Consider the following 72,089-nt stretch of genomic DNA (forward strand, 5'->3'; position numbering starts at 1 on the left):
CATTCAAAATTTCTCAAATATTTTCTGAAAAAATAATGAAAACATGAAAAATGGTTCCATTTTAAGGCCTGAAAAACTGAAACAACTTTGAGATTTCACAAATTTTCATGAAATTGTGCGAGTGTTTTTTTGACCAGTTCTACTTAATGGGATATAACATTTATTGCTCTGTTTGGCTGGCCAGCTCTACCATGAATATGCCTCTTCCCTGCAAACCATAGATGTGTCAGAGTTCTTGGAAAACGAAATTGGGGGGAAATTCTTGGACAAACTGAATATAGGCGTTGTATAGAGAAAAGATCCCAAGGCCCTGTTACATAATAGCATCTATTTGCTCATTAATACTTCAGAATATTAATCAGGGTTCACACAGGTTTCTTAGGCTCCATGGCCAGATCTTTGATGTTATTCCCAGTTCTCTAGATTTATCATTATCAACATGGTGGCTTGCCTTAAAGGCTTGAGCATGATTAGATGTTTTCCCTACAAGGAGTAACATGAAGCTCCATGAAGAGGGAGGAAGCTCAGGAAACTGTAGGGAGTGAGAAAGGATCCCGCAGGGAAGACCCTGACATGAGGGGAGTTTAGAGGCCAGAGCCGAGTGAGTCAGAGGCTCCTGTGGGAAACCCTGACTGTATTTGGACTTGGAGGCCAGAGACAGAAGTCTGAGTTTCACGCAGGAAGAGCTGGGAGGATTGGCTGTAAGAATAAACTGGAACAGAATAAGAGCTCTGGTTGTGATGATGCCAGAGCTGAGTATGAATTCTTGTGTTGTGGTGGGTAACAGGGCACACCTTCACTCCTGTCCTCCTGCCCCACAGAAACTGCCCAGACTCCACTAGTTTTGCATTCACAGTGCCATTTATTTTGAGTTTCCTCCACCAATACCACTACACTCCCCATGCAACAGTTTGTTTACAATATCTTTACTGCTTTGGGCCCTCTCATGAGGACCTGAGGGTTACAGAGGTCTCCCTTTCCTAAGCTCTCTATGTGACTGGGCTCAGCTAGCCTCATTCCTTACTCCCTGTTCCTGTGCCTCTTTATCATATTTGGGCTGATGAGTTAATTGGCTCTTTATCCCACCCAGCCTGCCAGCATGATTATCTGTTTACTTCAATTAGCTTTCTCTAGTGAACTAATTGGTGTCTAAGATATCAGGGTGCAGGCTCACCTGTTCGCTACTTGTCAATACCAAAATTTGTCACAGGAACATACTTGTTTTGACAAAACTTTCGTTGGGAAAGGTTAAGAGGTCCAGGATGGAATATTCGGTCAAAACCACAGAGAGAAACAGACCCACCCCAGAATAGTCAGGGCACTCAGCTGGCATCTTGGAGAGCCAGGCTGAAGTCCCTAATCTGCCTGGGAGACATTGGGGTTAGTGCAAACATTACTAAGGGATAATACTAGAAAGAGCAAAACTTGCCACAAAATAAAATCATACAAGCAAATAATCAGTATGACAGTAGGGTGTTTGGGGGGGACAGAAACATAGGGTGGTGGGTGAGAGCATGGTGAAATGCTGTTTCAGGCTAACATTTAAGAAGGCTGTAGATTGTATTTGCTGCAGCTCCAAACCAGTGTGTTCATAAACCGGTGAGCACTTGGACAATACCAATTTTGACATTTCTTATAATATGAAATGGCTCAAGCAATCATTACAATCAACAATCATCGCAATCAACTGCCTGAAATCGAGGGAAGATCCTTGAATGACTTTTCTCCCAGCTTATCATTCACTGAAGCAGATCTCAGACCATTTTTTACCACTGATTAGCCTATCTCTTTCTGTAACCAGGACTCTGATTTGATACACAAGAATAACGAAATAATTCTTTGTTGTTGAAGGTTTTGTTATTCTCACTGTTCCAGACATCCAGGATTTTACCAGCTTGTCAAGATCAAAGATGCCCAAGGGGCATAGCCATGTTGGGGGGTGTTTGTCTTGTAAATTACTTTTTCTTTTTCCCACTGTAATTGCGCATTGAAAAGGGACAGCCACACCCTGAAAAAGAAAGAGGCAATGGTTTTACACACATGTGCACACACAAAATATCTCATTGTCTCATTGTGACCTGTTGCCCCCTATCTCTATTTCCAAACAATTCTGTTGTATCTGAAAATACACATTGGAGTCAGATTGAGCTGCTACTGGCTTGTATGCTGTACCAGTAACCGCTTCTGCAGACTTTAGAGTTTCATTTATATACAAGGGTTTTAGCCTTTATAATTGTGAAGATAATATTCCAAATAATGAATCAATGTTGTGTTGTCTTCATAACTCTATAAAAAGATAGTGAGAAACAATGGATCTAATTTTCCTGTCAGAAACAACAGTTTTACACTAATGTAATTCTCTTGACTTCAGTGGAGTTACTCCTGGCTTCTAAAAGGGTAAGTGAGAGGAGAATTGGGACCTTTGGCTTTAAAATAAATGTAATCGGCTCAACCTCCATATTCATCACCACAATGTGTTATCTCTGACGCCTATTGGCTGCAGTTTAAATGTCAGTGCTGTCACTTGTACCACTTCTGGTCATTTGCGAAGAAACATCCAGCTATTCTAGTAGTGTTGATGGAATTTGGTATCAGAGACAGAATTTGAACAGAACATCCCAATATTTTTCCCAGCCTGACTCCTGATATATAAATACTTTCCATCACAGGCACACATACCAATCAAACATGATACAGCACAGTATTTGAGTAGTAAAAATGCTGATTCCTATATATCTCTTACCCAGCGCGAAACTCCGAGAAGACCTTGATACAAATAATTGAAATTCAAATACATGCTTCCTTGTATCTTTCTAGAGGTGTTTTGTTTTAATGCACCACATTACATCAGTGTCCTTTTGGATGGGGATTATTGCATATGTAGAAGAAGAGACAGTAAACAAGAGGATCTTTCTGATAGGTTTCTTACCTAGATGTAGTTTCCTGTGGGCTTAATTGGCATCCGTTTGCCTTAAAACCTGACTGCAGGAACATGCAGGGAAGTGCTAAGGAGAAAGATATCCCCCTTGGCAGTGCTTATCTCCAAAAGGTCACTTCTTTTTCTGCAGAGAGAAATCAATCTCATCAGATACATTTCATAAGTAATGACTATCAACTCCATTGTTTGAGCCCGTCCTCCAAACTGGACAGTGGAGCTCGCACAATACTCAGCAGTGGGGTGAGCGCATGTGGTCAAAAGGGGCTGCTCTGGCTTCTATTCCTCCAGAGGAACTGTTCTTTCATCTGGCATCATCCCTACTGCAGGGCTGTGCCTTAACAACTCAGTCTAGCCGTAACCATGCTAGATGACAGCACACAGTGGTGATCTTGTAATTTTGGGGGCCTGGTTCTACCCTCAGATTGTCATACATACATCTTCATCAAAATTAATGAAATAATATATGTTTGAAGGAACAACTGCCTGGTAAAGTGTCACTTCACCAGAAGAGTGCCATCTTCTAAAAAAATGCATTCGGAGATCTGTGCATGACTTGGACGTGAAATGCCCTTGAGAATACTCTAAAGAGGACACGGTCTGACCATTAAACAAATACATCAGGAATAAATTTCTTGAGTACAATGTATACAGTAGAGCTTGGTATTATTATTTATTTATTTATTTATTTATTTATTGGAATAAACAATGTGCATGAATCTCCTGAGATACGTTTTCAGTAGGGAACTATGTGTCGCCATACAGTGTATTTGTGATCATGTTCTAACTAATGTACAAAAATAAATGTCAACTCTATTTCCCATAAGAACTAGACCCAGTCATCAACTGTGGCCAAGGAATACATAGTGCAGCCCAGGAAGACATTGGCTTCCTTTGTACTCCCCTAATCCTGGGCTTGCTGTGCCTAATTGCTGCTATAAATTATGCTGACTGCTAATGGCCCCAATGTGCCATTGCAGCAGCCAGAGATTGTCAGGGTGCAGGGAAGCTCTGGCCATGTCTGGCTACCCAGCCATGCCCTTTACATTGGAATTGACAAAGAGGGTAGCGTAGGAGCCATTACACCAGCTGTGTACCATTAAAATGTCTGTCTATGTTAGAGTGATCCTCCTACAACTGGTTATGCTGCCTTTAGAACCACGTGTTATCAGCGGAACTCCGTACACAGACAGGGTTGCCAGGCATCCAGTTTTCGACTAGAACACCCAATCAAAAAGGGACCCTGGTGGTTATGGTCGGCACCGCTGACCAGGCCATTAAAAGTCTGGTCAACAGCGCAGCGAGGGCCCTCTAAGGCAGGCTCCCTGTCTACCCTGGTTCCGCGCTGTTCTCGGAAGCAGCCACTAGGTCACTGCAGCTTCTAGAAGCTGGGGCAACCAGGGACTGGGAGGCTCCATGCACTGCCCCTGCCCTGAGTACCAGCACTGTTGGTCAAGAACACTTCTGTTTGTCTATGTCTGACATGGCGTTTTCTAGCTCTTCGGGATTAGACCTCATCATGGTATGTATGCCTTTGTGACTTTTAGACTGAATCATTGTAATGCACTTCTATATGGATAGTCTCAAAGACCATTTGAGTACAATGCTGAATGTAGCTACCCCTCTTTGAGAAGCAGTAGCAACAGGGAGCCTATGATAGTAATTCTCCATTGTCTTTCCATGCTTCCTATTTGTTTCCAGTTGCAATTCAAGGTGTTGACTTTGATCTTTTTATATTCATCCAAGAACCCTAACCCAACATGCAAGCATTCTGGAGGGGATGTAACCGCTACTCCACTACACAGGCTGAATTAACAACCATTGGGTTAGAGCAAGTTTCAGGCTTATCTATATTATTAATAACATTTATTATTATTTATGTATTTATTATATGTCTTACTGTAGTAGCTAGAATCCCAAAACAAAATTACCTGATTTTATGTGCATTAAATTAATGTCACCCTTAATGAAGAAGACGGGAAAAAGAAAGCAGAAAAAATACTTGTATTGAACTGGGTCAGAACCAGCTTGTTCTACCTAAAGACAGTAGACAGGAAGATATGGCCAGCTTTGCTCCCTTTCCAGTCAGAGTGAGAACAGACCAAGTTTAAAACAATGCAAGAATGTTAATGTGTTATATTCGCATTTCTCTTCTGAAGTAAGTGCAGTTGTCTTGCAGCAACTGATTTAACTTCAGAATTGTTTTATCATAACAACTGACAATGCTTTTTAGATTCCAAAATGCACACTTCACCAAGCAAAAATGGGGATTTGAATGAGCTTCATTTAAGTAAAAGTCCACTTAGCATAAAGTGGATGACTTTGTTTTATTAAATCAAGTGACTGAGTCATTGCTAAAACTTTCAAGTTGTCGTGGCTTGGTTTGATTGCATTTGCAAGTACCCGATGAAAAAGTGCAAATCAGCCAACTAAGACTTTAAGGCTTCCTATTGAAATTATACAGCAAACTTGTAAGCATTTTTGTACTTGTCTTTATACCCCACTCACTATACAACAAATATATAAGATGACATACTATGCCACTCCAAACTCTCAGCCCATGGGAATCAAGGGCTTTGGTGGCTTTAAGCCATTCCTGTGCTCTTCCAATTCTAGGCTACTCCGGGTCTTAAAGAAGCCTTCACTGTAAATTATACAGCCCTAAGAGGATGTCTAAATTACAGCAGCCTCCCCACAGGCTGCCCAATGGGCTGCAACACAAATTGCTGTAGCCCTACCTCTGACACATCCCTCCCCCAGGACTTATGAGGGGGTCCTTGGAAAACAGCCTTATAGCTGTCTACTTCAATTCCTGCACGAGGGCATCCTCCCCAATGAGGAACTAGGGCTTTTAGAACCCTTTACTCCATTCTGGCTCTTTTGCATAGCATAAAGTGGGTGGAGCAGGGGTGAGGATCCCACTTAAAGACTTGCTATCTAAGCAATAGTTTGTTTTCTTTGTATTTGTCGGTTATTGGATTATCAATGGATTGTGACATCAGGGCCTGATTCAAAGGGGCAGTTTGCTCCCACAACTTTCATTGACTTTAAGGGAAGCTGCAAGAGCTCAGGTCTTAGGACCAGGGCCATTGAAATAAAGATTGTGAAAAGAAGGGGTTGTGGACAATTGCCTAAGCATGGTGAAGCATTTAATCACACAATATTCATCAGCCCTTAAGAGTCTGTCAAATATTTTTTTTAATATAACACCCAATTTATTTCTCTTTTGAAACTTTATGGTCCAAGCTCACAGTTACAAATCAGTCAGCTTTTACTTAGTCTACACTGATTTCAGCTGAAGTTTTCCTATGCAAGAATTGAGTAAAGTCTAGATAAGGAGGCAGGATATGGTGCTATTTCTAAATATTAGTATGTTATAGTTGATGGATAATGCCCAGTATAATAGGAGCTATCAATATATTGAGAAAGCAAACCAAAGTACAAAATAAGAAGTGAGGAGGCAAGAGAATGTATAAAAGCCTGACCTCCCTCCACACAGCAACCCCACAGTGTCCCTTAACGGGTTTTCTATATCCCTCCACCCAAATACTCATTCCCTCACTCTGCAGAAATGAGCTGATGTCTGAAAGGGCAAGGAGGGTTATGAGGATGTGCCAGCAGAGAGTGTTTCACCTCCCAGGCATCAGACCCTTGCAAGATGGAAGAAGTTCTGCCCCACCTGTCTGGCTCAAAGGGATTGGGTGGCTGCTGAAGTCTCATCCTGGATACTTGGGGGTGAACATGTGGTGAATTCCTCCTATTTGCTGCTGCTACTGCAGCAGCCACCTGAAAGTCTGTGTTTCCTCCCAGAGATCACACTCTATACCTCGGTGGTGATAGGAGCTTCTGCCCCACTGCTGGGCTTTACAAGAGAATCGAAAGAAGTTAATCACCCTATTCCCACTTCAATGGGAGCTCGGTGCCAAGCTCTTAGGCTCCTTTGAATATCCTAGCGCACATGGCTGTCTCTGAAAGAGGTTGGGCCAATGGGATTGGTTGAGCACTGATGACACTAAAGACCAAGGCGGTCAGCTGCATCAGAGAGTAAAAGAAGGGCAAAAAAGGAATTGGAGAACAACAGAGAAGGAAAGGGAGATCAGAGTGCTCAATATGAGAGTTGGGAGAATTGAATTAATAAATTCACCTGGTTAAATAATATTTGTCAAAAAATTGATGAATTTATATCTTTTTTTGGCTCGCAAATTATTTTGGCCACTCCGAATTTCTGCTAATGTATTCTTTTTTTTTTTTAAGTATGCACTGAATAGTTAGACAAATAATTTTCATGATGCAGATGATTCACAAACTGTTAACCACACTTATTCAATGTTCAAGGTCTATGACTGATCATCTATTATTATTTCTGTTCCCAGGTTGCAGGGCTAAATTTTAATAAGAGAATTGTGAATGGTGAATGATGAATAACAGTGATAATAGTGCAATCAACAAGCAAGAACACATTTCCAGTACAAATTCATGACATTTGCCAGTGCAAACACTATTTTTTGAATAATCACAAAGAACAAATAGTGTGTGACCTCCCAAAGAGCAGCAAACTGAATCTGAGTTGTTTATTTACAATTTACATTAATCTGTTTTTCATTATTTGACCAGCCCAAGAAGCAAAACTACTGTGCTGCTGAGAGATTGAATAAACAAGTTTCACCAAAAGTTGACTCAAATGATGAAAGTTTTGAAAAAGCCAGAAGAACCTGAAATAATTTTATTGATCTTACGAAAAGAAAAAACTTCATTTTTTTCAATGGAGATCTGCAAGGGTGAATTTCATTCCTGTTTAGAGGTCCAGCATAAGGACTATCTACCACTTAAGTTTCACATAAACCCTATGTATACACAAGAAGTCCCAATCAAGCCCTCCTTTACAGAAGGAGCAGACACAAATCCCAACTAAATCTGAATAGATGGTACCTGCTCTGAAGAAGCCTCAAATTCACAGTGATGCATGTTTTCTTCTCTTTTTTTACTACCACTGTAGCATTTTGCTCATCCCATAAAGATTAATGAGACTTAAATAATGTAATAAAGTGGTCATGACATAGTAATCTGGGTTACTCAGAGTATTATGGGAAGGAGCCATGCTCCAGCCCCTCCCTTACTTCCTGTTTAGTTAGTGGAAGTTTCCCCCTCATTCTGTTGTGATGCAGTTAAATAAAGTAGCAAGTTCCCAGCCTGAAGTCCTGTGGGTAGACTTATTTTTTGTTGCCCTGAGCAGGCCCTTTACGAAATGTAGTGCAGGAGGCCTAGTACTTGACCACTGCATAGGACCAGATTTCACCACAAGTGAGCATCCCTTAATGTAAGCTCATCAACTTTCCTATTTAAAGATTTGAAAATGAATTCAGTGTCAATAAAAGGTGTCAAAAATGTGACCTAGGCCTCAGTTTGTCCACAAATCTGATACAGCACAGGAAATAGTAAAGAAAATGTTACCCACTCTGCCCCACCTGAACAGGGACTGTGACTGGGAGAAAAGTATGGCTGTGGCATTCATACATCTCAGGGATCCCAGCTTCCAGAATGGTTCAAAAATTGACAATCTAGCATGTTTCAAGGGCAATTTTCAACCAGGCCTCCATGTGTGCAGATGCAAAATTGTTCACGCACATAACTGAACCCACACTTTGCAGGTGCAAATATCTGCTAAACAGTCCAATGGTATGTGTTTAATTTAACACCTGTGGGGGTGTTAGAATTTGCCTGCATAAAAACCCATTGGACTCAAGGATTCAGATGGCTCCAAACCCAATGGGGATTGCGTGCCCAGAAATGGAGTTCACTCTTTGAAAATGCACCCCTCACTGTATTTGCCCCTACACAAAAAATGTTTTAGAAAAATAGATTCTAAAGCCCTGTTTCTGAGACATTACATCTTATTTTGTCAGCTCTGGTTACTTCTTGTGTGTGGCTCACACATCCTGAATGTGGCTTGGGAGAAGGAATATGCCAATCCAAGGCAGAAATCAGCAAAAGGAAAAAAGAAAAGTATGCCATATTACAAAGCAAATTAAATTGATTTAAAGAATAAAAATTCAAATTCATGCAAGCTTATGAATGCAGTATCATTCCTATCTGTCTGTCTGTCATAGCTACCATGCAAGTGTGAGCTGTGCACATTTTTCATAACAAAACCTGAAATCAAACAAAACTCACTGCTCACATTTTGTTACAAACCTGAACCAGGTTTTTGCAAACTGGACACCATTAAATTAGGCTTGAATAAAGACTGGGAGTGGATGAGTCATTACACAAACTAAAAACTATTTCCCCATGCTAATTTCCGCCTCCTACAGTTACTCACACCTTCTTGCCAACTGTTTGAAATGGGCCATCCTGATTATCACTACAAAATCTGCTGATAATAGCCCACCTTAATTGATTACTCTTGTTAGAGTCGGAATGACAACCCCCAATTTTTTTATGGTCTCTGTGTATATATATCTTCCAACTGTATTTTCCATTGCATGCATCTGATGAAGTGGGTTTAGCCCACGAAAGCTTATGCCCAAATAAATTTGTTAGTCTCTAAGGTGCCACAAGTACTCCTCATTCTTTTTGCTGATACAGACTAACACAGCTACCAGTCTGAAACAAGTTTTTTTAGGAATCTCTGTCAGCTGATGATTGTAGACAGACACTGTGGATTATTATTTGTATTGTGGTAGTGTATAGAACCCCAGTCATGGACCAGTACCTCATGGTGCTAAGTGCTGCATAGACATAGAATAAAATGATGGTCATTGCCACAAAGAGCTTGCAATCTAAATATAATGGTAAAATCTGCAAGACAACAGATGGATACAGACAGACTGGAGGAAGAGTGCAAGGAAACAATGAGACAATATTAGTCAGCATGATAGGTTGGGGACTCTCAGCACACCAGCTGCCTAACCATTGTCAAGTGTTTTTGTAGGCATCCCAGCAAAGGAGAATTGTAAGGAGGGATTTGAAAGAAGACAGTGAGGTATCTTTGTGAATATTCAGAGGGAACTCCTCCCAAGCAGGGAGGACAGTGTGGAAGAAAGCACGGAAGTGCTTGGTTGAAAATGTAACAAATGGGTAATGAAGGCTTCCATGGTTGGCCACTTGGAATCAACATCTTGATGGTGAATGAGAGGTGACAGGTAGGACAGGGATAGGACATGAAAGTGAAGACAAGTAGCTTATGCTTGATGCAATGGAGAAAGGGGATCCAGCAAAAGGATACAAAGAAGGGATGAGATGGTCAAAGCAATGAGTTAGGAATATTACCTTTGCAGTAGCATTCTGAATGGATGTGAGTGGGACAAGATAGCATTTGTCAAAGTCAGTGCAGAGAATGTTGCAGCGAGATGATATGAGAATGGGCAAGAGTTCTAACTGTGTGGATGGACAGGATAGGCTGCATTTTAGAGATGTTGTGCAGAAAGAATGAGCAAGATTTAGACATAACCTGAAAGTGTGAGGATGTGGAGAGAAGCCTGAGTCCAAAATGATGCCTGAGTTATGGGCCTAGTGACAGGGAGGACAATGATGGTGTCCATGGTGATTGAGAAAGGTGAGATAAGGGAGAGTTTGGAGGGGAAAATTAAGATTTAAGCTTAAACTGAGGGCTGGACATTCACAAAAAGATATCAGAGAGACTTATTTTTGTGTAGTTCCACCTTTTTAAATTAAATGTTATTGTGGTTGGTTTCTTTGCCATTTTACCCCCTACAAGGATGTTAAATTTAATTTCATTATGGTCACTATTACCAAGAGGTTCAGCTATCTTCACCTCTTGCACCAGATCCTGTGTTCTACTAAATCAGGAATTAACTCTCCCCTTGTGGGTTCCAGGACAAGCTGCTCCAAGAAGCTGTCATTTAATGTGTCTAGAAATTTTATCTCTGCATTCCTCAGTCAATATGAGGATAGTTGAAATCTCCCATTATTATTGCATTTCTCTGCCTTTGTAGTCTCTCTAATCATTCTGAGCATTCCTCAGTCAAAGTCACCACCCTGGTCAGGTGGTCAATAGTATATTCCTACTGCTATACTCTCATTGTTCAAATGTGAAATTTCTATCCAGACAGAGTCTATGGCACAGTTTGATTCATTTAAAATTTTGACTTTATTTGAGTGTATGCTTTCTTTCACATTTAGTGCCACTCTTCCATCAATGTGACCTACTCTGTCATGCCTATATATTTTGTACCCTGGTATTACTACACCCTTGTCCTCATTCCTCCAAGTTTCCATGATGCCTATTATTTCAATACCCTCATTTAATGCCAGATACTCTGGTTCACCCATCTTAGTATTTAATCTTCTAACCAGATGGGAGCCAGATTGGAGAAGATGGGGGTTGGAATTGGAGTAGAAGAACTCCAGACAACAACTGTAAGGAGCATGTTCAAGAGTCTGAAGGGAGAACGGAGTTGTGTCAGTAGCTGGAGAGACAAGTGCGATCAGGGTGGGATTTTGTTAAAATGGGAGAGAATAAAGCAAGTTTGTATTGAGAGGGGAAAGAGCAGGAAAAGTGTGAGAGGTTAAGGAGGATGGTAAAGGAGGGGACGAGCATGGGCATAATAAAAGGGATGGAGGTCACTGGGACTGAAGGAGAAACTTCTGTATCTGTTAAGGAAGGCAGAGCATTGGGGAAGAGTAGGCAAACGGAGGGGGAAAGGAAGGTTATATCGTCTTTGGACAATTTTCTCTTTGAATAAATTGGCAAGATCCTGTGCAGAGAGAAGTGGAGGTAAGAGGATTTGAGGAATAAGTCAGAGCTGGCAAAATGGTAAGTGGGATTAGGTCATAAACTCAGTTAAGTTGGAGAAATAGAGTTGTTTAGCTAGGAAGCTGGCAGAACTGAAGGAGGAGAGAATGAATTTGTAGCAGAGGAAGTCAGCCTGAGAGATTTCTGCCAGAGAGATTGTGCAGCTTGAGAGCAGGAAGAAAGAAGCGGATGTGAGGGTTGTCCTCAGGGTTGGCATGGGCAATGTTGCAATGGGTCAGAAGGGTCAAAGAATCTAAGATGAAGGAGAGTGAAACATGGAGTCAAAAATCAACAACTGTATCAATAGAAGGAAAGGAAGAAAGGAGGGGGCTGAGATCAGAAAAGAAGTCATCAGCATTGATGGACTGGAAGTTACAGAAGAGCTGGGTCACAGGGCAAGAGGGAGAGTGAAGATGGGTGATGCTGAGAGAGACCAAGGGATGGTCAGAGCAGGGGAACTCATCAAAGGAGAGGTCAGAAAGATTGGTGAAGACCACATCAAGTGAACATCCTTTTGGGTGAGTAGGCGAATTTCACCAGAGCTGCAGGTCGAATGACATATTGAGACAGAGGAGGCTTGTGGCTAAGAAATTGAAAGGTCATCAGCATGGAAGCTGAAGTCATCAAAGATAAGTGTGGGAGATTGTGATGAAGGGAAGAGAGAGAGCCAGGAGTCAAGATTAGAGAGGAAGGCTGTGGGAGAATCTGAGTGGGTGGTAGATGACAGCAGTATGGAGGGGGAGAAGAGAGAAGGATCGGATGCTGCAGTGCTGTTCAAAAGAGGAGAAAGGAGAAGTTAGTATCTATAAGAAGCCAGGAATCGGGGAAGAGAACCTCAACACCCTAATCACAGAATGAGCCAGGGCAAGAGAGTGTGAGAGAAGAAGAGGCCTCCATAAGAGGGGGGTGCTGTGAGGCAACGTCAGATGCAGGAAACCAGGTCTCTGGAAGCCAGGACCTGGAGGGAAAAAAATATGAAGAGGTTGTGGGTGGTTGTGGTCTTTGGAACGCCCACTTTATTTCTCAAGAGATAGCAGGAGAAAAGGAAGATGGGGAAGAAGGGGGATGGGTGTGAGGTTAGGAATGGGGACAACAAAGAGGTGGAGATGGGAATGGAAAATGGTGTGGGAAGTAGAGAGTGTGCAGTCAGAGAGAATGCCAGGATTGCCACAGATGTCACCAGAGGAGTGGGTGTGAATCCTGGATTTGTGCTTTTGGGAAAAGAGAGGCGACAGGGGTGGAGATAGGAAGAGGAGCAGGTAGAGTTGGTGGGAACTGTAGGGGATGTGGGTAACAAGAAGGGGAGATGGAACCAGTGAGGGCAGAAGGAGGAATGGAGGACGAGGAGGGTTGATGCTCTGATGCAGAAGAGGGGTGTGCTGAGAGCCCTGGCTGTGTGGGAGATAGATGTGATATACAGTTCAGCAATGGAGCAATAAATGGGAATCAATAGCAATGAGCTGACAAGCAAGCAATCAAATGAGCTATGAGGTGAGTCAGTTATCTCAGCAGACAGACCTGTGATGAACGCAGATACAGGGAGTAACCGAGCTAGTGGCAAGGGAGCCGTAGGTACTCAGATGCTCGGGGGCAGCTTAGTGAAAGCAGGAGCTGGATCATGTCAGTCGCAGTCGCACAGGGTATTGCATGGAGCTGGGAACTCAGCAGAAGAGGCAGATATCAGTGAGGGATAGTTAGAAGGTTCTGACCTTGGGGGATAGTAAATAAAACAGCAGAATTTGAAAAGGGTGATGAGGATGCAATGGTACGACTCCCTGGCTAAGCAGCTGGAGAGAGTTGCTGCGTCGCAGAGGGAGTGGGAGATGGCGGGTGGACTTGTGTAACTCATGTTTAAAAGAGGTGGTCTGGAGATGAATTTTACTTTGAGATCTGGGGTTTGTCATAGCAAAACTCCAGGGACCAAGTTCTGTTCTAATTTACAGCCCCTGCAATTCCACTGAAGTTATTGCAAGTGTAACTGAGAACAGAATATGGCCCCAGGGTTTGTGTAACAGTAACCAGAGTGAATAGATAGTGGTCCCTATCATGTGACGGGGTATTAATCATTGTAACCCTGACTCAGGTCAAGTGACTGGGGACAGTAAATGAATTTCATTCACTTTTAGGAGCACTCCTATGCACCACACCTTCTTGCTAATAAAACTGGAAAAAAGATTTCCACTGAAGTAAAACTGGCAATCTTCAGACATATGCAACAGTAAACATTTGGAGATGTGCCAGCAACTATGTACTTGTCAAAAATCCAGCATTAATGCAATGTAGGTTAGCTTTTACTTTATAGCTGTTCTCATGTCTGTCTGGTAGAATCAACCCATGGCTTCGGTTCACTCTACCATTCTCAGGTCATCCTTAACATATGAAAACAAAAAAGTGTATTATTCATCCAGCATCTCAGTATTTCTCTGTCTCTCTCTCCACATGAATTTCAGAGTTTTATATTGCCATCCGTCACTGAGGTATATGAGTGTAGAAGTCTGGGCATACAAATACACTCCATCGTAGGCATCATGAGGTGGACAGCTAAACGATACAAAAAGAGACTGGTACTTCACAACATGTTTGTTGCTAAGAAATTTCACACTTTTAAATGGGTTCTAAGAGTTAAGCAATTGTAACAAAATATATTAAAAAAAGAGGACCACTATTAATTAGGTTTTTAATTTCTGCGGTAGTTGACTTAATTGGAAAAAAAACTTAAAAGATAACATGGCAAAATCAATTTTTTTTAGAAGTGTATTTCCCATTAAAACAGTGGCACTGAACCGTAGAGCATTTGTGGATCTCTGTAATGCAAACAACATTTCATGACATACTTAAATCCAGTTCTGCAAACATTCCCTGATTTGTCGCCAGACCGTCATTGAATTCAGTTATCTAGACAGATTACCAATGGGGCCTCTATTTTTAGGGATCCGTCTGGTATTGTGGCAATTGCAGCTGATCAGATTACGGCTATATCCTCGCCATGTAAAATGCATTGAGGCTACAACAGAAACCTGCACTGCACTAGTGTGGTTACAATGTCAGGCTGCTAGCTGGAAACTTATATCCTAATTTATTTTGGAACACCATTGCATTGGACTTCATAATTAATTCATGAGAACTCATGTCAGGCTTAAGTTTTTCACTTTACTTTTTGACAGCCTGTTTTGTTTTTTACTGGGAGGGGAGACTGGCAAATGCAGGTTGAGTGGTTTACTTAGGAACATTATGGAGCCCCTCACACAATCCCTGAAACCTTGCTGGGGGAAAAAATGTTTTCTGGTAAGAAAAAGACTCTCTCTCAAGTATCAACAGCTACATCTAGTGGGGATAGATTATACAATCAGTTTCTCTTCTAGAACCAACTGGCTCTTAACAAATCCTTGTCTAGGAACACACTTTTTATTCCATGCTAAGAGGAAAGGTAGAACTATTTTCATTGGCTGAAAAAACTACCTTGGTGCTCCGATGAAACTACCAATCTGCTGAAAAGCTTAAGCACATGCTTGCGTGCTCTATTGGCCTGGGGCTTGCGTACGTTTGTGAACCATGCACTTGTACATGTGTATTTTTCTTATTTGAAACTTTCAATAAATATAATATATGAAAGAAAATTTGGTCCGATATATTCCAAATTTTAAAATTTAAATTCTAGCCATTGGAGATTAGATGATGCAATGCTGATTTATATCTCTTAGGCTTCTTTCTTTTTGTGTGAAACTTGTTTAGTTATGTTTGTTTCTCTGCTATAACCTGCAGATTAAGGATTAAAACAATGTAATTTAGGCACTCAGAACCCTAAGGACAGGTCTACACTTGTGGGGAGGGATAGCTCAGTGGTTTGAGCATTGGCCTGCCTAAGCCAAGGGTTGTGAGTTCAATCCTTGAGGGGGCCATTTGGGATCTGGGGCAAAAATTGGGGATTGGTCCTTGTCATAAATATAAAGGGAAGGGTAAACCCCTTTGAAATCCCTCCTGGCCAGGGGAAAGCTCCTCTCACCTGTAAAGGGTTAAGAAGCTAAAGGTAACCTCGCTGGCACCTGACCAAAATGACCAATGAGGCGACAAGATACTTTCAAAAGCTGGGAGGAGGGAGAGAAATCTAGCTAGGTATGTGTTAGATTATGATTTCTTTAAATGGCTGAGAAAAGAATTGTGCTGAATAGAATAACTATTTCTGACTGTGTATCTTTTTTGTAACTTAAGGTTTTGCCTAGAGGGGTTCTCTATGTTTTTGAATCTAATTACCCTATAAGATATCTACCATCCTGATTTTACAGGGGGGATTTTTTTATTTCTATTTACTTCTATTTTTTTTTTATTAAAAGTCTTCTTGTAAAAAACTGAATGCTTTTTCATTGTTCTCAGATCCAAGGGTTTGGGTCTGTGGTCACCTATGCAAATTGGTGAGGCTTTTTATCCAACATTTCCCAGGAAAGGGGGGATGCAAGCGTTGGGAGGATTGTTCATTGTTCTTAAGATCCAAGGGTCTGGGTCTGTAGTCACCTAGGCAAATTGGTGAGGCTTTTTACCAAACCTTGTCCAGGAAGTGGGGTGCAGGGTTTTGGGAAGTATTTTGGGGGGAAAGACGCGTCCAAACAGCTCTTCCCCAGTAACCAGTATTAGTTTGGTGGTGGTAGCGGCCAGTCCAAGGACAACGGGGGGGAATATTTTGTACCTTGGGGAAGTTTGACCTAAGCTGGTAAAGATAAGCTTAGGAGGTTTTTCATGCAGGTCCCCACATCTGTACCCTAGAGTTCAGAGTGGGGGAGGAACCTTGACAGTCCTGCTTTGAGCAGGGGGTTGGACTAGATGACCCCCTAGGTCCCTTCCAACTCTGGTATTCTATGATTCTACAGTTGGGATCGACGCTCTAAGATCGATCCACTGGCAGTCGATTTAGCAGGTGTAGTGAAGACCCACCAAATTGACAGCAGATTGCTCTCCAGTCAACCCCTGTACTCTACCCCCAACAAGAAGAGTAAGGTAAATCAACGGGAGAGTTTCTCCCATCAACCCCCCATGGTGTAGACCCCACAGTAATGAGACTTAAGGTACATCAACTCTAGCTACGTTATTCACGTAGCTGGAGTTGCATAGTGTAGGTCAATTTACCATGGTAGTGTAGACATAGCCTAAGTCTCATTGAAAGGCAGTAGGACTTTATTTCAGAGTAACAGCCATGTTAGTCTGTATTCGCAAAAAGAAAAGGAGTATTTGTGGCACCTTAGAGACTAACCAATTTATTTGAGCATGAGCTTCCGTGAGCTACAGCTCACTTCATCGGATACATACCGTGGAAACTGCAGCAGACTTTATATACACACAGAGAATATGAAACAATACCTCCTCCCACCCCACTGTCCTGCTGGTAATAGCTTATCTAAAGTGATCATCAAGTTGGGCCATTTCCAACACAAATCCAGGTTTTCTCACCCTCCACCCCCCCACACAAATTCACTCTCCTGCTGGTGATTCACTCTCCTGCTGGGGTGGAGAGTAAGAAAACCTGGATTTGTGCTGGAAATGGCCCAACTTGATGAACACTTTAGATAAGCTATTACCAGCAGGACAGTGGGGTGGGAGGAGGTATTGTTTCATATTCTCTGTGTGTATATAAAGTCTGCTGCAGTTTCCACGGTATGCATCTGATGAAGTGAGCTGTAGCTCACGAAAGCTCATGCTCAAATAAATTGGTTAGTCTCTAAGGTGCCACAAGTACTCCTTTTCTTTTTAGTAGGACTTTAGACTCCTATGGATCCTAACATATGATTTAGGCTTCTAAATCACTTTAGTGCTTTTGAAAAATTTACCTGTAGTCAGGCAGTATTAACTGAGGCCACAGTCCAGCAATCAGATATTAAAGATTGACCCTTGCTCCTATGCAAAGCACCACTAAACTCAATGGAACAGCACACAAGAGTAATCATATATGCATCTCTTTGCAGGTCAGGGGCCTAAATTTGTAAGTGTGCATCAGTGTAAATACATAAACTCTGGATTAAGCTAACATAAAGAAACCTTTTTGTAGAGTGTAATACTACATACAGTAAACTGATGTTTACTTGTAAAAGTAGAATTGATCCTAAAAACGTCCTTATTGATTTGTATATAAATTTGTTTTGTATTCATTGATTACTCTCACATAATTATTATAATTCATACTAACATTAAATAGTACCTACACCCCCATTCAGAGATCAGGGCCCCAAGATACTAAGTGATGTACAGAAAGATAATAAAGAAAACAGTCCTTATCCCAGAGTATTTGCAGTCTAAGGATGGAATCCTTGCCTCATTGAAGTCTATGAGAGTCTTGTTATTAATTTTGATGGAGCTAGGATTGCATACCACAGGTCAGACAGGACATGACAGGTGGACAAAACAGGATTTGGAAAGGCAGGAGGATGAGGTAACAAAATAAACAGAAAATAGTAGCAGAAAATTGTAAGTCTCAGCTCCCTGCTTGTCTAAGTAATGTCAGATAGTAATGATTTATAGTATCACATCAAAGGTAGGTTTTAAGGGGAGGGATTTAAAGCAAGATAAAGTGGTGGGTTTTTCCTTTTCATGGGATGTGGCATGAGATCAAGCAGGGATGTTCTTAATTAATAATAAATTTACAAATTTCAAAGTTTATTACTCTAGATATTTCAAATCACATCCAGACTGCGCTTAGTCAGGCTGCATCCATTTTATAAATTTATATATATATAAATATATATATTATTTTAAGGCAAATAATGGTTGAGTAATAATAATTTTAATCTCTGCAGGCCTTAATAAAAGTAAACTAAAAACATAGCTGAAAATAACTGGGCATCCTGCCTGAAGAAGGCCCAGTGTGGGAACCAAACCTACAGGGAAGAAGGAACATTAAACAAAACACAAACATTAGGTTCTGATCCTGCTTAGGAAGTAATGGAAGCAGCATCTGGCTCCAAAACTAGAAAGGAAACAAATTTCTTCAGTGTCAAGATGCAGAATGTCACCAATACACTTTAGCATAGGGATTTCCAGAGCCACAGGCCATCATCAGAACAGCTTCTGCCTCCCATCTTCTGAAAACTGGAAAGTAGGATGACAAGTAGTTCCAATACCACTGATCTCACAATGGGATACATTGTAGTGCAATGAGCAGTGCCCCTGGTGTTCAGTTCCTGTATTATTTCTTATTTTAAATATTACTAATAAGACCTAAATCACGTTCTCTGGACCATAGGCAGCTGGTGCAAAGGATAGTCTTGGTGAACAGTCCTGCTGCCACATTCGCTGATAGTTGTTGCTACTTAGAACATGCTTTTGGTCTGAAAATATTTTCAGCAAGAATTAGGAAAACGTTTCTGACAAACTGGTTTCCACATTTTGTGATTAGCTCTAAGAGTGTTTTGGTTTTTTTCCCCCAGGATAGACACAAATAAATTATTTATACACTCAACCAGCACTGAAAGCATAGAGGGCGAGGGCAAATAGTACAACCCAAACAGAAGAATGAAACTTCCAGATAGCCCAGAGAATAACATAATTCAATTAAACCATCCAGAAGCTAATTCTATAATTCCAGGTAGCAACCAAACTCTGATAAAAGTATTATGCTGAAAACTATGAACCAAAATATGATATTGATGTAATGATTTGCACTAGTATGGATAGTTCTCTAGGAAAGAGGAAGTTAAGAAACAGTCAAGATATCCCAAGTTTGAAAAATTACTACAGCATATGTAAATTAGGTGAGATGATCATTAAAAATAGACTTATAAAACACCAAATCAACAACACATGATAGGAGCAAACCAACATGACCTGCAAAGGAACTATCTCTCTCTCTCTCTCTCTCTCTCTCTCTCTCTCTCTCTGATTTATTAGAATCATTTGTTTATGTCAATAAAATAGCAGATGAAGGAGAAACAACTGACATAAAGTATTTGAATTTTTTAAAAACTCTATGACATGGTCCATCTCCAAAGGCTGTTAAAGAAACTATATTGTAATGAAGTGAGGGTAAAGTTCTATCAAGTTTTAGAAAATGTCTAAAAGACAGAAAAAACGTAAGAATAAATGCTCGTTTTCAATATGGATAAAGATGAACAGTGAGGGATCCCAAGTTTCTTCATCAGGACTACAGTTGTTTAGCATATTCAGCAATGATCTGGAAAAGTGAAGTGGCATCATTTGTAATTGACCCAAATATTTAAGGTAATTAAGGAGACAAGATTGTGAGGCAGACAGACCTAGCAAATTTATGTGAATGGGCAGTACAATTGCAGATGCAATTAACTGTTGACAAATATAAGGAAATGCACACTGGAGTCAATAATTTGAACTACTCACACACATTTGGTTGGCAATAAACAACTGTAACTGCGCTGAAAAAATATCTTGTTATCATTGTGAACAGCTCAGTGAAAACTTCTACTCAGTGTGCAGTGGTAGTAGAAAAACAAAAATAGCCAAATAAAATAAAAAATCCACCAACCACAAGACCTCATTCCTGCAACAAGTTATTCACAGGCAAATGCATATGCAGACTCTATCCACTCATAATTCATTGCAGGATTGGGGCCCATATGGCAAGATGTAGAAAGAATGAGACAGAAAATAATGCTGAAAATAGAATGCCATACATCCTCACCTGGAATACTGTATCAAGTTCTGGTCTACCTAAGATATATGGCGCCCATTCCTGTAATATCTGAGCATTTCCCAGTCTTTAATATGTTTACCCTTGTTATAGATAGGGGAACTGAGGCACAGAGAGATTAAGTGACTTGGTCACACAGGAAATTTGTGGCAGAGGATTGAGTATCCCAAGCACCAGGCTAGCAGCATAACCACTGGCCCATCGTTCTTCTCCATCAAAAACTACTAGGGCAGAAATAGAGGGATTCAGAGATGAGTAATGAAAATTACTCCAGGCTGGGAAGGTTTAGTTTAGAGAGGGAATGAATAAAAGGGGGGATGAAAGAGGTATACAAAATATTCAGAGAATATAAATTAGACATTCTGTTTACCTTTTCCCATTATACGAGAAGAAGAAGTGAAAGGCAACAATTTTTAAACTCATAATAGGAAATACTTTTTTTTACACAATACATAATTAAATTGTGAAACTCATCGCCACGAGATATTGCTGAGAACAAGAGTTCAATAGGATTCAGAAAAAAAAAGATTAGATATTTGCATGAGAAACAAGACCATTCACAGCTATAGTAAACAGGAGAAAAGGATGTGAATGTATGTAAACCTTCGTGCTGGTGCAGGGCATAGGCTAACCACTAGTTGCTAAGGTTTAGAAATAAACTTTAGCAATACACAAATTATTCTATAAACGTCTCACTGCACGTTTTCTTCTCTCCTCCTCTAAAAGTTCTGGTACTAGCTGCTGTCAGAGACAGAATACTGGTCTAGAGGGACCACTCGTTGACCTAGACTGGCAGTCCCTATGTTCCTAGATACCTATGCTGTTCCCCAATCATTAGACACGTCTGCATCACAATTTCATAATAATGTGACTGTTACTCATCTTTTAAACCCGTAAAGCTATTTAGTTTTTCACCATATAAACCAAACACCATGTCACCTGAGTGCACAGCCCCAACTGGCACATGATCCCTAGGCAGCTCTTTGCTAAGGACTAGAGCTCTGGGGGAGCCAAGCAGAGAATCAGGGAGCTGTAATCAGCTTCCTGAAAACTGCAACCTCTGCTGTGGAGGATGGTGGCATAGAAGCTCCACCTATCGGAGACTCCTCCCCATTGGGGAACCCCCAGCTGGAGAGATGCAGACAGTTTATGCTCCTTTTGCATTACCTAAGAAGCACAAAGTGAACAAAGCAGAACTATGTCTTTTCCCTTGTGGACAGATTCTGGCTTCTCATAGTGAAAATTCTCCTGAGCCACGATACTTTACACTGGGTTTTGTCATTACATAACTACTTTTCCCAAGCCATTTTCCTTTTTCCTATTTGCACAGTAAGCGCAACACTGGGCGGTACAGCAAGATGTGGTTTACTTAGCTGAACACATTTTCCATTTTATATACAAGACCAGGACACTGGCAGGTGCGAAGTGTTCTGAATAATATCATTTAACCAGCCCACACCTCAATGAATGATTTCCAGTGGTTGCATATGAAATAATGCTCATGTAGGATAGGGAATTTGCAGAGGGGAAGAATAGGCCCTTTTAGGATGGCATGGACCGAGTTATATCTCCCCTAGAAAAAGATTTTGGAAGTGTATGGCACCTGGTGCATGCAAAAAAGCAACAACAGCAGAAAAAAAATTCTTCACAATTCTATTTCTGAGGCAGGGAGAAAAAAATGGTTTTGTTTCCAGAAGAGAGTTGATCTCCATTCATGCACTCAGCACAGATACACACACACATGACTATTTAGGTGTACTTTGTCATCATTTTGGCATTCAATTTTCTATTATGTTAATTATTCTAAATTAACTCTCTTCCGCTTGTTCCTATTACCCCAAAACTCTAGTGAGAGCTGTCTGCACATCCCTCCCTAAAATCCACCAAGAAATAAGCCCCATCCCATAATAACTTAAGTCCCAAACACACACACACCACATCTCCATCTCTCATATGTTCAGTGTCCCATGTGACTGAAGATACCCTCCATTTAGTTACAGCCAAATTCAGCCCTGGTGCAAGCACAGCTCTACTAAGCTAGTACCGATACGTCAGGGTATATTTTGTTCCACAATAATTTATCTCTAATTTCCACAGCAGTTATTTTTCTTTGCACCCATAATTGGATGCTGGCTATGTTTTATTTATCTAGTGCTAGTTCACATTTTTTTTTCTTCTCTCCTATTAAAGTACGTGACTATAAGCAAAAGTATTGAAAATAATAGAAATCATCAGTCACAATTTCTACAATAAGCTAAATATTTTAGTTGTCTGTCATTCAGATTGTATAGAAAACAATCAGTGTCTGAATCTGACGCTCAAAGCTCCATCAGCCTTTTTGGCTTTTAGAACACTTCTATTTAAATCTCTGCTCTAATGTGGCTCTAAGGTGTCACAAGTACTCCTTTTCTTTTTGCGAATACAGACTAACACGGCTGTTACTCTGAAACCTGCTCTAATACAGAATTTTCTTTTATTGTTATGAAGACACCCCACTAGGTGGCAGTACAGTGCAGAAAATGGGGAACACCTATTTGGAAAACCGTGGGCCTGGTTGTCTGTTGGCATTGCTCTGCCCCTTGCCTAGTGTAAAGTGAATGCTACCATTCCGGTCTGGTAGTGTTTTCTGCTTACTTTGTGCTGGTGAAAATGACTGCTTAGGGTGTAAATTCAATAAAATTAGTATAAGTTTGATTTCCTTTTTTTCATTTTGTTATGAAAGACTTGCCACTACATCATGCCATTGGGAGGTGGGAGAGGGAGCTGAAAATGTCTTTCCATAAGGCCAGCCAAAAATAAGGAAGCCTTGATCCAGATGGCTTAGCTAGCTCGTGAATCTTTGTAAACATGACACCAACACATAGTTTGACATATTTTTTCACTGCCTTAGCCTCAGGGAGATAAGAAAATATGTGCAGTTTATTCTAGTGAGATTTTATATCAGCTTTCCTCTTCTTGCTGATCTTAGTGCTAAGATCTTTCTATAGCAGAGTAGACTAATATCATAATATCACAATATTCATTGATGGGAAAACTATTTGCAGAAAACGTGCTCGCATATTGATTTATGGGAAGTCCACATGCTTAAAGTTAGGCATACACTTGTACATCTTGCTGGATCAGGGCTATGTGACAGTCTGACAATTTCCGGCAAAATCTTTAATGAACTTTATTGAATTAAGTTAAACTTTATTGAACTAGGTGAATACAGGGCAGGACCAGCTCCAGGCACCAGCGAAGGAAGCAGGTGCCTGGGGCGGGCAATAGAAAGGAGCGGCACTCTGTCCATCATCAGGGCTGCATGTCCGGGTCTTCGGCGGCACTTCGGTGGCAGCTCAACCAGATTTGGTTTTTGTTTTGCTTTCGTTCGCCGGAAAGAGCTGGAGCCAGCCCTGCCTTTGGGGTCAAAAATGCAATTGTGGAACTGTATGTATTTCCATGGAAAGGGTAAACAGGACAATGGCTGGGAGTGATTAGGTGTATTCACTCAGGTTGGAATATCCCCCCTTGGAAAGGTTTGCATATACTCGTTCAGACTGGATTCTTCAGGGACTGACAGACAAGGAAACAGTTTTTGGATAGGTTTCAGAGTAACAGCCGTGTTAGTCTGTATTCTCAAAAAGAAAAGGAGGACTTGTGGCACCTTAGAGACTAACCAATTTTTTTGAGCATAAGCTTTCGTGAGCTACAGCTCACTTCATCGGATGCATACTGTGGAAAATACAGAAGATGTTTATATACATACAAACCATGAAAAAATGGGTGTTTACCACTACAAAAGATTACAAAACAGTATTTAACAGATTTTCCACAGTATGCATCCGATGAAGTGGGCTGTAGCTCACGAAAGCTTATGCTCAAATAAATTGGTTAGTCTCTAAGGTGCCACAAGTATTCCTTTAGTTTTTGGATAAATAGCCTGGTTTTAAACTCACTCATGCCTTCTTCCTGATCCAACAAATGGACAGGAACCATGGTCCACAGAGGGGCCCGATCCTTTGGGTAGGATTGGCAGGACTGGGCCTACCAGAATCCATGTTTGGGTTGGGGTTAATTCTAGCATGCAGGTCCTGTTACTGTTTTTAATATATTTTTCTCTGTAATTATTTTTACCTTAAGAATAAAGTAGGCTTGCATAGGAAGTGCTGCATGGTAACTTATAACTGTTGACAATCATTCTGTTATTCATCTTTGAAGAGAAAGCAAGGAGATGTCCTTGGGTAACCCATCTGTGCTGAAAAAATACACATTGAAGGCAGGGACCTGTGCAGCCTGGGAATACCTGAGTCAGAAGGGAAAGAGACAAGGGTCTCCATCCAGAAAAGCAACTGCTTTGGAGCAGGAAGCTGAGAACTGGTGCCTTTGCTGGACCACTGAGGGGACATACAGGTGCCATTGCCCCATGCTGCAGCAAAGGCTTAAGATGTTAGCGTTACAGAATCATTGGCAGATGGAAAGATGGAAGTGAATGGGATTTGAAATTAATTTTGTTTGCTTTGGGTTAAAGATTCCCCAGCAACAATGATCGCCTTAGAAAGAGAGTCCTTTTTAAAAATCCACTTAGGTCATGCTGCTAGGAGTGGATTTTGTTAATTTGTACAGATAATTCTGTCTTGTTTTGCCTTTACCCTGATCTTTGTGCAATGCTGCACCTTGAGGTTTCACAATGACCACAAATGTTGAAATTGGGTTCTTTTCCCCACAGACCTCACCAGCGCAGAGCATATAGACTGAGTTGTGCCTTGGTTTCCAAAACTGGGGTCTAATTGGGAGTAATTTCACTTTTCAAGCATCAAGGGACAATACAGGTTTCAACTCTGAATACACTACATTGGGTCAAGCCTCTTTATCTTATTGTACGGATGGCTGGGCCCCAGGGTGTTTTGGGACCATGTATCAAAACATGAATACTGAATAACAGGCAACAAATCGTACTACCTTCGCTCACTGTAAATTACACATTTTTGTTCGGCAAGAGAGGAAGTAGGAGGAGCCCAACAAAAAGAAAAAAATACAGAATGCCCCCTTTCTTTCTTCACAAAAAGAAAAGGAGTACTAGTGGCACCTTAGAGACTAACCAATTTATTTGAGAATAAGCCTTCGTGAGCCACAGCTCACTTCATCGGATGCATGTTCATTAAGCAAAACATTTCCTACTCATTAATCTATTGTTTGCTGTCACATTCAAAAGCTGTCACTTGCTGTATGTATCCTGAAGAATTTGAGCAGTTGCTATTTGAAAGATGGTGTCTTCTACTGAACAGGCAACTTGGGAAACACACACTTATGTGTGCACAGACTTTTGGGGGAGACCCCCACTTGTTCAAATGGGATTTTCATGTGTAGCTTCCATTCCCTACCTAGATAAGGTGTATGTGCAGGTGTGTGTGAATACATGTTGAGGAATACTCTATATTGGTTCACCAAACTATTGCAGCCCAAAGTCTTCCTACTCACCTTACAGAAAAGGGTAAGTTTCACCAGCAGAGCAAAATATTGGCTTCTCTGCAGCCTAGGAAATAAATCAGTTTCAAATACATTTTTTGGACTGTGTCATAAGGGCTAGCCCTCTGAGGGCTCAAACACCCAGCCTTCCTGTGACAGGCTCTGCTAAGGAGAATGTGCCACCCCAGATCCACCTGTGGATAGTAAATGGATAAATGACTGTGTGGTAGTTTATTACTTAAGGAACACCTGGACTTCTATCATGGGTTATGATAGCTCAGGCAGGGGCCCCACAACCCAGGGAGTAAGCTTGAAGGACAGCTGGGCAGGAAGCCACTCCCAGTGGTGCTCTTTGGAGAACAGAGGCTCCTGGAGAGAGGAACCATCCCCAGAACATAGAGACTGTGAAGATTTCCAGGCAGGTAGGGCAAGAGATACTCTGAGTTAGCAGAGCTGTCCAGGCAGAGAGAGATTGTGAGATACTCTTAGTCAACAGGGGAGACTGCAGAACTCCAAGCAGTGGAGAAGCCTGGGGGTTCACTGCAGAATAGCATAAGGTTTGTTTACATACCATATTGGGTGATTGATTAAATAAACTAGATCCTGGGAGGAGTATTTTTCACTATATACAACCTCATTGAATATATTGAAAGCCCACTAAGGCAGTGGTTCTCAAACTTTTGTACTAGTGACCCCTTTCACATAGCAAGCCTCTGAGTGTGACCTCTCCTTATAAATTAAAAACACTTTTTTATATATTTAACACCCTTATAAATGCTGAAGGCAAAGCAGCGCTTGGGGAGGAAGCTGACAGCTCACAACCCACCATGTAATAACCTTGTGACCCCCTGTGGTGTCCCAACCCCCCAGTTTGGGAGCCCCTGCACTAAGGAAGCCTGAGGCAACAACTTAACTGTGGTTTCACACTGGGCCACAAGGGGTGAGTGCTCACTCTGACAGACAGAAATCGATGTGGTGGAATTTCTGGCACCATTGAAGTCAACTGGACTTTTGCCATGGACTTTGATGAGACCAGGATTTCATCCCATATGTTTCTATTTACATGCATTTCACACTTTGCTGAAATCCAGTTCCATTATACAATTTAATTCCAGTACAATACTAATTTGCTTGCAGCAGTGACTTTGAAACATTGCATAGAAGGAATGACTCACCATGACCTTTTTTTATTTACAGTACTATTTGTATGTTTTCTAAACCACAACAGGAAGCACCCCCTCTGCATCACCACAAGCCAACACCAGCTTGTTAGAGGCAATGTCTACATTTCCACACCCAAATTCATAATAGCAACACTGTAATGAGTACTAATTGCTATGACAGTTCAGACACAAGCACTTGGATTGCTCAGGTTAGCAAGCATAGACTTGAAAATGAAAACAGAGCTGTAGCTACTCACAACTAAAGATCGACCCTTTTAACAGGGTGGGTATAAACTGTAAGAATAAACCATAGCATTCTCAACCACTTAGGACCAGTAGGTTATTAATGACCATTGTGTGGGTGCCAAGGTGGGAGAGAGGGCCCTTCTTCCTCCTGCTCCTCCAGACAATGTGGGGGTCCTTACATGTGGGGGGATTGCATGGACGCTCCCTCCTACCATTAGCAGGGAAGGACACAAAGGAAGGGGGGTGCGGAAGGTGGGTTGGCTTTGCCCTTCCTTTACAATGGCCTGTGGAGCTGGCTGGTGCACTCATCCTGCCTCCCAGGGTGCTCTGGGAAGGCTCGTTCCTCCCGAGGTCTATCCCTAGAGTTCTCCCTGGGACAGTGTGGCTCTGCACTGCCGTCAGCATCGGCTGATGTTCTGTGAAGTCAGCAATCATTGTCCTCAGTACCTGCCTTGGTCTGTTCTTGTTACACAAGGGGACCTGGAATGGATTCACCGCTAGGTTTTGTTCACAGAAAGGGCATATTTAGAACAAACTAGGAGCTCTATATTTTGCATGTTGGGAAAACTCTGGAGTATCATTCCTTCATTTATCATCTTTCCTAAACACTTTCTGCCTGCTGTTCTAATCCTGATATTTTTAAAGAGGTTGGGCCAGAGCTCAGCTGCAGCCTTAGCGTGCTTAGTACAGCTGAGGAGAGAGGTATGCAAAGGTGCCTGTTAGATAACCACGGTCATGCTGTGCTTTAACATATGACAAAAGGCTCTTAGGAACTGGGAACTAGAGATGGGCAAAATAACCATAAAGCTTTTCAGATTAATCTTATTTCCAAATTTGCACAAATATTGCCAAATTGGAAGCAGATCTTTGAAGTGTGTTTTTTCACCAAAAAATGCATATGAAAATATTTTGCTACTGGGGACACTGAAAGCGCACATGCACATACACACACTACATTTTGCATTTATTTTCTTCACATTTGAGTTTCACATTGGTTGGCTGAGATTGGTCACAGAGTATCAGTTCTGGTTTCCAGACTGGCTGATCCTATTCCATGTGACCTAGAGGACAAGGAGAAGCAATTTGGACTAATTGTCAGTCAGAGTAGCAGCAACAAGGAGTTACCTTTAGATTGCTGCTCCCTATAGTTAAGAAGGGAAGGCTGCCGACACCTCCTGTCGGACATCCAATGTTTTAGATAGGTAACCTACCATCACCAGACGTGAGAACGGTATGCCCTCCAAAGATTTTGGAAGACAGAAGCAGGCCAGTCTTCCCTCGGCAAAATATAACATCAGATGGGTTTGAAGGGTGATTGTCCTAGTCACACAAAGGGCTGCAGAACTTGATGGATTCTTCAGTAGGTCTGGATTATTATTCAGTCTCTGAACGGTTTGAAGTTACCTATCACTAAATTTATATATGGCGGTTAGTTATGTTCAGGCTGATCTGTAGTTGATTTTACACATAGTTTAGTTATAGTGTTGCTAGTCTGTTTGATTTTTATCTTTAGCTATGGTGATATTGGCTTACATTGTGCTTTAATTTTATAGATGTTGTTTGACCCTGTTAGTGCTAGGATTTGCCTGGTTTCTATATTAGTTCCCTTGCAGTCACAATGTTCAGGTGGTGATGCTTTGTGGACAGAATCAGTAAAGCTATGATTATACAGTGGTGAGATATATTAATGGAAACCAGACTGGATTCCCTGTGGACATACCAAAACAACCAAAAAGGGGCCATGAACCTGTCTTAACCTGCTACCTGTGGATTTTCTCAGGTCCAGAATTGGGGTTCCCCAAAGCGGGTGAAAGTCACCTTTGTCCCCACCTTCAATGCCACAGTCAGTGCAGCTTGACCAGACTGGAGGATCCAGTCTTAGTAGTTTATTCCTCCATTGTTTTTGGAAGGCCCCAAATCCCTTATCTTTCTGGTATCTCAGTAGGGCCTTGCAGGCTTGGTCCCTAAGGAAAAAAACCATAGAGAGCATCATTCGCCCCACCACCACCATGTTTACGGAAGGGAAAGCTCTGACTTCCAGAGGCTATTACCTAAATGACTTCGAGCAGTCCCAAAGGCTCCTTTCTGTGGCACACAGTGTCTCACTGAATATTTGCTTCTTGAGCATGAATTGTCTATAAACTACTAAGGCCAGTTTCATCAAACATTTTCATACTGACAAATATCTAAAGTACGGTCAAATCTTTCCTGTACAACCAGTCATGCTAAGCCACTGGTAGACTTGAGGGCCTCTAGGTGTAAAGCGAGACCTGCACTGAGAGTATACATTGGGGATGGTGAGGAGAGAAACTATCAAGCCCACCAATGACAACTTTGGATTTATTATTTCGAGTGTAAAGCCCAGATCCTCAAAGGTATTTAGGTGGCTACCTCCGATTGATTTGCACGTGTTAGGCATGTAAATACCTTTGTGGATCTAGGACTATATATTTCTTATGTTTGTAACATACCTAACACAATGGGCCTAAGACTACTACAATACAAATAATAATAATAATAAATAAAATATTTCACCACTTAAGAGTTATACGAGTGTAAAACTTGTTTAACACAGTGAAGCATCGAGCCATTCCTGGGGTTTTTTGTGTTCAGCCTTTAGGTTCTACTATATGTAACTCAGAGTTATGAACACCCCGGGAATGGAGGTTTGTAACTCTGAAATGTTCGTAACTCTGAACAAAACATAATGGTTATTCTTTCAAAAGTTTACAACTGAACGTTGACTTAATACAGCTTTGAAACTTTACTGTGCAGAAGACAAATGCTGCTTTCCCTTTTTTCTTTTTTTTTTTTCAGTAGTTTACATTTAACACAGTACTGTGCTGTTTGCTTTTTTTTATTTTATTTTATTTTTGATCTCTGCTGCTGCCTGATTGCATACGTCTGGTTCCAAATGAGGTGTGTGGTTGACTAGTCAGTTCGTAACTCTGGTGTTCATAACACTGAGGTTCTACTGTAGTTGTTTATATGTGAAAACTTTGCTCAGGGCACAATTTTATGTTTGTTCTAAATTTTGAAAAAGAATCTGAATAGCATTCCCCATGCACAGCCTTCACCATTGGTGACAGCAAGACAGAAGCAGCATTAGTTTTCATGATGCTGATATCTTTCATTAAAAAAAAAAATACACTGCATTGCTAGTTAATCTTGTGTTCTGCTTTTGAGACTCATTTATGTAATCCCATTCAGTTATGTTTTATCTAAGTTGTGAATTTAATTGTGCTGCTGGAAGCTGTTGAATTTTTCTCCTTGTTTTAAATTCTCATTCATTTGCATATGCTATATGCAACAACATCAGGCGTAAAATGTAGAGAAGCCATAAAGGACATATTAGATCTCTTCACAGGTTAATTTTATTTGTAAAGTTACACTTGCCTAGCTCAGAGAAAAACTGTACCTTGTATATGCTTAATCTTTTTAAAGTAAATAGAACCTTTAAGTATACTCTTTGGTTTTGGATAAATAAAAAAAAGGGATTAATAATGTCACACAGAATAGTAATATCAAAATACATTTTCCAGGCTACAGATTTTCCAGATAGTACATGTCTGGACCACACTCCAAACCAGAGATCCATCTCTGTTTAAAGCCATTTTATATTTTGTAAACAGCTGAGACGAAGGGAATGATAACCTCGGTAACAAGGCTGGAACGCATCAGAACATCATGAAACTTAGTTGTCACCACATAAAGCCACCAGAATGGTTTCATAGTCTCCTTTGGTTTCATCCTGTCAATTTAAGAACACTAAAATTATTATTACAGTTCTGACTAAAGATTCCCACTAAGATCAAGACCCCATTATGCTGGACACTGGATATACACCTTCTAAGAGAGACAGTTCTTTTCCCAAACTAAGGCCGCACATGATTAACTCAATGAACTTTGTATGGTCCCACTAAGATAATGGGACTACTCAGAGTGCATAAAACTAAACACATGAGAAAGTCTTCAGGATCACAGCATATGCAGACAAGATAGACAATGGTGGGAACCAGAAAGGATTCATTTTATAGATGAGACACTGAAGCACAAAGACATTAGGTGATTTGCCTAAGTTGATACAGTAGGTCTGTGGCAGAGCTGAGAATATCCTGAGTCCCGATCGAGTGGCTTAACTTCCCTACAATGGGTGAAATGGAAAATCTTCCTTTATCAGTTAACATGAATGTTTATTTAAACTATAATTAACCCATATTAAGATTGGGCTATTCCTAACTTGTGTTAAGATAGGGTTCTTTTGAAATAATTTTAGATGTCATGATATTTAATTGCTCACAGAATTCAACAATTTGGAGTATGATTTCCATGAGCAGCTAATTTATTAAGCTCCATGTTTTCTTAAGTGTGACTAGGCTTTGCCTGATTCAGATAGCATGTACTATCTTGCCTGATTCAGATAGCATGTACTATCTTGCCTGATTCAGATAGCATGTGTATCAGATTCAATGTTCTAATGCAGTCATGTAATTTTGCATCAAGATGGGATACAGTGCGATATCATGTGAGAGAAAGAATCATTTATAGATATATATTAAGAATACTAGTAAATTGCACCACTGTACTATCTCCAGTATTTTATCTGTGAAATGGCAGATACTGGCAAAGATTAATGTGAGTGTTTTAGTCCGTGTACTGTACGTTTCCTCTACAATCACTGTGTTTGTTACTGTGAGTATTCAGTAGCTCTCAGAAAGCTATTTGGCAGTGGTACATTTAAATCAGTGAGCTACTAGGAGATTGTTTAAATTTTCCATAAGTGCATTCTTGTTTTGCCTTTAAAAAAAGTAAGCCTAAAGGCAGAGAGACAGATCTGTAGCTGGCGTAAGCTGGCATTACTTAGTGATTTACACGAGCTAAGGGTCTCACCCTCTGAGTTCTGCTGGGGATGCCTTACTGCTCTGGGAAAGCAGCTTTTTTCAATGCTATATTAATTTGTCCTATTTAGAGGTATATATTTTTTTTTAATTTCAGTAGTTGAATTAAAGAGACAAGGTGGGTGAGGTAATATCTGTTGTTGGACCAACTTCTGTTGGAGAGAGAGACAAGCTTTCTCGCCACACAAATCTCTTCTTCAGGTCAGAACTCTGTGGCCGGAAAGCTTGTCCCTCTCACCAGCAGAAATTGGTTCAATAAAAGATGTTACTTCACCCAGCTTGTCTCTCTAATATCCTGGGACCAACACAGCTACAACTATATGGCATGCAGCAGCAGAATTGGTAATGGAAAAGTGCCAGATGGGCACCCCTGAAGACCAGAGCCCTCTGTCTATCCCCAGGATCCTTACAGCAAGGACAGGGGCAGTGTAAGAATTTCTACCATGCCCTCCCACTGTGTCTCATGTGGAACCACAGCGAAGGAGGAGAGAGTAGTTCAGTTTCTATGTTTACTCAAAAAGAACAGGAGGATTTGTGGCACCTTAGAGACTAACCCATTTATTTGCGCATAAGCTTTCGTGAGCTACAGCTCACTTCATCGGATGCGCCACCTGGCTGAAACTGCCAAAGAGTGCTGCATATCGCCATGTGCGATGGCTTTTGTGACTCATCCTGACTCACCAGGAAAGGACTCAGCCCAACCACCATTTTCACTGATGAAACATCAGCTAGTAACGATTTTTCAACCCCGCCTGAATTAAAATTGGTGACCTAAAGGGTCGCTATCAAGCCCATTACCAGCCTCCTGAGCCAGCCAATTACAATAACATTTTACATTCAGTAGTTGATATAGCTTCAGCTGAAAGGAAAAACATACCAAGATGGCCTGGCAGAGAGGTGTGCCATACAGCTTATTATAATAGCCCTTGATCTCATTCATGTCAACCTCAGAACGTGAAACCATGATTCTGTTCAGTGTTTTGTGGCGTGTCCCAGAGCCCTGTTAAAAATAAATCATGATTACCTAGGCATACAAAGCATTATTCTTAAATCACGGTGGTACGTGTTTGTTTTGACAACCTGTATGCTTTTTCACATCAAAAGCAATTGCATGTTAAACAATGGGGGCAAATGGACTGTTGCAACATAAATCAAAAATAGCTGTGGATTCATCTGACCACCCCCGTCTGAATGAGCATGGGGCTGGGGCCCCAGAACCTGCACTGCTTCTGATGCCTTCAGATTCTCCCCTTTCAGCCCCCTGACAGTGTAGAAATATGCTTGGTAAGGCTCCTTTGCTTTCTGCCGGCCCTGGACTGCCCCTTAAAGCGAGGGTTCTCTAGAGAAGCAGATTTTCCTCTGGTGTGTGGAGGTACAAGTGAAATCTGACTTGTTTTCAACGTCAGGGAAAGCACAGGTTCTCTATATTAAATAAAAACATGAGGTGTCTTGTCATCTTGATACAATTGGGTTTACATTATGCATACCTCCTATTAATGCTAATGGGAGTTATGTGAGTAAACTCCTAACCACAGGGATGGGGAAACATCCTCATTAGAGTGGCCCTTATGGTCTCATGTGATCTCCAAACTTCTACAGTGATGAGGCCTTATAAGTTACTAGATAGATACAGCTTCCATTGGCATGCTCTTAAAGGTCATTCCGGGTATAGAGACATTATCAGTTCTAGTAGTATTCCCCATTTTATATACTGTTAATATCACTGAAATCAAATTAACTTTTTAACTGTGTCCATTGTAGATAGGTAGATGCCGATGAGTTCCTATAGAGATAAAACCCTGAGCCCCTTATACCAGACAGGAAAGTGTATGGAAACTCACTGAATTCTTTTCCCTCTAGTTTCCTCCTGAGAGGCTTTTTATGGCAGGATGCTCTGGCCCAGTTTGTCATCTTATATTAAAAGGTTCTCCCTCCCCAAACAAAAGTTTTTCAGCATACTCTACCTTCATTGCCAAGTTGAGCTTTTCTGCAAAGAAAGCTGGTTTGCTTGTGGCACATTTCACTGCAATGAAACAATGTGACAGAGTTAAATATGACTCATAAGTAAAGCACACATGCAAAGTGGGGGAAGGGTACTGTAGTCAGTGCTGAGTTGGGATTTGCCAGCATGAGGTTAAAAAATACGCTCCAGTTCTCAGGTGGCAAAGTGAAGCAGTTTGCTCACTGCATAATGTTTCTAAACTGGAATAAATTAACTATACCAACCATATGCCTAATATCATGATGTATTTTAGAGGGTGCTGTTGGTACTTTTCCATTTTTTGTGTGTGACCAAATTAACCTAGCAAAGGAATAAAGCTAATTGGTGTGTTATGTTTGCACCAAACACTCAGAGCTGGGTTGGGAGTACAGTAATAATATATTTCACACTTATGCAGCACTTTGCATCCACAGGACTCAATGTCTCCTGGAGCTCTCTGGTGCACAAGCGACATACCCACTTCATCACATCATAGAGAGAATGCAACTCTTCTGTATCACTGGCCAGATTCACTCCGGCTGGTGTGTGTGGAGAGAACATGGTTCTGCCTCATCCCTCCCTCCTTTGAAGTGGGCCCAGGAGATGTTAGAAAGGAGATAGCCTTGTCTATCAGCAATTTGCCCAAGTCACCCAAAGAGTAAGTGGCAAAGTTAGAAACAGAATCCAGGTCTCCTGACTCCCAGTCCCATGTTCAGTCCACTGAGGTGTGATGTTTTAAGTCAGGATTGGTCAGCCACAGGGCAGTCCCCAGTATTGTAGCTCCACCTAGGCTCCCATCATTTGTACTGTTCGTGGTGAATAGAAAGTTTAAAGGGCATAATAACAGACATGTAACATAAACATCTGCCTTGAGTCTTTACAAAGATATTCTCCTGACAGTGCCTTAGGTGGATGATTTATAATATTTTATCAAAATGGAAAGTAAATCAGTGTGGAGAATAAAAACTCTACAGCCCTGATTTGTATTTACACTGGAGCAACTTTATACCACTCTGGAAGAATAAAGAGCCTTAAAGTGAGTTTAAATTAATTTTATGCTTGCTCTTTGGGCCTTTTACACAGCCAGAGGTATAAAGCAACTTTAGTACAAATAAGAATCAGACTCGATAGGTGGATTTCAACAAAAACATCTCTTTATGAAATGTGCATTTTCACACATTAATTTATATATTTTTTATTTATTTGAAATAACTCCTGTTTACTCCATTTTTTTCCAGTTGAACTTTCCAAAGTGTCAGATACCAAACTGTCATGTATGGTAGCCATGCTAGTTTTTAATGAAACACAGTAGGAGACCAGGATCCTTTCCCATTGGGCAATGAAAAATAGTTTACTTCTGACTTTCATATAGTTAATATGGAAAGAAGCACAGCTGAGAAGCAGTGAATTACTTGGCAAGGGGGATTACATACCAATCGTTGTCAGGCAGTTCTCAATGTCGCCTTTCAGTTCCAGGTCCAGTACCTTGTTCATGTCATGTTGGCTAAATTTGGAATATTTCTGAAAGACTAGACATGGATATCAAGCTTCGTGAAAACTGGGAAAATACTATGTTCTTGCTCTCTTCATTTTGTTAATGTTAGACAGTTCTCTGATGTCCAACATATGGAATAGACAGTTAGCTAACAGTTTGAGGATGTCATCAGATCAGCAAGAGATATACAGTGTAGGAAATAAGCTACAATTTGAAAAGCTTGCAGCAGTTTTGAGTTTCCAACAGTGGTTAGTATCAGATACTTCAGAGGAAATCACAAGAAACCCCATAATAGTTAATTATGTGATAACCTGCTCATATGTCTTCCTAACCTCAGTCAGTTAGTGCATTGGATTGTTCCCTGAAGCACAAACAGTCCTCCAAAAAGCAAGTTAAGACAGATACACATCTACTGCATTTACTTTAGAAGATCCTCAAAATGGGATTCAGTTCAACCCATAGTGTGAAATGTCCACTTTATGCACCAGTTATTGTATACCAGCATCCAAAATGTGTGTATTGGGAATATATTTCATAAGTATAACTTATTTCAAGCCTTTGCTGAAATAACCTTCTCATGTGCATGTTTCTGTTCATTGGATTATACAGCATCTGTTTACACTGATATAGCACCTGACTTTAGAAATTGGGGCCCAGTCCAATGTGTTTTTTGAAGTCAATGGAAAGACTGTTTGATTTCAAGTGAGTACTGGTTCACATCCTAAGGTGTTTCAATACTTCTGACACCTGTTACTCAGATATACGAGAGGTGCATTTTTAAAATACAGTTCCCCTGAGGCCGAAAGCTTCATTCAACTTACCCCTTCGAAGATGTGGGAAGCTTCTCGTAGTAAGGATGGTAATGAATACATTGATATCTGTTCCTTTTCTTTTCTCTCCTGCTTCATATAAGGCCTATTGTAAAGCACAGAAGTTTGTATATTATCCTTACAATGAGACAACCTGGAATACTGTACATCTAATGCTGTCACCCTCAGCTAAACAGAGGCCTTTGCACCACTGTCTTCATCAAGGACTAAGGACATTCCATACATAATATAGAATGCCTCACATTCCACAAACTTGTCCAGAGGATTATTATTCTTAGTTTTTCCCACTGTTACTGCATTCTTGGCTAAAGTCATAATAGTTTCACAGGCCACTAGACACCTGTGCTTGGCATTTCCAAACATTTGTTAACAGGACTGTTCCTGAGAGAAGTATGCTGCTGTCAATGTGGAAAGTACAGGATTGACTGGCTTTCTATTGCTGGACCCAAATATGAAATAAACTCAGTTAAGAATTCCACAGAAATGTAATATGGGAAAGCTACACACCAGATCTTCCTTTTCTTTCCATGACGGCCATTAATGGAAAACCAGAAAAACCAGACTCATCCTCTTCCTTTTCCCCAGCTCTCAGGCATCCTCCACCCACAATAATCACCTGTGGGACAGGACCCCTTTATCATGGCTAATTCCATCCAGCAAAGGAACTGGCAATAGTACTCCCTTTAGAGCCCAACAACGATGCACTTAAATAGACCTATAGAGATTCTACTGAGTGCTGTAATGTACCCCTTCCATTGTAAAGGATGAATGTGCTGTCGTCTCAGACATGCGTATGTGTGTGTTTGAAAGCAAACATGTGCTAGGAAACTGAACTCACATACTAGGAAACTGAACTCACATACTACGGGACTGAGCTTTACAATGAGGCCAACCAGCTGGCCTTTATATCAATTTTGAAGCTTTGAATTAAAGTAGTGATGACGTGATTTTACCTACAGGCATAAAAGCTCAGGATAGACTGCTATTTCAGTGTTGTTGGCCAGGGTGTTTGCCCATAATAAAAAATCACACTAATCTAGAAGCTGTACTATGGGAAATTTTTGTGGTATTCAAACTTTCATAAAAAAGATTCTAAAATCTAAAGTAACAACATACTAATAAGTATCAAGGAATCTTGAAAAGCCCATGATTACAAAGCTAAAGCTGTAGCTAAAAAGGAGAGTGCTACCAAGTTTCCTTTGGCTAGGATGGTGCAGGTGGTTCTTCTCACCCATGTACGCTTCTTTCCCCTGTCAGAAATTGGTAGATATATTGTTTTTTATATATGAAAGGAAGAGGTCATCGGTAACTTATCAGTCACACTACAGACCTCTACTTGCTCATATTCTAACAGCATTCTCCAAGAAAAGAGACTCAGTCAATCCCTAAACTAATAAAAGATCTTGGGTGGGGTAGGGAGGACACCAGTATAGCAGATTATATAATGACCTCAGCTAGAGAGATTGTGCTTGTTACAATCTATGCTGAGCATGGAAATAAAACAGACAAGAGAACACATTTCTCAAATAGAGTGCAGAGCCTTTTCTTACCCTGGCATCACTGTCAGCAAGCTCTTCATTCACACAGCCATCTTCATTTCGGTCACCCTAAAAAATTTCATTATCTCACGTTACCATTTTGTTTATATAACCCTGGAAAGAATGTCATTTCCCATTATGCCATTTTAGCATGAAGTTTGAGAGCAATAAGGTGAGTTCCAATGGGTAAGTCGATTGCTCTAAGACTTCATTGAGACTACTTATGAAGTAAAGTACTATTCACCATAAAATAAGGGGTGTCAGAATCTAACCATTAGGTAAAAATTCAGACACTTAACTCATTTTAAGATAGACTTAATAATTTTCATTCTGATCAAGAATTTTATCTCATGATGATATTTTAAATTTCAATTCTTCATTTTGCGGGGGAAATTTCACACAGATTGTGACTTCAGATCCCTGAATCATGGAGTCTGATACCTGTTGACTTTACAGACAGATTTTATATATTATGCCCACTACTGTTTTATTTAATCTGCTTTTAAATATCTGCATATAGGGCAATTTGTCCATCTTCCACACATTCTGCTTTTATCCAGCTATATTACTATTAAGAAATATTTCCTAATATCTAGTTGAAAGGTTTATGTTCCGCTTTCTTGGCATTGCGGTTTAACTTGCCATCTTCTGAGATTAAATAATTTCTATCACTTCTATTATTACCTTCAAAATACTTATAAACTCTGATCATGTGAAAAAGTTTAAAAGAAAACAGAGGCCAGTAAAAATTAGGATTTTTCTGTAACTTCTAGTTGGATGAAAACATTATTCTAAATATCAACTTGTTTAGAGAGAAATTTCGCTTCACATAGTAAGATTTCTTTTTGGGGGTTTTTTAATACAGAGTAAAAAGCAATAAACAAGTCGCCCATGGTTTCTCTGGCTGATGCACATATGTCATCTAACTCAATCAAGACTATTAACTCCTTCTTAAAAATAAAGTTTATTGGAAGTATTTGAACATGGCATACCTTGACTAGAGCAAGCAAAGCCTTTTGGAAGTCTCCAGATGTATCTGCGGCAATGTCTTTTACAAGATCTCTCTTAAGCTCTACAATAAAACAATAAGAAAAAAAATCCCATGATAATTTAAAGAATTATTTCATCTCATTTATAGAAATATTCCCTCCAGTTCCAAATCTCCTACTTAAATATGTGTTTTTATCAATATTGGAATTAGTCATTTTGATTTGGGTCCCATTGTTATCTTTGTCTTTGAATAATTTTTATGTGCTCTCTCTAGTTTGTTTACTAATAAATTGAGATGAACTGTGAAGTCTGGATTCTGATCCAAATATCTAACCTTGGGAATAGACTCATAGACTTTAAGGTCAGAAGGGACCATTATGATCGTCTAGTCTGACCTCCTGCACAACGCAGGCCACAGAATCCTGTAATAATCCACCCACTCCTGTAATAAACCCCTAACCTATGTCTCAAATCATGGTTTAAAGACTTCAAGGTGCAGAGAATCCTCTAGCAAGTGACCCATGCCCCACGCTGCAGAGGAAGGCGAAAAACCCCCAGGGCCTCTGACAGTCTGCCCTGGAGGAAAATTCCTTCCCAATCCCAAATATGGCGATCAGCTAAACCCTGAGCATGTGGGCAAGACATAGAAGGGGAGGATGCTTTAGGTCCATCTCTTTTTATAAATTCCTTGAGTCACATTTTCCATAAGGAGTCTGGTTTACATGGGAAGAAGCAGGGGACAGTAAGGTCTCTCCTGCTGCTTTGGAGTGAAACTTTTAATGCCAGGAATGGAATTTCTCAGATGCATTGGCCATGGATGCTTCAAAATCACCAACACTAGGGAGAGAAACAGCTTGACCAAACATGCCTTTATTCCTTCCCCAATGATATGTTCTGTTCATGTAATTTTACAACCTATGAATTACCTTCCCTGTAGACTCTGTTGATTTCTCTGATTTCCCTGTTGTTTCTTGAAGCCAGAATCTCAATTAAGGTATCTTCATCTGTTCCAAACCCCTGTTGGAAAATGGTTGAGCAAATTTTGTCTGACCTTATATATATAGGGAAACATAACATCTAGAAGCACAGAACCACATGTGATAACTATAAAATCAATGTTCTTGATTACAGAAGCATAAGTTTTTGGACGATTATTTCATCTGGGAGCCCATATACAGTGAGCCAAGCCTTCCAGTAAATCAGAAACAATAATCATTTCACACCATCCTATAAATTATTTTTACTGTAGTTCCTCTTTATCATACTTAATGCTACTAATGTATGAGACAGGTATTACAAAGACTGAGCAGCTTATAGGTCGGGCTTGCTCTGAGAAAACTGGGTGGAAGGAAATACAATTCCTTTTTAAAAAAAATAGTAGTTTAATAAATGCTACAGGGAAATGACAAAAATGAAAGAGCACCATTTGTTCAACCCCTATCAAGGGCTGCATTTGCCAACTGAACTTTAGTTTATGGATTATATTTCCAGATGTCTAGTGTTAAATACGTTTTCTCCATCAGAGGTTTTACTTGGCCTGACTATAACTTTAGCTTTGAAGAATTAGTCCATTCTGCTGCTTTGTGGTGGTGGTATATTTTTTAAAAGGTAAGGAGGGGTCCATTTGTGCTCCTTCTGATTCACCTGGGGCAATTCAGAAAGCTTGTTTTCTACGTGGAATTTTTCTTGTTTAGTCTACAAAATGAACTGTTCAAGAACCAAATACTGTATTCAAGATGACTGTACACATTGAACTGATGCAAGTAAAATCAGATGTTAACAAACTTGATGAAATAATTATAGTCACGAAGCAAACAAAAGGAAATTATTTAGCAGGTGCAAATCGATAACTTGGCTTTATTGCACCAGGGTATTAAATAGTCCAGTTTTCAGAGGGTGAAATTAGAACTATACACGCTCATACTTTTAACTGATTGGCACTTGCAAGCTATGGATGCATCTTCACAAACTTTTAAATAAATAATACAGATGCTACTCTTGTCTGACACTTTGAATTTATTGGTGTTCTTATTTCGCACTGCAACCAATTTTAGAATCTAAATATAACTGCAGAATATAAGCAAGGATAGCTGCAGAGTTTTTTAAGTTGGGAGTTGTGCTGAAATTTTATTGTCATACCTTCATAGCCGCCCTGAGCTCCTCAGCATCAAACTGGGCTGGAGTTTTCAACAAAGCCAAGACGACGTCTTCAAGCTGACTTTTGAGGGCTTTTTTCAAAGCTTCTTCCAGAGGCTACAAGGAAGGATAAACAATTGTAAGCTGGCAAGCTTTAAAAACCCACAGTTCAGAAGCACCCAGAAAATGACTGAGTAATCCTATTCCACCTCCCATGAGCACCTTAGGAAAAATTCACCTTCCATTTTTGAGAATCACGTTGTAAGCCTGGGGTACTTTGTCTGCTTTTTATTCATGTTGATGATTCTTTAACTAGCTATTACAAAGTGTTCAGAAGTGCTCTTTCTCCTACCCTATTAAAATAGAGATTTTTCCAACAAGCTCAGTACTGGCAAGTGACGTTAGAAATATTGTAAATTTAGGATTAGTAGTGGATCTTCACATATCCTATATACCAATGCTTCCTAACTTAAATGCAGTTCTTGACATTTCAGTGTGTGCAAAAACTATAGCCCTATGCCCACCCCAAAAACAAGACTCTAATAATTGCTTTAAGAATCTGTCACCTCTTTATTGATACACCAAGCAGGGGTACTCTGTTCTGCAAGTTAGGACCTCCTAAATCAATGGGGCTGCTACGGGAGCACTAGATTCAGTAGTTAATATCTGCTGAATTCTGCTTAGCTTCTGATACTCCACCAGTCACTAGAGTACATAGGTCCCTAGAGAATATGCTTTTAGCATTTTAAAAATCTTTCATGTTGTCAAAACTGAAAATTAAATTTTAGTTTTAAAAAGGGGTGAGATGGATCCTGACAACTTAAAGTACCAGGCTCTTTGTGACTTTGAAACTGAGTTTTAATGTAGGCCTTAATAAAATAAGAAAACTGCAAAACTGGGGCTTCCTCTCTGGGGCGGGGTAAGGCTATGTAAACCACAGTGAGGTTTGCTGAACAGGAAGACAGGAAACCTAGATCAAAAAGAGGCACTTTATTAGAACTGTTTTCTTAGTGGTTCCCTGCAAGCCACTTCAGGGAGAGTAATTTGATTGCTGGTTTCTTTGTGACTTAGCAGGGGAGGTAAAGGCTCAGTAATTTAGGTATGTTGATTGTTTAAATAATATTTCAGTTTACAATAAAGTTATGGGCTAGAGTGGAGAGTTTGTTGTAGGAAGGTGCAGAGCAACACCCTTTTCAAGGAGATACAATGATCCCCAATCCCCTGAGCACAGGGGGCAGTAAGGGTGCAGTCTGTAACATCCACTAAGATGGAGCAGCCTGTGCACCAGACCCACTCAATGGGCTGGTGTAGCAGTGAGGCAGGGCCATGATTCTGCCTCTTCCTTGCCCCTTTTGGAATGATACCCCCACCCTGAGCACACATGGAGGAGATTTCCCCTGGTTCTCCAAGCACAGATATTCTGACTGGAATTGGCCCTTATGTAGGGTTGCCAGTTTTTCTTGGACATATTCCTGGAGGTTTCATCACATGCCATAATCTTTAATTAAATATTAATCTTTAATTCCTGGCAACTCCAGGACAATCCTCGAGAGTTGGCAACCCTACCCTATGCAACCCTACCCAAGATGCACAAGGTTTCTTGCATCCTTCCCCCTGAATACCTGCACAAGGGTTAGCCACAGTCCTGCCCTTTATATTTGCTTTTCTATATACTATTAGACTGGCAATTCATACAGATATCCACGATAACAAGTGAACACATCAGCTCTTCTCATGCTATGTTGGAGCATAATCCTACAAAGTACTAAATGCCTCCAAAGTATTAGTGAGAGCTCTCAACTCCCAATGGCTCTCAATGAGTCCATTGGGACTTTAAGGTGCTGGATGATTTGCAGGATTAGAGCCTGGAACTTTACCTCAGAATGATGATGGCCATTAAGATTAATAGCATTTGCGCATCTGAGCCTGCAATGTAGTTTCAGTACAACCTCATCATTCCCAGCCACAGCCTTCAGCGACTACATAGAGAAGATTCCTTCTAATATTATGTTTTGGGAAGCTAAAACTGCATGGTAGGACTAGCTGCAAATATTGAAAAACTCAAGCTGCATATTAACGGCAGCCTTCTTGTTACTGTACCTTTCCTTTAGACTGCTGGTATGCAGCTTTGATCTGCTGGCGTTGTCCATTGGTTCTTTTAGTCAAGATATCAATGATGGTCGCTTCATCCACACCTGAAAGTGATGGAAAACAAATCTTTTTAATGACAGGTTTCAGAGTAGCAGCCGTGTTAGTCTGTATTCACAAAAAGAAAAGGAGTACTTGTGGCACCTTAGAGACTAACACATTTATTGGAGCATAAACTTGCATGAGCTACAGCTCACTTCATCGGATGCAGTGAGCTGTAGCTCACGAACGCTTATGCTCAAATAAATTTGTTAGTCTCTAAGGTGCCACAAGTCCTCCTTTTCTTTTTGCGAAATCTTTTTAAATCATTTTCATAATCCTTCCATTTTGCTTGCCTGTCTCTCTAAGTTATGTAATCAAATCATGATTTGTACATTATATTCTCTGAAATTTGTCTTGTTTACACTGCTAGACACATTTACATTTATCCGAGGAGAAAATGTTGTAATTAATTTACTAAGTTGTGATTATAGCCAAGAAAGCAGATAAATAGGTTCCTTAAAGGTTGCTGAAATCCGTGCTTGCTATGGTGTCATATACAAGGTCACTGAAATGTTCTGAGCAAAGTACCCACACTAGGCCATAGCTAAATAGAATAAATACTATTAGCTATCCCGCTCATGTTTAACTTCAGTAAGTCTAATGGAAAAAGATGTCATATTCTGGGCAAAGCGCCCAATGTGAAATTCATTAAAGACAAAAGAGTAATTGAAACAGCACATAGCACAGTATCAGCAAATTCACATCTTCTTAATCTTGGGGACATTTTATGGGAATCAAATCAAAATCATTAACTTGGCATGTAATAAAATTCTCCTTCAGTTCTCTAAAGATTACATTTATAATATTGTTACCCTTTGTGCAATAAATGCAAGAACTGTTAATGCAGCGTTACAGTCTGAAATTGAAACACAAAGTTAAGAAATCAGAACGTTCAGGTTTTTCCCATGTGACACATTCAGAATTCAGTAGTTTTGATAACTCGCTAGTCTTTTAGATATGTATGAGTTTTCTCTGCTGAATGCTGTTACCTCTGGTTCTGTCATTTTATTTAAGGTTATTCATTCTTAACTTCCCTGGGGAAAAATCCTAATTCTGTAACTGTGTGTCATATTTTTAGTCTTCTTACCCTTAGCAGTTATAGCTTTGTCCAATGCGGCAGCATCAGATGATGGACTGAAGTTAGGGTAGGTATGGACTGCGGATCCACCCTTTGAATTTTTCTAAAAGAAACAGAATTTGGTCATTTCACAGAGACTGATTTTTATGCCAAGAAGATGCTCATGTGAGTTTCCTAATTGGGAAAACTGTACTCTCTGTGCCATTATCAACGAAGGAAATGTAACCCCATTATTAAAGAAGGGAAAGAGTAGCGCACAAGGCTATTTAGCTATATAGTTACCAGCCCTACCACTGACTTGCTGTGTGACCTTGGGCAAGTCACGTAGGATCTGTTTCTGGTCCAACAACACCAGTGCACCAGGAGCAACTCCACTGAAGTCAGTGTGTTGCCACCAATGTAAGAGCATACTTAATCACTCTGTGCCTTATTTTACCCACAGGTGAAATGAGATTAGTAGTTTCTTCGCTCACAGATGTGTTGTGAAGCTTTATTAATTAATGTGTAAAATGCTTTGAAATCCTAGGATGAAATAAAATATGTAAGTGCAAACTATTGGTATTCAAATCTGTTTGGGTGTGAGGTATGATAGCACACTATACAACTACATCAGACGGGTCAAATGCCAACATCTGAACTTTCATAGAATAAATCATCTGTTCTCTGTGTCTTCAGTCTTACCTCCTGCCTTTTCTCTCTTTACTGGGTATATTTTAAAGAACTTTAGAAGTGAATGATTAAGGAAGAAGATACAAGAAACAAGGTGTACTTGCACTGGATACATTGTGATGCATAGGGCAAAATGAACTACTTAATCTACTTGAAGTGCTGATATCTCACTAAGCAACTGGGTGATGGCCTACTTCCCTAATTTTATCATTGTATGTGTTTATTAACATACACATGTATTTTGGCAAAGCTAGACTAGGGAGAGTCACATGTACTGAATACTATTAAATGTGCACCAGGATCATTGTTGGTAGATGTGGCACATTAAGAGGAGGCACTGCCTACTTCAGTGCCCCAAGGTCTCACACATGCCCTATGATTTAATTTTTACTTTGGCTGCCATGGCGAATCTTTTGAACCAAAGCAACTGCTCATGAAAAGAATTCCAGGCTGTAATGCTGCCACTGGGGCTGCCATGCTGATGAAAAGGGAGTCTGGCCAGAAGGCTGCTGTGCTCAGGCAGTCCCTGGATAGAAAAGCTGCCGGACTGGGGTGCCACAAAATGGTGTAAAGCCACCTCAGTCCACCATCTGCCCTGAGCACAACTCAGCCAGCACAGAGGAGCCGGACCAGAGCTCCCAACTTCACACTATTACAATCTTTCCTTGGTTCCTTGGTTCGTCTCCTATTTCATCAAGGAATGTTACATTCTCCATATACTGTGACTTCTTACTGGTGTGTATCACTGACATCCATTTACCCATTGCCCTAATCAGCTTGGTCATCTTGAAGGTTCTCAACATCCTCCTTGGTGTATCAACAATGTATCATATTTCTGTATCATCAGAATTTTTTTAGATGATGCAGCCCTTTTCCGTTTTGCAAATCCTTCCGTATCATTGATGAGTCTAGGACCCAGTACTCATTTTCTGAGATCCCATTTGTTACAATATTCAGTGACCCTTCCCACCCTAATCATTTTTATCCAAATCATACCATATCTGCATGAGAACAAATAACTTATTTTGATTCAATCAGTTCTTCCTTCACATTACTAGTCTCAGACTCTTGGCTTCCTATGTTTGTTTGTTTTATTTGTTTTTTAAATTTTCATGGCACTAGGGGTCCCTGTGTCCTCTTTAAATGTCATTCCATCCTGATAGTCTTTAGGTGTCCATATTCCCTTGTGTGGCAGATGGACTCATTTTAGCTTTGCTTTTTATAGTATCAATGGCTGGTGTCAGGGTTCCCTCCCCACTCTGAACTCTAGGGTACAGATGTGGGGACCCACATGAAAGACCCCCTAAGCTTATTTCTACCAGTTTAGGGTAAAACTTCCCCAAGGCACAAACTCTTTGCCCTTGGAGGGTACGCTGCCACCACCAAGTGATTTAACAAAGAATCAGGGAAAGGACCACTTGGAGTTGCTATTCCCCCAAAATATCCCCCCAAGCCCTTACACCCTTTTTCCTGGGGAGGCTTGAGAATAATATCCTAACCAATTGGCTACAAAGTGATCACAGACCCAAACCCCTGGGTCTTAGGACAATAGAGAAATCAGTCAGGCTCTTAAAAGAAACAGAACTTTATTAGAAAGAAAAACGGTAAAAGAAGCACCTCTCTAAAATTAGAAGGGAAGCTAATCTTACAGGGCAATCAGATTTAAAACACAGAGGATTTCCCTCTGGGCAAAAACTTTAAAGTTACAAAAAGAAAACCAGGAATACACCTTCCTCTTAGCACAGAGAAAATCACAAGCCAAAACAAAAGTAAACTAACACATTTCCTTGCTAGTACTTACTAATTCTAATGGAGTTGGATTGCTTGCTTTCTTGATCTGTGTCCGGCAAGCACACAGAACAGACAGACAAAAGCCTTTTCCCCTCCCCCCCAGATTTGAAAGTATCTTTTCCCCTTATTGGTCCTTTTGGTCAGGTGCCAGCTAGGTTATCTGAGCTCCTTAACCCTTTACAGGTAAAAGGATATTGTGCCTCTGGCCAGAAGGGATTTTACAGTACTGGATGCAGGAAGGTTGTTACCCTTCCCCTTATATTTATGACAGCTGGCTACACAGAATGACATTTCATTACAGTAACTGAAATGGTTGGCCCAAACGGGTGATGGATACAAACTGGTAACTAGATGTTACTGTGTGTAAATAAGAATAATATCTGTTATCTGATACTGGACTTGCCATCATAAACATATGCTAGTAGTACCTAGTGTAAAATCCTGGCCCCAATGAAGTTAATGAGAATTTTTTCATTGTCTTCAATAAGGAATGATTTCATCCCTTAAGTATATAACAAAATACAGATTGATTCCAACATTTTGGCAATCTGTGCTGATGTTTTTAACTGTGTTTCTAAAGTCATTTGTATGTGAAAGTTATGCTCTTGGGAGGTTGCAGTACTTACAATGCACTCCTGCTCCTCATTGTCCATAAACCAGGCCTGCTTCAGAAATGCTTGCACCATCGACATATTGACCCAAGTTTCTAGAGGGAGAAAATGAAATACTAGAAAACAAAATTTGGTTTTGATCACCTTCATCCTCATAGCATCCCAAAGCACTTTGTAAGCAAGAGTCCCAATCCTGGAGTTGCTATGCTCCTGTTGACTACAGTGGGAGGCTGAGTAATGTCTGCAAATTCAGACACAATGAGTTGAGAGTGAATGTGTGAGGTATATGTGGCAGCCCTTATGGCATTCAGCAATTGCTCACATGGAGCCTTAGCTATTGGAACATGTTTTGGAAGCAGAGGGGTTCCGACTAGTGTTGCAACTAGCCTGGCATCCTGTTTCCAATATTGGTCAGTATCAGCAGTTTCAAAGGAAAGAGAAAGAAACCCACAGAAAAATTTCTTCCTGCCCCCCCGCCCATTAGTTAGAAGTTGGCTTTGAGGGTTTGTAGCCTTTCAAAAGTTACTTTTCTTCTTCACATCCATATAAACCTCGAATTCTTTTATGAATTCTGCTAAGTTGGTCTAGAGGTTGTGATGCAGGTAAGGAGAGGCCAGTCAGAGCACAGCTCTGCTCTGCAAATTTTCAGCCAGTGTAAGGTCCGTTTAGGACCATAGGTAGTTGCTATAAACCCCTAGGCTGCTCTAATTTCCACCGAGGCTAAGTAGATATGGCATGAGATTCAGGTAGCCATAACTGATTCCCTCCCTCCTATGTCAACCAGATCTTGGTGCAGGAGAAAGTCTAGACCCTCATTTCCCTTTTCCATACAGACATTTTGGCAAAAAAATCCATCCATTTTCTTCTAGTAAACTATTCACGGGATTTTCTTTATTCTACAAGGTAAACAGCACTCTGACAGCATTAAAAACCTTACTTTGGTTTGTTCAATTGATTCAGAGGGTTAAGAAATAAATGAGTCTATGTGATGAAATTCATTATAGCCCAGTTTAAACAATGTATACTGATTGGAGCAACATGATAGTTTACTATAAGTGATAATAAAAGATTGCAAGAGTGCAGGAAAACACTTCCAGGGTCTCTGAGCACACTCCTGAGAGTGAAAAGCCTAATTTAGCAGGAGAAGTGGGCTAGAGAGGAACAACAGCAAGAGGATTTGAATTTGCTATCAAGAGAAAATGGAGAAGCTGGCTGGACTCTTGCCAGGATCACTAAGGAGAGGTACCTTCTCCTAAACTTCCCTCCACTCCCAACCTCAGGCTGGGGCACCATCTAGAAATGACCACAATGGAAAGGGAGAAAAAGTGACCAAGCTGCAGGTACCATGAGGGGGAGAGACATTTCTTCCTGCTTCTAATAAGTACTTGAAAAGTTATTTGGCTGATTATCAGAAGTCTGGCAAGAATTTGTCCAACTATCCAAAAGCTGAATCTCTGTAGTAATATTAAACAGCAGCCAAATACTTTTTAATTTTTGTCTTTGGAAACAAAACAAGAGATTGAATTTGATCTTACATTGTTTTTTACACTCCATTGACTTCAGTGGGATTACTTGTGATTTACACTGCTGTAAGATTGGAATCAGGCCAAACCTTTGCATACCACATTTCATATGGGGGTTTGCCTCTCCAGGAACTATATTAGATGGATCAGCATGATGGGTTTTATAGCACACTAAGTTGGTCTTGAAAGAAAGTCTATTAACGTTGTTGAACCCCATTAGCAAAAAGTTTTGATAGTGTAGACATCAGAAGTGTTTGTGTACCTATTGTCCATGCCTCCTGTATGTTCCTGCCAGCACCCAAGAAACAGTGCTTCACTCTTATATGTATCAAAAGCCAGTCCTTGGGACACAAAAAAACTACAGAAAGGAGAGAAACAGCCTCACCCATGGAGAAAAAATTAATGGAAAGTCTGAGCAGACCAAGAACCAGATTCTGCAGCACTTACTCATACTAAGTTGCTCTTACATGAGTGTTTAATTATAAAAGCAGATTGTTTTCTTGGCTTCCTTATTAAGACTATCACTAAGGTTTCTTTTTCACTTATAGCTGGAGTTTGTGAAACAATGAATACTGTTTTTAAGCAGCTAACTATTGTCAAAGTAAAAGCTCTTTTAAAAAATCATTTCCATATAAGGTATGAGTTTCCTGTTATTCATAGTTTTGCTGTAAAAATAGCTTTCCATGGTAACCCATTAAAAAACAGAATACCAGGTAATTCCAAGCAAATATGCTCTCCAATCCTTAATATTTATGCAAGATTTCTTGTGTACCTCAAGTAAAGAAAAATTGTGACAGTTCCCACCCCTGAATATAAATGCAATACTTTAAGAAATGACTGCACCCATCTGTGCCTGTGCCAACCAACACAATCTACAGAAAACTGCACAAAATCATTTGGTGAATGTACTGTAGTACATATTTGTTAAAGTTTGCTAAATCCCCACAGACCCACAAAGAACTAAAAAGTGCATACCTTTTGCTTCACACAGCTAAAAAAGTGTTACTTCTCTGGAAGCTGCAGCCTAGAAGAGGAAAGCCTAAGGCTTGTGATTTTTATAAAGCCGTTGGGTGACCACACCTAGCAACCAGAGAATATTTCTACAACTCCAATGATTGGCTGATGTTTGTTTGAAGGCTAAATATGGGCTCTGTCCAAAACACACACATACACACACACACAAATGCCATGCAAAACCATTCACTGGAGTTAACTAAGAGCAGATTTCAGAGTGAAAGAAAGAATGACAGAAATGTTAGGATACTGTCATTTTTTTTTTAACACTTCTGGGGTCAGATCCTCTGCTGGTGTAAACTGGGTGAGGTTCACTGAAGTCAATAGATTTGAAACCAGTGTGAGATAAAAATAAAGCCCAGTGCTGAATAAAATCTTAATCTTTTCACATTTTGACACATCTGAGTGTACAGCTAAAAAATCAAGACAGAAAGCAGCAGCACTTTACCTGAGGAGTCTGACTAGCAGGGAGTCTGAGAAACAGCAGATAAGAACAGCAGATGTCTTCAGTGCGAACTGGTGGCCGTCAGCCTTGCCTCCACTGGGGTAGTGATCAATGGCTCCATGTCTAGTTGGCAGCCGGTATCAAGTGGAGTGCCCCAAGGGTCGGTCCTGGGGCCGGTTTTATTCAATATCTTCATAAATGATCTGGAGGATGGTGTGGATTGCACTCTCAGCAAATTTGCGGATGATACTAAACTGGGAGAAGTGGTAGATACGCTGGAGGGGAGGGATAGGATACAGAAGGACCTAGACCAATTGGAAGATTGGGCCAAAAGGAATCTGATGAGGTTCAATAAGGATAAGTGCAGGGTCCTGCACTTAGGACGGAAGAACCCAATGCACAGCTACAGACTAGGGACCGAATGGCTAGGCAGCAGTTCTGTGGAAAAGGACCTAGGGGTGACAGTGGACGAGAAGCTGGATATGAGTCAGCAGTGTGCCCTTGTTGCCAAGAAGGCCAATGGCATTTTGGGATGTATAAGTAGGGGCATAGCGAGCAGATCGAGGGACGTGATCGTTCCCCTCTATTCGACATTGGTGAGGCCTCATCTGGAGTACTGTGTCCAGTTTTGGGCCCCACACTTCAAGAAGGATGTGGATAAATTGGAGAGAGTCCAGCGAAGGGCAACAAAAATGATTAGGGGTCTGGAACACATGAGTTATGAGGAGAGGCTGAGGGAGCTGGGATTGTTTAGCCTGCAGAAGAGAAGAATGAGGGGGGATTTGATAGCTGCTTTCAACTACCTGAAAGGGGGTTCCAAAGAGGATGGCTCTAGACTGTTCTCAATGGTAGCAGATGACAGAACGAGGAGTAATGGTCTCAAGTTGCAGTGGGGGAGGTTTAGATTGGATATTAGGAAAAACTTTTTCACTAAGAGGGTGGTGAAACACTGGAATGCGTTACCTAGGGAGGTGGTAGAATCTCCTTCCTTAGAGGTTTTTAAGGTCAGGCTTGACAAAGCCCTGGCTGGGATGATTTAACTGGGAATTGGTCCTGCTTTGAGCAGGGGGTTGGACTAGATGACCTTCTGGGGTCCCTTCCAACCCTGATATTCTATGATTCTATGATTCTATGATCTTAGAGCAGAAATGGGTCAGTATCCATAGATGATTTTTTCCATCTCACACCTTATTAGGTGCAAAAGTGATGATATTGGCCATGGTCATTTTAGAGAACCAAGATGTGAAAATAGACAAGTTTAATGGACGTGCCATAAGTGGTACTTTTAAACAAACAAATGGGCCTGAGCTGCAACGTTCAGATTTAGCTCTGGACTTCAAAGTGTGAGGGATTTGGTTCTGCACACAGACAGAGGAACCAGCTACAGTGGATAGGCAATTGGTATGCTGTGCCTCCTGCCTATCCTGCTGACCTGTAGTGTCTCATGTTCTTATGATCCCCTGGCTGTCTGTATCCACCTGTTTCTTGTTTTATATTTATTTATAAGCTCTTTGGAGACAGGAACCATCTTTTTACTTCTGTGTTTCCAGGGCACCTAACACAAGGGAGTCTTGGTTCATGACTGGGACTCCTATACCCTACTGCAATATAAATAATTGATAATAATGCAATTGAAATGAAATAATGCAATTGAAATGCAATTGAAATCCATGTACAAGTTTGGCTTTTGACCTCAAATCCCTCTCACAGATTTGCCAGAGTTCGAATGTTCTCAGATTTGGGTGTGTTCTGTTTTGGGCTCCATCTTTAGTAAGAAAGTACATGAATGATGGAAGGGTAGGGATTTTGTTCCGAGAGAACCCACAGTGATTCAGTGTTTTTATAAGGCACTAGCAAAACATTACCTAATAGCAAGTCCATCAAGAGAGAAATAGACATAAGCCAAATACTTTATGCAATGCAATTAATATAATGTAATTAAATTTAAAACAGAAGCTACAAAAGCTAATATGGAAAATTCAGATTATCCCTGTTGTTTATTTCTTTTTTAAAAATGAAAGAATAAGTTTCTGCTTTCCATCTGGATTGGAGGCTTTGAACAACAAAGGTGAACAGTTAGTACAATTAGGTTGTATTCTCATAAAACAGGCCAATTTCAGTGTAGGACCCACATCCATAATGCCTCATGCATATGAGATATAAAAATATAGACTGTAGGTTAGAGTGAAGTGCAGTTTTCTTCTGAATGAGACCCACTGAAGCATGATTAGTTTTGGCGCTAGAGGCGGCAAGACAGATCTGGATAGGCTTGGTGAAGGCGTTACCCTTCAGAAAGGAGCAAAGATTTTCTGAATAAATCAACAGGGATATATTTGCTAAAACAAGACTTACACTGTGATGTAGGATTAAGGAATCAAAGATTCATAGTCACTGAAAATGTCATCGAGACCATTCTCCTGCCAGTGAATGACTGTCCCGTTTCTACTGTCTAGAGTTTTATCCTTTTTATTTGTTAATGTCTCAAGATTCAAAGCAGCAACCTTATTTTGTAGCAAACATCTTTTCTACCCCAATAGTCACTGACTGGTTTAGTCAGTTTTTCTACTCCTCTTTCCCCTCTATTTCATCATGCCGCTGAAAAGCCAGGAGAGCAAGATTTCAGAGCTACTGAAAGAAACATGTTCAATCGAAAACAAAGAAAGAAAATGTGACCACCCATAGAGGAATCACACACACACAATGTGCAGGTCCAGGTAAAAAAAGTAATGAAATCCCAACATTCTAGTTTCAGCAACAACAGTAGGTGCTGAGCTCTCCATGGGTCTCTCTGAAGTTAATACTGCAACATTTAAGACCCTCTCTACTTAGTCTATTATATTGGTGGAGGAAAAAACATTTCCATTTGGAAATTTTTGCTGCTGTATCTCAGAGGCTTGCAACATCCTGAGCTATATGTGTCATTATAACTAAGGACAAAACTGTCAATGACCTTTTTGTGGCTGTGCACTTGGAAGGGGAAGGGAGTAAAAAGCCACTCCTCAACTTATAGGGCCTGTGTAAAGGCCAGCCAGAACCACAGTTCCAGTGCTCAGGGAAGTGCAGAGGCTGCTACCAAGTTCCTCCCATTGAGGAGCAACTCACCCAAAAGAAGGCAAAAAATGAAGATGTCACAGATTACACTACCGCAATGCATCAAGAATGCTCCTGCGGCAGCAATGCAAGATAATTAATGCAACAATTTAGTCCTTAGTATTTAGGTTACAGTAGGACCCAGCAGTCTCAATCATGACTGGAGTCCCCTTAGGCTAGCTGCAGTACGGTCCCTCCCCAAGAGATCTCAAACATTGTACCAGTGGCTACTCTTTGGTATCGGAATACAAAAAAGGCCCACCCTTAGGAGTAAATTCTGCTAGTTCTTCATTGCAGGACCCATGGGTGGAGGTTTCAGTGAATTTCTTCCCAGTATACATACTGACTTCCTGCAGTAGCAGGCACCACAGGGAACACAACATTTCTGAAGCAGAAATAAAGTGTGCTGCTGAATGCCCTAGAGCTTCCATCTGCATTATGTAGGCAGAAGGGCTTGGGGAAATTCCACTCACCCCATTTAGCACTGCTTCCTTCCTAGGAGTCCCATTTCTCAGGAGGGAGAGGGGGGAGCAGAACTGAATCCTCAGTATCAAAATCACTTAGCACCAGCTTAGATGCAAATGAGTATAATTTTAAATGCTGTGTATTTGGTTGTATGCCAATATTATCTGTGAGATTAGTGTGTGTATTAGTTGAGGATAAAAATTACAAGAGAGGGAGAACATTTGTATTTCTCCCTCTGTAACTTGTACCATGGCAATAATGCCTCATTCTGTATATTGCAACTTATAAACAATCCTAGAAAAGGAGCCTTTGCACATGTTATAACATCTTCTTTCTGGAAAAGAGTGATGATACTGTTAACCAACCAACAAGTAATCTGTAAGACAAATTATTGCATTTTTTCATGGCCGTGCTGACTGTACAGTTCAGCTCTGTGATGGTGACTCACTACTCCAATTTCAGGAAGACCGATGAGTCAGATAGCTCCACCCACAAAAAAACAGTAATTGCAAACAGCTACTGAGAGAAAAGCCCAGCAAAATGCCACTGTTTTGATTTCAGTACTTTCTGCAAGTAGGAACACAAGGTGATGGGACATTATAGTATAAAAGAGGAATAAATGCTGGATGGAAAAGTGAAAAGCTCATGAAATTATTGACAGAGCAAAAGAAAAATAGTAGTCTTGGTAAAATGCCTGTATATGCCTCATCAAATACTCCCAAACTATTAGTTCCTGTTCTTACAGCCCTGTAGTAAAAATCATAAAATGTCAGCAATAAACAGAGTCTCTGGGCCTATTCCATTTTATTCCTGGCTTATTTCAATAATACAGAATAAAGTGGTCTGGGAACACAGAAAATACACATAGATTTTCAGCTTTTGAAAATGACTCTAATTGCCATGATAATTAATATACAATGAAACCATTCCTCGAGAGGCTGGAAAACAGAAGTTTTAGCCATAAACTGAAACCTAAAAATAAAAACATTAGTCCCACCTTACAGGATCCAACTGACTTTCACATACAGTAATTAAATCAGCAATAGATAGCCCCTTTAATTTGGTAGCTTCGTAACATGCATAATTATTTCTGTGGGACTAGAGTGCAGGGGAGAGAGTGAGAATTCCAGAGAGATGAGGAGGAAAATGCGTTGTCTTTCTACCTTTGTTATTCTGGAGTGGAAAAGTGGTGTTATCCCAGGTTTGCGAGTGGAATAACTGCCCCTTACTCATCTGTCTATACTACAACATTAATTAACACTAATCCTCATGATTCACTTCATTGCATTCAATCTATACTGTACCTTAGATTTCTAAGAATATGAAGGTGTTCTCTAAGTCTTGTGGTAAGCCACAATTTGGCCATTGAGGATCACACAAAATGCAAGTGAAATTTCATGTATTAAAAGGAATAAATAATTATTAATAATAATTAGCTAAAATCACCCATTTCCATAACAATATGGGCTATGACATGATTGACAATCATCATCTTAGAAACTAGAGGTAAAATCCTGGCCCAGTTTAAATCAGTGGGATTGTGATGGGGTGTGTATACCACACATGCCCTGAAAGAGTTAATGTGGGCCTGATAGGCCCGTTAACATACCTGGCAGCACTGTAATGAAGCCCAGCTAGGGAGGGGCTGATTATAAAGGCAGGAAATTTCTGGCACAAAGGATGCTTTTGGATTTGGGAATTGCAACAAATAACATAGCTAATAAGTGCAGCTGGGAAATTCATAAAGAAGACAGAATGGAAAGTGGTCACGTCCCAATGCTTACTGAGTACCAAAGCCAAGAAAATGTCAAAAACACAAAAAGAGTTCCTGGCTGGATTTTTCAAAAAGCTGATTGGGGCCTTTTCAACTTTAAACGTGATGAATGTTTATGTAGTAACTGCACTAGTGACCACCTAGGAGAATTCTATAACGACATCATAAAAGGAATTACAGCAGCCCCTGATTTGACAATCTACAGAACATCAAACTGCCCCAATTTAGAAATCCGGGTCCCAGGTGGAATGAGGATTGCAAATGAGCAATGAAGGTGTTGTCAATTGTTGGCTGTGTGTGTGTTCTCTCTGCGTGCTGTGCCAGATCTGCAGGTGCAGCAGCCCTTGATCAAATTGCCCAAGAAGACTCGGTTCAGTAGCAAAGGGCTCGGCTAGATTAATTGTTAACAAAGCACAATTCTAGTTCCCCAGCTCAATGGTTACAGATACGCTAACACATTTATTCTCATTACAATGGACCAGCTCAGCAAAGACTTTCCGCTCTCCCCTCGGCCAGACAAAGATACCCCCTCTGTGACCCTTCTTTTATATACTGATACAGACAAGTTATGGATGGTCCCTCTGATATGGTTAGCCAGCACACTTTACCTTGTACCTGTTGGTTCTATCAAAACATCTCTATCCATCACCCTGTCATCCTGACCTTATTTTTAAAAGGACTCTGTGGGCCCAGGTACCATCTTGGGGGAGTGTGTTTATAACCATAACTTAGTACAGAAGTTCAGCACAATCCTTCTGGAATGGGTTTATGCAAATGTCCAGTGCCTAGCACTTCTTAGGAGTGTTTGTGTTTTTACAACAGCAGCCATGTTCTTGCCAAGTTCATATTCCGGACAGTGAACCTGCATGTAGGGGTGTTTTGTAACAGGGCCTGGCTTTTGCTCAGAGCCTGACTCGTGCTAACTTTGCATTATATCAGCAGGGCCTGACTTTTGGGCCTTAGGCCTTATACCAGGCCCCTTGTACCGGGCCTGATGTCTCAGGCTCTCTCTTTCTACTACACAAGGAAAGAAATAAGACATACAACATGCAAAACACACAATGAATAGTAAAGATGTAATGAATTATAAAATATATAAGGTAGTGGCACAAAGAATTGTCAAAAAGACCAAAAAAAGAAAGTTGGAGAAATGTCTGTGAGAAACTGAACTTGGAAAGGTCACATTGATATCATACGTAAGTGTAAAAGTAAGATGAACTTACATAAAAGTGTAGCTGGAAACAAATGGGGTGCAGATAAGAAGGTATTGATGACATATAGAGCATTGAGAAGACCAGTTTTAAACTATGGATGCCAAGCTTTTGGATCAGCCTCAAAAACAACTCTTGGGGTACGCCTACACAGCAAAGAAAAACCTGCAGCTGACCCATGCTAGCCGACACGGGTTCATGCTGTGGGGCTGTTTCTTTGCTGCGTAGACTTCCAGCCGTGGGTTGGAGCCCAACCTCTGGGACCCTTCCCCCCTGCAGGTTTTTCTTTGTTGTGTAGATATACCCTTTGGAACTTCTAACTTCTCCAGGCCCAAGTTCTGTGATTGGCATGTGGCACAATGATAGCATTATGCTTCAAATAGCCAGTGGAGAAGCACCTATAAATCTAAGGATGAAATTATTAGATCCAACTTTTGGGGCAAAGGTAAAAGGGAGTTGTGAAAACAGAAATACAGTGCAGATCTGTGAAGATTGCTGGGAGCTTCGCAAACACAATTATATGGATTGAACAGACTTCTGCTGGCTGAATTAATGGGGATAATGTTGGCACTAAGCTGGGTAAGTGTGACTGGCTGCAGCTGCAATTTTACCTGATTCTTTGTCAGGCATTATGACAACCAGAACAGGAACTTTAGAAAGCAGAAATGACATAGTGAAATAATGTTCCTAACTACAGAAATAATGCAAGCAGGTATCTGTGTAACAATAGAATGGATTTTTATGCGTACCGGAATACCTGGAAATGAGATGGCTGACAAAGCAGCAAAACATGAGGACATTAAGATACCCGTAGACTAGAATTTAAAAGTGTGGTCACAAAGAAGTTTGTGAAGGAATGGCAAGAACTATAGACTAAGGAAACAAAAGGACAAAGGTTTTATGATGTATGCTCAAAAATCAAAGACTATACTTTACTCCATAGTCATGACCAAAAAAAGAAGTAATAATTTTTAGTATGTTAACAAGTCATTGTGCCTTAAAAAATAACTTAAACATATTTAAAAAGACAAAAAGATGGGCTGTGTAATGTGTGCAAAACCAAAGCAACTGTTGATCATGTTCTGTGGCATTGTGGGCAATGTTCTATGGAAAGAAAGTTTCTTTATGAAAAATTGAGTCAGCTTGGAATCAGAGACTTTTCCCTGAGGACTAGTGAGAATGTCAGGGAAATGGAATGGTGCAGGAAAAGCCTTGCTGTGTTTCCTTAAGGATACTAGACTGAGTGAAAGGAGATCAATATATATAAAAATGTTCGCTAAAAATGAAGAAAGTGGCAGTCATATCCTTATATGATGAGGCTGCTGCACCAAAAAACAAAGACGAAGAAAGAGTGAAGCAGGGAGAGAATCTGCAGCCACGCTCTGGAGGATAGATGAGGAAGTGGTCCAGGGAGGCAACAAGAAGTCTGAGGGAGTAGACTTTGGCTGCCAGTTACAGGGTCCCTGGACTGCAACCCAGAGAATAGGGAGGTTCTAGATCAGGTGTGCAGACACTATATGGGCCCAGTTCTTCTCCCTTGAACTTGAAATCAATGGGACTACTTGAAGGGTAAGGTTCCATTCAGTATGTATAAGGGTGTCAGAATTGGAAACTGAAAGAATTAGGCAGTGGATTTACAGAATGTGCAAGTCTATTCATGGTAGTATATTATATGCCTACTCTGCCAATCAGAGTGATGATTTGCTGGAAACCCTGGCAAATATTATATGCAGTGATAGAACTGACACTGATAAAAAGAAATATTGAAGGCAGAACCTGGCTTTAAACAACAGAAGAGGTGGGATTTTTTTATAGCAGAAGTTTTCAACCCATTTTTCTTTGTCATTGTCTGCTCTGAAGGTATTCTAGAAATAGCTGAAAAATGAGGTCTAGACAGGTAGGCACAATAAGTTTATAAAACTTCAAGAGAAAACGAATAATAATAATTGCTACTGGGCACTAATCTGGACTGGGCTCTTTTGGGAAACAAGAGACCTCTTGTGACAGCTACATTCCACAGGAGCAACGGAACTGTCAAAATCAAGAGTAAAAATCGTGTGTACGGGAAACAAAGCGTTCTCAAGAACTAGCCCATGATTGTGGGACTCACTTCTTTAAGAGGTCAGCATAACCTCAAACCTCACAACAATACACACAACCTACTTCTTTGATGGAGCCTTCCCTCAATAACACCACCAAAATGATTGACATATAAAAATTGAGACAGACAGAGATTCCACAAGTAGAATTACAGCATTTTCAGCCTGCCTCCTTGTTAGGTTAAGTGTCTGTTCCTCATTTGAAAGTTAAGATATCAGATCTCTTCTGACCTGCAATAAAGAATTTGGATCAAGAATGCTTTTGTCACGCATCTTGATGCATGTATTGAACAACATTTACTTGTTGTTCTGCCCACCAAGATAACAAAAATATCTCCTGTTTTTATAATTTTATAATCCTTACTCCAGACTGGAATACTTGATGGATATTTTTGCTTTGAAGAAAGGCACTAAAGGTGATACCAGGGTTCAAAAATATGAGCCTTTCATGAGAAAAAAATTTAAGAAGTTGCGCTGATTTCATTGAGAAGAGAGAAAATGACCAGGGTATTTAACTAGAGATGGGTCATTTGGATCTGGATTTAACTCCAAATCTAATTTTCTTGATAGTAATTTGAATTTGGCATTGGAATTTCTCCCATAATAGAGATTGCCCAAGGAATGCAGTTCAGAGCCAAATCAGGAACAAGATCTTAATATCCTCAAAGGTGAGAGGTTCAAATGTGGTATTTCAGATCGGACTGAACTCTAGACTTAATCAACCCTCCAGGGATTACTTATCCCAGGGGCTCAAAAATATGATCAGAATTATTATTAATATTTTAACACCATCATTGTGATTATCACTGTACCAAAAGTAAGACAAGGTTCTTGACCCAAGAAGCTTGAATTCTTCTAATTGACACCAGCCATGCAGTTTGGACACAAAATATACCAAACAGTGCCATGTCCAATCTCAAATTGGAGCTGATTTTTAATTTTTTAAAACATACCTAAGTGATTATTTATGAAAAACTTTATAAAAGAAGGTGTGTTTTCAGGAAAGATTTGTCATTTGGCAAACAAAAAGATGATTTACTCAAATACTCAATTTTCACTGTTTCTGGTTCCCCCCCCCTCCTTTCCTCCCCACCCTCTTTTCCCTTCCATTTTGCCTCTGAAAATGGTGGTGGGGAGACGCAAAGAAAATCAAAATCTGAAAACATTTTTTTCATAAAAATAAAACTCAGACAATTTCAAAAAGTGAAATGTGTGAAAAAAAATAGTTTTAGAGAATTGTTTAGAGAATTGTTTTTTGGTGGGGAAAAAAGTTTTCAGTTGAAAAAATTCAAACAGATCCAGTATTGTACTTTATTTGTCTCCTTCAAATCACACCCAATTCAGATGTTACGAGATATTACTTGAAATAGGCCATTGCGCTAATGGAATGGTCTTGTGAGTTGTATCGTGTATTAACTTGTAAGTAGACTCCAGTCAAAAGTTTCTTCTGTTAATTAATGGTAATGAATCAGTTTCAACAATAAAAAACCACCGTCTTTCAGATTACGTTATAAAGTCAAACTTCTGCTTTTGTTCCTCTGAGTCACAAAGGTGGGGCAGCAGAGCAATAGCAGCTATCTAGGGATGCTTGAGCCATTCTTCCTGCCCTGCCTAGGATGGTTCACAAAAGGCTGGGAGCGTCCCATTTTACAGTTCTCCTTACCACTGTTCCAGAAGGGATTAATACATGCATGCTTGCCCCAGTGCGAGTTACTGGACAGCAATATGAATATAGAGGGAGAGAGGATCTGGGCCTGGTCTTTCCCCAGGATGACTGAATATGCCCCCCATAGCAGCACGCTGTCAGGTACATTAGCTGGGACCATGATGCTTGTGGGTATGATAAGTCTGCGTTCCGCCCTGATCTTTGTCAGCTGCATGAGGCTGGGAGGAAAGGCAAGAGGCCTCTGTACACGCTTTCCCCACAGAGCACTTCTGCAACACAGGGAAGTTATTTGCTCTAAATCTAATACCAATTTCACACATTACAAAAACATCAGAAACTCAAAAGTCATTTCAGATAAACATGTGCAAGCTTGTACATTTATCTGAACCATTTTTTAATCTGAAATTTGGACCTGAAATCACCTGAAAACAAGCTGTCTCATGAAATATTCAGTGCTTTCTGGTTTCATCGGGTGTGGAATTGTAGCAAGAATATCATATTTCACATTCTTTCAACAGAAATTAAGCAGCACAGACCTGCAGAAGATATTTGCAAACTGAACATTTCTAAACCTCAAAAAGATTTGAGTTTGATTTTAAGTGAAGGTTGCAGTTTGCAATGATTGCATCCAAAACAGTTCGTCAATCTCTGATCATTTAAATTTCCTCTTCTCTAAGAATTTAGGGGCGTCCTTTATTTTGCATTGTTGTCACACACTTTAGAGCTCTGTGTTGCATACTGGTGCCTGGGCAGGATGAGAGCTACATATAAAAGTGAGAAAGAAAAGAACATAAAAGAAATAATTCTCAACTCAGTTGTTCCTTTTCTTAGGGCCGGACTGTGATCTGCCCTTCTCCGGTACATGGGGTTGGAGGTCATGTTAGACGCCTCCCTACCAACTCTTGCATGGACCACGCGACGACCAATCACAGTAGCAATTCCTATAAGCAAGGACTGATCACTCCTCCTTTCCTCAGTGAGAAAATTGCCTGAAAGGATGCAGGAAGAGGGTCTACACACACCCCTCCCACAAACTTCCAGACTAGGGCTAGAACATGGGAGAGGAGAGTAATCTACACCATCTGAATGGTGTGCACCCCTTTTGTATGCCAGTGAAATTGGGGAGAAAGGCTCAGTCTCTGTAATTGATCCCTCAGGGCAATGGGGCTCTATGCTGGCCCATGGACAAAGCTGTGTGTAAATCACCTACTCTAGGCCTTTATATGGATATTTATACTTTGAAGTATATAATGTGTATTCTTGACTTTTAGTCTGGTCTGCAGCACAGCAGGTTTGAGCTGTGTTTGATCCTTAAACTAACCTCCCGGAAAAAGCTGTACTTGTAGCTTTCAGTGTAAGTAGCTAAACAAATAAATGTAGGTAGCACGAACCATCAGCACTAATTTCCTTAATGGCGGGATCCCTGGCAGAACAAGAAACCTGATCCCCATCCAGAGCACTTCTTACTTCCCCCTGAAAACAGTATCCTGTTCCCTGGCAAGGCTCTTGCATTTTTTGAGATCAATATGTGCATAATGCAGGAGTCTGACATACAGTAGGTTTAATTTTTACCTGTGTGGAGCCAGTCTCTGATCTGCAGATTGTTTACCATGGATGAAGGTAAATTTGCTTTCGGGTATTCTCCAGTGAAAAGAGGTAAAATGTTTGCTCAGTAGAATTACAGTACACAGCTTCCTGGGATGGCTTGCACATGGAAGCGGAGTGCAGAGCTTGAAAATTGACTTACTACCTTCTCTTCGCTTCTTAGACTATACAGCTACAAAAGAAGTTCAGTAAAGCTCAGATGATCCAGATTCCGTAGCTGTTTAAGGAATGTTCAGAAAGAGCTCAGTTGTAAGTGTAGCAAAAAAACGTGCACTGAAACCTGTTTCTGCCGATTGAGATATGAAAGAACCAACAAACCTAATAATCTTGCAAGAATAAGAATGTTTGTGTTTAACCTTTTATAACTGTCCTGGTGGCTCACAGCTGTACTTTTGGAAGAGGAGAGGTTTTGTGTTGTTTTCAGAAGGCTCGAGCTAGTGAGAAGATCACAAAACCAGAGCCGGATCTCATGACTTCTTCAAATGTCCCATTAGAAAGCCACTACTTGATTTGCAAATATTTTATTACTTTATGAAAGGTAACAGTATATACTGTGTATCTTCCTTCTTCAGTCTGTGCTGCAGTCTACACCCCAAAGTCACACCTTGAGACAAGCCTGTTGTATTTAAAGTGTGGTTTAATAATTGCAAATTGTTAACATCTGCGGAAAGAGAGGTTAGGAAATGTAGGGTAAATATTCTGAATGTTACGGTGATAAAACCCCAGCTAACATTAATAGTTTGCTTTAGAAATTTGTAAAACAACAATTTCATTCACAAGAAAACAAACTTTTAATGTACTTTTTTTTAAAATTGGCACTATCAAAAAAGTGTAGGTAATGCCTCTTTTGAACCTAGCAACTAGTCAAAGTTTGGGACCCAGGGGATGCTCCAGTTGGAAGTATTAATTGGTGATAATCGGGTATTTCTCTGATGCAGTTTTGTTTATTTACAGAGAATTTACAAAGCCCTGTGTCCCTGAACACAAACGAACAAAGAGAGCAGTGTCTTAACTTACTGCTTCAAGCCTTTTTAGCCGACACCAGACCCAAAAGCGCTCTAGCTTTTTCAAGGGTTACACACAGTGCTTACAGGCTCCTGCTTGGCTTTTTTCCCATTTTTCCTCTGCCTCTCCCTGTGCTTGTCTGTGACCTCAGTCTGTGTGTTCTCTCCCCCACCCCCACCCCCTACACACCCAAAACAATACTCATCCAAAAAGAGGGAGGGTTTACACCTTTTGTCTTAGGTGAGGCTTATGATTACAGTTATATTTACTGAAGGGTGAGTTCACCACCATGAACTTCAATGGGGTTTTAAGGCAACTTACAACAAGGTTTTACCCAGCTCAGAATAGGCTTTCAAAACAAACAAAAATTAATTAAAGACAATGGGACACAGGCATCCTTGGTTTCTAACTCCACTGATTTAAGCAGACTTACATTAGGAATTAATTTGGCCTGTTCATTTAGAGTAAGGGCTTGTCTACATGGGAACTTCTGTGTGGCAAGACAAAATGTGAATTCACTGCACATTAGCCTGCTAGGCACTCAGTCACTGTGTGTTCCCTGCTATCTTACACTAAAAGTTTCATCGTGCACTTTGACCTCTGCAGCAATACATCAGAATGCACTGCTGTATTTTTAGTGCATTGTAGCAGGATTCACACAGCAAGTTAGCATGCGGCAAGTTAGAGCGCTGTAGAATTATTTACACCCCGGCTTGCCATGCAGGAAGTGTCCAGGCAGACATGCCCTAACAGGGTCTATCAAAGCAGAAATGTTTAAACAAACGAATAAAATAAACCTCCTTCTGAGTGAAATTATAAATCCACCTATTAGACTAAGGAATGGAACAAATAAGAATATGGAAGGTAAAAGAAGGAACACAGGAAACAACTAAAAAGTAAGCAGGAATAAAAAAAGAAAAACAAAGTTCGGCCTGATTCTGGTCTCAGTGATGACAGCAGTGTAATTATTCCTGATTTACACCAGGTGTAAGCAAGAGGAAAATTAAGCCCATTTATTTTTCAGTGTGGTGCAAATCCTGTCCCCTATTTCTGTGGCTGTAGAGAAGCAAGATGCAATGGAGCTGGTGCAATTCTGCTTTGCAGGAGGAGACTAATAAATAATAATTAATATAAAAAAACCCTAGCTCTTTGGGGCAAAATTTGGGTAGCCTACACAAGGTGCCACTTGATGTCCTATCAAAATCTTCAGAAGCACATTCTGTTTACAAACAATTCCGCTTATATATTATGCATTCCATGCTTGTTCCCTCCCATGAATTTTGTTATTAGGGATATTTGCATGAAAGCTAGAGCTTTGTTCACCAGTTCTTATATTCCTGCTGCGTACTTTTCACCTGAAGCTATTAACTTGTTTGTAACATCATAATCATTTGCAAGGCAAGTAATATTGTTGTCAGAGGGGTCTGACATCAGGAGGAGAATATGAAGTAAGAGCAGAAAAACTTTTTTATAGTTTTAGTAAATGTTATTTTTACTGGGTTTCCCTTTAGCTAGCTATAACTTGTCATTATAACATTCCACATAAAGCATATAACACGTGGCTCATGCATAGCACAAAAATGGAAAACATTAACTTCAAAATATAGGAAAAATATTTGGTTTAAACAAGAATCTTATCTAGCAGTGGTCGAACACTTTCAGACAATTTTTTGCTGAAAAATATAGCTTTGAGTTGATCAAAACGTTTCATGAATTCATGATGAATTTTGTTTTTGTTAAAAAATATTCTGGAAAAATTTCATTTTAACATTTTGGAAATGAAATGTTTCCGTTTTTTATTGTAAACAACTTTCTGGTTTGAAATTAACTTCAATTTCATTTAAAAAATTTTGAAAGGATAAAAAAGACAAAAGGAAAACAAAACATTGTTCCAGGTTGAAAAAACATTTCTTTGAACCTGAAACAAATATTTTGGATCTTTTTGGTTTGCTGAAAAATTAGGGAAAAAAAATCATTTCAGGTAGCCCTGAAACAAATGCTTTTGGTTTGGCCAGTGAACTGAAAAATCAGTTGTTATATCAGTTGCATAGATTAGCTCTTGTTCTGCTCACAAATATACTTTCTTTAAATAAATTTTGCTCTGCAACACATGAACACTTAAAAATAAAAGGTTCTAGCCCAAATTTTCAAGAGCAACTAGTGATTTGAGGGGCTTCAGATTTTGGATGACCATCTTGAGCCTTAAAGGGGCCTTATTTTTCAGATGGCAAGTGCTCAGCACTTTCTGAAGATCTGGACTTAAGGTGGCTCAAGTTGGGCACCCAACAATTGAGGAATATTCTACACTGCCCCACAGTTTGGACTATGGGGCTGTGATTTGCAGTGCTTCCCAAAGTGCATGATTACATTAATACAAACTAGGAACCTTTTAGTTTGTGCCCTCAGCGTCCACACAGCATTTTGGTGTGCGCTGCTATCTGCACCCCGTAGACCAAACTGTGGGGCAGTGTGGACATGTCCTGTATCACTCAAAATCACTAGTCACTTCTGAAAATTTGAGACTGTATGTTTATGCAAATATTGCTGTGGGAAAAGATAATATATCAGTAAAATTAGAGAGTCAAACTCAGAGAGCTTTTCACAGGCATGCAGGTGCATAGGGCCAAGGAAGAAGCCTTCCCTTCCCTTGTGTGGCTGCACTGCAGCCTATAACAATAGCAGGTCTGTTCACACCTGCTGCACTCCAGGAAGCAGGATCCTGAATAGGGAAGAGGAGGAAGAAGCATGATGCCACTCCCCCATGGTTCGTCAGACCTGCTCTGTGGGCTGACGCAGAGAGGGGAACAATCGGCTCCACCCTATTAAACTGGTCAGATTGTGAATACACTGTAGCACCCCAACACCCACATGCTCACCATTTCTATAAATAAAACATTTTAAAAATGATACATACCACACATCCATTAGCAAACAACTTGCTTAGAAGTTTCTATGTCACTAAATATGTGAAAGATTGCAGATACATGGTATTCAAGGTATTAATGCATTATTTCATGCTTGAACTCTCAGGCAGCTTAACTTAAATAAGACAGGCATGAGAAGTTTGGGATTAATATTTGCTCACCTGTCTCACAGTGTTGTTGTGAGGATTAAGCTCTCAATACCTGTATAGTGCTTTGAATATGTAAAGTAATATATAAATGTGAAACATTATTATAATATTAATGACATCCTTTTCTTCATTCTCCAAATAACATTACACTACGACATATAATTTCCAAGGAAAGCTGTTCGGAGCTGAATTTCCCATCACTGCTATGGTGGTTCTGCTGTTCATAGCAGAAATATGTATAACTTTAATGGCCTGTAGTATTAATTGTGGATACTAGGCTTTCGATTGATATTTTAGCTATATTTGTGTATCTTTCTCATTATAAGAGAATTTAGGGAGATCCTGTAACTTGAATGAGTTTTAATGTCACAGAGCTAAGAAGTCAGTCAACTGTAATGGCTCATAGTTGTTTCAGAAAAATCTCAGAGATTAGGACCCATTAAGGAAAATGAGGTTAGCAACATTGTTAGTCAACTCCATTAGGCAATGCTTTGGGCAAGGCAGTTGCTCAACGCTGAGTTGCTCAAGAACTGTCAACGAAGAAATATGGTTTGATCAAAGTGAAAGGGGATGAGGAGGAAAGGATATATGAAAGAAGATTGTGACATCTATGTTCAAAGATCTTCTCATATATTAATATTCCTTCGAGAAAAAACTGGGAAGATCAGTTTGTGATAATGTAAGCAAGTCATATTGGATTGACAGAAATCAAAGTGATTTAAATCACCAATTTTAATATGACTTAAGTCACCAAAAAAAGAAATCTTGATTTAAATAACTGATTTTAATCATGGTTGGCATTGGTACTTAAATTATTTTCTGGAAGAAAGGCTGATTCTCATTGATGGGGAACCATTAAAACGTTGAATCACAACTAAATATCACTTTTATCCTTATGTCGGTGCTTCTTTTTGCTAACCAGGAGAATACACTATATCTATACAAATTTATTTAAGCAATTATAAAGGTTAAGATACATTTATTCAGATTCTGAATTTTTACATTTTCATTGTGTTAGAAAACAGTGAATGATGATTTCTTATTTACTAGCTGATTAATTTTTTACTTGTGATTTGTGTCAAGCTCTATTTGGATGAAATTTCAATTCAGTTAAAATGCTCAAAAACACCATTTTATTTGTATTATGAGTTAAATAAAACTATCCTAATGTGCTACATACATGAGACAAGTTTATCAAAACATATTTTGTATTAAAAATAATTTATTAAACAAAGCAAATATTTGTAGTTAGTGAATTCAACTGATTTCTGGTCACCATGTCCTTTAAGATTTTAGAACTAACAAATCTCTTCCTCTCACACCTAGTTTTTATTCATAGATTGGAAAAGGAAAACAAGCTTTTCTGCTTCTGCTACTCCCACTAGTTTCTCAAGTTTGAATGATCTAGTCATTGAACTAAACTAGTTGAAAAAAATGAAATGTATAAAATATTTTCTCTGCACCTGCAAAAGAGGCTATTGCTGTCAAAAAACTGGTTTAACTCTTGAACAATTTATCCAGATGGTTAGCCAGTGGCTTCTACCAGTTCAGCTTGACTTTTTTTAAAATTTTGGCAGCAAACAAATCCTGCTTAATATTTATCTTTAATTTAAATGATTGTAATAGAATACGGTAAGTGTAGGGCGGAACATAATATGTCATAATTTCACATTTAATTTTAAATGGATTTATTTTTCTGTAACTAAATCAGATTTGTTTTTAAATCCCATTTTTTCCACCCTGAGGCAAACCCCCAATTGAAATAATTATTAGGGAAATCATCCAATGACTTCAGGGTATAAAAGAAAGAGATGAAGGATGTTATATCTACAGCCATTCGTTCCCAGAGAGAATGGGGACCTGGTAATGCATATATATATGCCCTAAAGAGGCCAGGGCTTGGGTAAACACTAGGCACAACAACCCTATGTCTTAATACCCTAATCTGATGTCTTGCTAATGCACAGCATGGACCACAGAGGAGCAGACTGCCTGCATGAGGCTGTCTGCTCCACAAGAGACAGGAACTATTGTAGCTGCTCCATCCAGAGCCAAGAAAGAGGGAAAATGTTTTTCCCTGCTCAATCCTCCTCACACCAGGTTGCACATTACAACATATTGGGACTCCATTCATGAAGAGAAGTGGCTGGAGGAACCACCATGGCTGATGGTAGTCGGGGAAACCAGATGCCACTTCCTTTACTTCTCACATGGTTGGGAGGAACAACATGGCTCTGGTTACAGGTGCCACCTCTGTTTGGGTGGCTGGAGAATTGGATCCGAAGCCACTGACTGCAGCTGTTGCTGTCTGTACTCACGAAGCTAGGCATCTCCCATCTCCTCAGCTGCCACTGCGGCTCTCCATCTTTCAGGCAGTCAAGGAGGAAGAGACAAGCAGGCCGGGGCCTCCCTCCTCTCCAGCCCACTGCCAGTGCTGCTGTCACAGTGTGGTGGTTCTACCATGTCAGTGTTAATTGACACTTCTGCCATTCTTTGCGGCCCCTCCAGAGGCCCACCATCCTCATTTTCTGCAGTACCGCTGTGGGAGGCAGGGCTGCCACTGAGCATCAGAGAGGAGGGCCCTGTGTGCGTAGTGGGTGCCTTACCTCTGGAGCAAACAGCTTTGGGTGTCTCCACCTCATGCAGCCAAGGGACTGTGTCAACACTCCAACCAATACAGGGCTTTATGAGAGGGACATTTCTACTACTCTGACAAAGTCCTCAGGGTGGGAGGGCTCTGCCACTTCCACCGCAGCAGAGCCCTTTGTTCAGTTGGTAGGAGGGAAGCCCACACATACATACGCCCTCTGGTGAGTTGGCACACAGGAGCCCCCTACACACACATACAGCCCTCTGCTCAAGTGGCAAGAGGGACGTCCCTGTAGAACTCTCTTTTGGAACAGAGGGAGGCATCCTTCCATAGGATCCTCCTATCGAGTGGTGTTATAGGCCCCATATACAGAACTGGAAAGAGGATTCAGCGCCAGCCTGCCCAAAGATTAATTTCCTGCCATGGTTGCAGAGAGTTTCTCTGGGCTCCTGCCACTACCACACCTTGTGGGGGATGGTGCTACTTCTGTGGGGCAGGGTAACGAGGAATACTTACGAAGTCCCAGATGTTGGGGTGTGACTAGGCCCCTGTGCTGTCTTAATTCAGCCCCACCTAAATTGTTCTCCCCATAGGAAATTGAAATTACCTGCTTTCAGCAAATTCCTGATCTGCTAAATATTTGCCAGATAAGGAGATTTATTAAGTTTGAGAGACTAATATCTGTTTGTACTTTTGGCAGTGATGCACATGAAAACACTTTAATGAAATCTCATCCTACTATAGATTGACTCACAATAGATGTCACATAATGCCAACAGGAAACAGACACAAATGTAACGAGTTGTGCTTGCCCTTCCCTTCTTTGGCAATGCAGATGAAATATTTAGATAGTTGGCAGAGGAAGTGAAACTGATTGGAGTTTATCATCTCTAGTACTTCTCTTCATATAAAAATTTAGTTTTGTGCATAACTAGCTTAAACAATGTACATGCAGAATCAAGACAGAGGTACTGTATGAAGTAACCCCCTCTCCCTTCCCCCATACACTTCTTCCTTCAAATGTCAGGTGCATGTCAATGTAAGAAGGCAGAGCACCTTGTGCTCCAGCAATCCCTGGCTGTGTAACAGGGGGCTGTTACCAGCTGACATAAGTTAGAGCACCATATAAATTGGTCTAATTCACACAGGGGGATGATCCAGCCCAGGGAGCATTAGTTGGCTTTATGCCACATTCCCTTCTCCACCTAATTGGGTCATGCACCTGACAGGGATTTGACCCTTATTCTTTTATCATTCTCACCAAACTGTTTGCCTCAAATTTATTTGAAGCAATATACAGCATTTATAAAGGGTATTAAAATGTCAGCAATTACCAAGAGTTACCTTACAGTGATATCTGAAAGAATAAAGATACATGCCATGGTGTGATTGGTGACTTATTCATGATCACTGTAGAGTGATTTTCATCTGTAAGACATTTTAAAGACTATAACAAATTAACACTGTCACCACTATGGGGAATTAACTATTATCCCCAGGTTACAGATTAGAATTTGAGGCAGAGAACAAAAGACACTTGCCCAAGACAGGAGAGGAAGGCAATTTCAAAACTGTATTTGAAAGTCAGGAGTTGTTCTTTCCCCATCTTGTGCTCAGACCATTTCCCTATCTCTGTGTCAGTGAGTTACATGGGTAATTATATGCTGTGTAAAAAAGATAAAAAGAACCTTTTAAATGTATTTCTTAAATTTCACTGAGTTCCCCTTGCTTTTTTTATTATGACATATTGTAAAAATAGGAGTGCCCAAGTGATCTTCTGTATATTACATGCTATACCTCTGACTTCTCTTTTTACTCTTTTCCTTTGCACATTAACTAACCCTAGTCTTATTTTACAAAAAGAAACCCCAAACCCTTACTATAACTTGAAATAAAAACCTCAGAGTTTGACATTTTCTTTTTCACCTAGCATTGTATCTTGCTTCTGAAGAAAATATCCCACTGGCATCACGATCTTGGCTCTGGAAAAAGAAAAGAAATTCTGTCTTTCCTGCAGCTGAAAGCCAGAGCAAAGCAGGTAACATTAACCTTCTTTCTTTCCAAACACCAATTAAATGCACCAACCACAGCTTTAACGACATTCCTGAAAGTACAGCCTGGGAAATAAAAACTTCTAGGAGCAACTGAGTTTTGCAATCCTGCTTGGCTGACACACTGAATGGCATCCCTATTTTCCATAGTGCCTTATGGCTATTTGCTCTAACCGCAGATACAGTATGTACGCTGCCAGGGGGCGTCGGTTCCATCTGAGTGGAAAATTTTGATGTAAAACAGAAATGAAACGTTGTGAAAACATTCACCCATTTTCCCCTTTGTTCTCTGACCATCAGGAAAGAATAGCAGATTGCAGGTATTTTGATTCTAGCCCTGTCCAGGGTATAAATACAGATTCGGCATCCCCCCACATGGTGTGCCTACTTTGTACTGCACTGCTGGTGCAATCTGGCTCTAAGGCTGGTCTGTCAATCCTAGAATGATCACCCCAGGGTAGGTGGAGTATTCTGGTGTCATATTGCAGGTGGAGTAGCTCTCAAACCATTCCCCCTGGCTCTCTGTTTTCACTGTAGGAGAAAAAAGGAAGTATGATAGGAAAAAAGAGAGGTCATCATGGACAACATGCCTCTATGACATACTAATTCCCAGTTTCATACTCAGTCCCATGTCTGTTTTAAGTAAGCCCTGGGGTATCAGCACTGCAAACCGCACCAGTAAGATCAGGGGAGTGGAAAGTCAAGCTGGTCAATTTTTTGACAGAATATCTTTTGGTTTTAAAATGCTGATTGGTCAAATCTGAAGCTTTTTGCAAAAATATATCAATTTCAACTTATGTTCAAATTCAAACTTATGTTGGGAAGGCTTCCTCATGTTTATGGGGAAGGAGAGAGAAAAAGAGAGAGAGAAAACCCCTCAAAATGTAACAGCCCAGTGGTTAGGGTGCTGACCTGGTTCTCCCACATCCCAGGTGAGTGACCTGACCACCAGGCTATTGGCTATACTAGCATGGGTCTCTTGCTTTTTATTGCATAAAAAATGGGAGAGATCTTGGTTCTGTTCTGGTGCAGAATAAAAGTGCCAAACCTCAAAATTTTTCATGAAATGGGATTATATTTTTC

General features: G+C 40.3%; 1 protein-coding gene across 2 annotated transcripts; it reads right to left on the reverse strand.

Annotated features, from left to right (window-relative positions):
• Positions 1-30,526: 30,526 nt before the first annotated feature.
• Positions 30,527-49,977, reverse strand: ANXA1 (annexin A1). Of its 2 annotated transcripts, XM_073345139.1 has the most exons (13): positions 49,894-49,977; positions 47,411-47,490; positions 44,334-44,427; positions 43,157-43,251; positions 41,060-41,173; positions 39,847-39,937; positions 38,923-39,002; positions 37,943-37,999; positions 36,384-36,477; positions 35,501-35,596; positions 34,051-34,109; positions 32,964-33,086; positions 30,528-30,939 (listed from the first exon to the last, which is right to left on the reverse strand). In XM_073345139.1, exons 2-13 carry the CDS (start codon positions 47,474-47,476, stop codon positions 30,883-30,885), a joined length of 1,026 nt encoding a protein of 341 aa, XP_073201240.1. In that variant the 5' UTR covers positions 47,477-47,490; positions 49,894-49,977; the 3' UTR covers positions 30,528-30,882. The 2 variants fall into 2 exon arrangements, with proteins under 2 accessions (XP_073201241.1, XP_073201240.1); XM_073345140.1 differs by lacking the exon at positions 49,894-49,977 and having other exon boundaries at positions 30,527-30,939; positions 47,411-47,485.
• Between the last annotated feature and the right edge of the window lie 22,112 nt (positions 49,978-72,089).

This window comes from Lepidochelys kempii, chromosome 5 (genome assembly GCF_965140265.1).
Source record: "Lepidochelys kempii isolate rLepKem1 chromosome 5, rLepKem1.hap2, whole genome shotgun sequence".
Classification (NCBI taxonomy): Eukaryota; Metazoa; Chordata; order Testudines; family Cheloniidae; genus Lepidochelys; species Lepidochelys kempii.

What these genes read in the sequence shown, in the direction of transcription:
- ANXA1 (XM_073345140.1), bottom strand. Translation starts at nt 47,476, where the DNA reads ATGTCGATGGTGCAAGCATTTCTGAAGCAGGCCTGGTTTATGGACAAT. An exon ending in CAAAGCTATAACTGCTAAGG is followed by an intron (nt 43,252 to 44,333) that starts GTAAGAAGACTA and finishes CATCACTTTCAG; the next exon opens with GTGTGGATGAAGCGACCATC. An exon ending in CTCTCTGCCAGGCCATCTTG is followed by an intron (nt 30,940 to 32,963) that starts GTATGTTTTTCC and finishes TTAAATTGACAG; the next exon opens with GATGAAACCAAAGGAGACTA.